Source organism: Aythya marila (assembly GCF_965140915.1).
Source record: "Aythya marila genome assembly, chromosome: 1".
NCBI lineage: Eukaryota > Metazoa > Chordata > Aves > Anseriformes > Anatidae > Aythya > Aythya marila.
Window position 1 is genome coordinate 136,149,554 of NC_139042.1, and position 59,340 is coordinate 136,208,893.

At 48.1% G+C, this 59,340-nt stretch overlaps 2 protein-coding genes across 2 annotated transcripts; one reads left to right on the forward strand and one right to left on the reverse strand.

Annotated features, from left to right (window-relative positions):
• Positions 1 to 4,746: 4,746 nt before the first annotated feature.
• LOC309873929 (polycystin family receptor for egg jelly-like) lies at positions 4,747 to 11,612 on the forward strand (the record flags this gene model as incomplete). Its single annotated transcript, XM_082751744.1, is given in 2 exon segments — positions 4,747 to 10,942; positions 10,945 to 11,612. Coding segments are annotated over 2 exon segments (6,864 nt in total).
• A 35,803-nt stretch (positions 11,613 to 47,415) lies between these two features.
• LOC309873938 (polycystin family receptor for egg jelly-like) lies at positions 47,416 to 54,282 on the reverse strand (the record flags this gene model as incomplete). The annotated part of the gene is made up of 1 exon (XM_082751754.1): positions 47,416 to 54,282. One exon carries the CDS (start codon positions 54,280 to 54,282, stop codon positions 47,416 to 47,418), a length of 6,867 nt encoding a protein of 2,288 aa, XP_082607880.1.
• Positions 54,283 to 59,340: the final 5,058 nt, after the last annotated feature.

The window sequence follows — 59,340 nt, forward strand, 5'->3', positions numbered from 1 at the left end:
GTCAGGGGCTTTCCTTCCCAATTTACTCACCTAACTAATGCCGTAGTTGTCAAAACTTTTAGGGAGCCTCGCAAAGACATCTTTTCCAACAGTGCTCAAAACTGCTTTCTTTTCTCTCACTGATTGGCTTAAAGACTCACATCCCAACACTTCTAGTACTCAAGTGTTCACTTTACAAGCCTGGGAGACGAGACCAGAATAGAACGTTACAAGTTTGCTTTACAACTCACACTACATTCAGAAACAGCATCAAGGAAAATGCCAAGAAGGCCTTAAAGTCAGGCCTGCCAGTTACAGACTACCTTGCAAGGACCCCCACAAATAGGCCACGGACCACTCTCCTCACCAGGCTTCAAAACCAATTTCTGCTTGAAGCAGTTCTCCAGGCCACCGCCGGTTTAGCACATCAGCCCCAGTCAGCCCAAGGAGAAAAGGTGATCCCATTTGGAGGAGTTCTGTTGATGCCAAGGCTCATAGGAATGAAAACATTTGGGCACGAACATCAGCTAGGGCTGAAAGAAGGCCAGCATTCATCCCTAAGGACACGGCTCCCAGCTCATCTGGTTCAGGTACGTGCAGTTTCCATCCAGCCTGGAAAGCCTCTGCCCTCACAAGGCTGCAGCATAGCTCACTCCTCACCAGAAGACTCTCACACTGACAACAGCAGGATAGCAGCAAGGCTGCACCGTTTCACCTCGGCTCCTGTTAGCTCACCAGGACAACAGACTGGACAAACCACCCACTACACAGCAGAATTTCATGGAACAGACCCTTCTGGAAGCAATATCAAGGCATGTGCAGGACGAGCAGATGATCCAAGACAGCCAGCACAGCGTCACCAAGGGCAAATTGTGCCTGACAGGTCTGGTGGCCTTCTGGTGGTGATGGAGTGATTGCAGCAGTTGACAAGGGAAAACACACCCACGTCATCTACCTGGACTTCCCTGAGGCCTTTCACACAGGCCCACATGACATCCTGGTCTCTGTGTTGCAGAGAGATGGATGTAAAGGGTGGACCATTTAGTGGGTAAGGAATTGGCTTGAAGGCTGCACCCAGAGAGTGGTGGAAAATGGCTCTAAGTCAAGGCAGAGGCTGGTGATGAGTGGTGTCCCTCAAGGGTCTGTCTTGGGACTGGTACTGTTGAATATCTTTATCAATGACATTGACAGTGGGATTGAGTCACCTCAGCAAGTTTGCAGATGACACCAAGCTGAGGGGTGAAGTCAATACAAGAGAAGGAAGGGATGCCATCCAAAGGGACCTGGACAAGCCTGAGAAATGGCCCACATTAACCTAGTGTGGTTCAGCAAGGCCAAGTGCAAGGTGCTGCACCTGGGTCGGTACAATCCCAGACATGACAGACTGGGAGAAGAACTCACTGAGAGCAGCCCTGTGGAGAAGGACTTGGAGGTTCTGGTGGACCAAAAGCTCATCATGAGCCAGCAGTATGTGCTTGCAAAGCCCAGAAGGCCAACTGCATCCTGGGCTGCAGCAGCAGAAGGGTGGCCAGCAGCAGGTCAAGGGAGGGGATTGTCCCCTTCTGCTCTGCCTTGTGAGGCCCCACTTGGAGTGCCACAGCCGGCTCTGGGGCCCCCAGCACCATAAGGATGTGGGGCTGTTGGAGCGGGTCCAGAGGAGGGCCACAAGGATGCACAGAGGGCTGGAGCACCTCTCCTGTGAAGAAAGGCTGAGAGAGCTGAGGATGGTCAGCCTAAAAAGAAAAGGCTCCAGGGAGATTTCCTTATGGCTTTTCAGTACTTTAAAGGGGGCTTGTAAAAAGATGGAGAGCAATTTTTTACTTGGGCAGATAATAACAGGACAAGGGGGAATAGTTTTAAACTAAAAGAAGGGAGAGTTAGATGTTAGGAGGGAATTCTTCACTCAGAGGGTGCTGAGGCACAGACAACAGGTTGCCCAGAGGGGTTGTGGATGCCCCATCCTGGAAGGTGTTCAAGACCAAGACTGGATGAGGCTGGGCAACCTCAGCTACTGGGTGGCATTCCTGCTCATGGCAGGGGGTTGGAACCACATGATCTTTAAGGTCCATTCTAAGCCAAGCCGTTCTTTAATTCTATGATTAACAGATGAGCACACCTAAAAAAATAGAAAAAACTTGCCCAAACCTCATCCGTTGTTGCCAATGAAGAACCTAAGAGCCAATGGGTGCACATGAGAGCAGCACCCATTGTCCTCTGGGTCATAAACAAGTGATCCTGCCCAGACTGCTGGGGACACTCAGGTCTTGGGGCTTGTGTGTACTGGCATACGAATCTGTGACTGAAGGAAATCCAGGAGAGCTGAGTAGGTACAAGGCAGAAGAAGAGCTTGTAAAGCAGCCATCACCTTCCCTTTTCACACACGCTGGCTCTGCTGCTTCTTGCACTCATTTCCCCTCATTCTTCTCCCTAAACCCAGAACAGACTGCCCGCTGCCAGGCTTCCTGGAGGAGAGTGCCATTGCCTCCACTCCTTTTCCTGCTTTGCCTTTTCTCTTTTGGGCCAGACCAAAGCCTTGCCCTTGCTGCTGCTTTCCTGCTGACTCTTCCCTTCTAGCAGTGTCCCTGCTGCCATGACACCCCCTGCAGCTCCTCGCACTAGGACCCACTTGCTGCTGCGGGACTGGGCCCAGGCACGGTGGCCACAGCATGGTAGGGGCCAGGCAGGCCAGCTCTGAGAGCAGAGCTGCAGGGCTGAGGGCCAAGGGGAGTCAGGAAAGCCCAAGACTCACCCCCGTCATCTGGAGACTCCATGCTGACAGCATGGCTGCTCACCTTGCCCCTTGCTGCTCCCAGCCTGGCCTTCTTTCTGCGCTGTCTGTTCTGCAACAGCAATGAGCAGTCCGCTCCAAAGGCTTTGTGTGGGGCTCAGGCTGGGCAGACATGCCTGCAGGTGCACTGTGAGAAGTCATGCTCAAACATATTAGGGGATATTCTGGGTGGTGGGGAAGGACAGACAGAGTGAGAGTGAAGAAAAACCATCTGGCTGCTGAGGAGGACATGGGAACTCCAGCTCACGGGGAATGGCAGCCACGTCTGCTGGCGGGCAGCTGTCCTGCCTGCCCCAGCACACCAGGGCCAAGGCAGCCCAGGACTGGGCAGCTGCCGCCCAAGGGACAATGATGGCACCTGCACCAGGCCCCCACACCAGGCCCCCTTGCCAGCTGTGCCGGGGAGGAGGGGGTTAGGTCCTGGTCTCCATGGAGCACATTCTGATCTCCAAGGGCACCCACTAACAGTTGGGACTCCTCAGCTGGCTCCCACTTGCAGGTAGCACTGTAATGCCAGAGCTCCCTCAGGACCTTCTGGTCATTGCTGACATGCCTCCGTGCCCTCTTCTCCTCCTTCCGCTGCTCGGCTTGTTCCACCAAGCCCTGCGAGCTTCCTCTCTCCACCTGCAGCCACCACCCCTGCTGCTCACCTTCCTGGACACTCTTGGAAATGTCTCCCAACAGCACAACACCCAGGGCTGCGTCACGTGCCGGGGGAGCAGCACCAGGGTGATGCACTACCACCTGGGTCCAGGAGCAAGACCAGAGGCTGAGAGGAAAGAGATGCAGCCACCAGCTGCACCACGCTGCACCTGGTACCTGAACTCGGCCTGGGTGAGGAGCACCTCTCGCTGGGTAGGGCAGGGCATGCTGCAGACAGGCCTCTCACCAACAAGTACTCCTCTGCCCCAGAGAACTAGTCTGGTGGCAAATATCGCCAGAGACATCTGCAGGCTTGGCTCTGCGAGAGACTGGCAAAGGGAACAGTGCATCTGCAAAATGACGGAGAGTTGTGGAAGCCCATCAGTCCATGTGGCCTCAAATAAATCCACATTCAACATCTGGTTCCTGGCAGCCAAAGTAATAGTTACCCCCAACATGGTGGACCTGGAGAAAATGCTCATAGCAGACATCCCTAAAAACCCTGTGACACTTTTAACGGTGCTCTTCATTCTTGCAGCCTACTTGCCATTGTCCCTCTGGGCCATGCAAAAAGACAGGGCTGACAGGGGAAGAGGAGGCTCAGGGGAGACCTCATTGCTGTCTACAGCTACCTGAAAGGAAGGTGTGGAGAGCTGGGGGTCAGCCTCTTCTCACAGATAACCAGTGATAGGACCAGAGGGAATGGCCTCAGGTTGTGCCAGGGAAGGTTCATATTGGAAACGAGGAGACATTTCTACTCAGAAAGAGCAGTCAGGCACTGGGACGGGTTGCCCAGGGAGGTGGTGGCGTCACTGTCCCTGGGGGTGTTCAAGGAAAGGCTGGACGTGGTGCTTGGGGACATGGTTTAGTGGGTGACAGTGGTGGTAGGGGGATGGTCGGACCAGAAAAACTTGGAGGTCTTTTCCAGCCCTACTGATTCTCCGATTCTACCTTCAAGAAGCTCATAAAGGAAGAGGGGCCGCGGCAGGGGCGGGCGGGGCCGCCGGCGGCGGGGCCGGGCCGGGGCCGCTCATCCCGCCGGCCGCGCTCGCTGCCGAGCCCCCGGGGCCGCCGCCGGGGCCCGCTGCTGCTGCTGCCGCCGGCCACGCGGGGCCCGGCCGCCCCGGGGCGCCTCGGCAGCCCGGCGGCTCCCTGGCCCTGCCCGGCCCTGCCCGGCCCTGCCCTGCCGCCGGGGCCGGGGGGCGGGGGCCGGGCTCCGCGGGGCGGGTTCCGAGCCGTGGCCGTTAGTCCCCGCCGGCGGTTGGGGCCCCCCGGCCGGCTGCCGCCCTGCCGTCCGCAGCGCCGGTGCTGCCCGGGGCCCTCGGGGCGCCGCCGCCATGCCCCTGCGCCCCGCGCTCCTCCTCCCGCTGCTCGGCTCGTTCCTCCGAGCCCTGCCGGCCCCTGCTCCCCGCCTGCAGCCGCCGCCGCTGCTGCTCAGCTGCCCGGGCCCCCACGGCCGCGTCTCCCGAGGGCACGACGCCCGGGGCTGCGTCGCGTGCCCGGAGACCGGCACCGTGACGCTGCGCTACCAGCCGGCCCCAGGAGCGGGGCCCGAGGCCGAGAAGGGAGGGACGCGGCCGCCAGCCCCGCCTCGCTGCCTCTGGTACCTCAACTCGGCCCGGGCGAGGAGCACCTCGGGCTGGGCAGGGCAGGTGACGCTGCACACAGGCCTCCCGCGGCCCGGGCACGCTCCTCTGCCCGCAGCCTCTGGCCTCATCACGGTGCAGTGCTCGTCCAGCCTGTGCGCGGCACCCAGGTGTCTGCACCGCAACATCAGCGTCGTGATGCTGCCCAGACGTGCTGTCCTCAACAGCACGGACATGTGCGGCGATCACGGAGGAGGTGCGCCACGGCTGGCTCGTCGTGCTGCGCCAGCCTTCCACCCCGAAGAAGAGGCAGGGCTTGTGGCAGAAGGGAGCGGCGCCCCGAGGGGGCTCGTGCCAGGTCTCCTGAGGCTCGCGGTCAGTAACAGCACCCCGGGAACAGTGGAAATGGCAGTGCTTCGGCAGGCAGCAGCCTGTAAGCTAAACTCGGTCGTAATTCAAAAGCCTCTTCACACGTCTGTCATCCATCAGAAAAGGGGCATGACTTTCTACCTGTATGCCAGAGTGCTGGTGGACTGCAGCCTCAGCTTGTCTATAAAGCCGGAGTGGATATTCTATGCTGTTCCGGACATGAAAACGAATCCGGACTGGGAGAAACCTTTAAACGTGTCCTTCCTGCACGGCGTGGACACGGTGCAGCTAACTGTCCCCGGCTGTACTCTGAATTACGGCATGTATCAGGTGTATTTTACTGCTCGAGTGGATGTTATTGGGGCTAAAAGACACTTCAGTCGCACGGACAGAGTTTTCCTTCAGATTGAGAGAAGTGATCTGGTGGCGAATATCGCCGGAGGCACGTACCGGACGGTGGGTTTCTCGGATCGCTGGACTCTTGATGGCTCCGCGTCCTACGACCCTGATTCGCAGGAGCCGCTTGAGGGAATCGCGTTTACTTGGTACTGCACTAAAAAGGTGTCGGACTATGAGACCATGCAAGTCAGTGCAGGACAGAAATGTCATCGCTCCCAGAGGGACTTGAAATGGCCAACACCTACGGGTTCTGTTCAGGCAGTGCCACCAGAATTCCTCCCAGGAAACGCTGCATACCACTTCCGTCTGGTCATCCAGAAGGACAGTAGAAAGAGCTATGCCAAGCAGACCGTAGACGTGAGGCCTGGCTCCCCTCCTCTTCTGGCCGTGGCGTGCCTGGAGAACTGTGGCGGCGCTGTCATTCCGACGGAGAGGTTTACGTTGTCGGGAAAATGCCTGAACTGTCCGACAAAGAGCCAGCCGGTCTACCTCTGGTCCCTTTGTTTGGAAAACTCTACCGAAATCCGCTTTGACTGGTCTTCCAGAACTTCAACGGGCAGGTCTGGTCCTTTCCTCTCTATACATGCTCTGACTTTTACAAATGCTGCGCATCAGTCATACACGCTGCTCTTAAAAGTGACCACTCGGGGCGGTGGGTCATCACTCTACAGATATGTGTTCAGAGTGAATTCTCCTCCCAGGGCCGGGACGTGCAGCATCAGCCCACACCGGGGTACAGCCTTTCAGACTAAATTTGTTGTCCAGTGCAATGGATTTTCTGACAGCAACTTACCTCTGACATACAAAGTAATAGTAGCTTCCGATGTATCCCAGACCGCCAAAATAAGCTCGGTGGAGGAAAACACTTTTGGCATCATTCTGTACGTTGGCTATCAGCCTAGAACTCCTCCGTCTTTCCTGCCAGTTGGCGTGCCCTCTCGGAAGTCTACTTTGACCCTGTATGTTCAGGTCAGTGATTCTCTCGGGGCATTTACCCAGGTGAGCTTATATATCCGAGTGGAGAACCCTGTGAAGAGTCGACCACTAGCTGTCGTCTTCCATGAAATGCTTGCCTCAGTGAGCGGTTTAAGCGCGCCCATGACAGCTTATCTGCAGACCGGAGACTATTTTAATGCTGGTTACTTGGCTTATCTTGCAGCCTCGGTCCTCAACTATATTAAAGCTGCACCAACAATCCAGATACCCAAGGCTCAGTTTCGGGAAAGCCTGATTAAAACAGCTGTAAATATTTCGGTAGAGAGCATGATGGAAATCAACCAAGTAGTTGCCTCCCTTTTTCAAGTCACAGAGGAACCAGAGGAAGTGAACATTCGTTCACAGGAGATTGCCATTACAAAACTGACCGAAGTAACGAGAGTGCTGAAAGTACAGAGGAATGAGAGCCACTGGTCTGAACAAATAGAAATTCAGACCAGCGGAATACTAAGGTGCTTGTCCAACATCATGAGGGCTGCTCTTCTGCCTCGCAGGAATGTCAATGTTGGTGGAGTCACGCAAGTCTTCTCCATCGTGGAAAACTTAACAGAGATAGTTTTCCAGGGCAAAGTCCCCGGAGAGACAGACACTGTCATGGAAACAAAAAACTGGAACATCACTTTGAAGAAGGATGAAAACTGGAATGTCACCAATGCGTTCTCAGCCACAGAAACCTGCAGGAATTGTTTCTATCCAACACTGCAGAAAGGACAGAATTCAAGTCTGCCCCGCAACGCTGTCATTTCCACTGCGGTTTTTGAGTTTGATGAGAATCCTTTCCCATGGCTAGGTTACACATCGGAAATCGCAACAACTGTCTTGGGCTTCAAGATGGCAGAGACCAAGGCTAACGGGGATCTGCAAGGGATCCTGCCTGAAGAAGCGGACATTCTTATCGCAAGGAAGGATACTGAATCAGCAACTTTTCGATTAGCAGTGGGACCCGATAGAACAGAAACCTACACTACTGGAGGATTTAGTCTTGAAGTGAACAGAAATACCAAGATCATCTACATCCAGATCCTGACGAAATTAAAAGTGACCTTCCAGGTGGTAGTGTTTACGGGCACAAACGTCACTCAGGCTTTTCCCATAGCCTCTTTTGATGCTTTTCCTGATATGCCGACAGTTGCAAGCAAAACCAAGACGGCTAATGCGGACTGTAACATCAAGGCTCCTTACGTTATCTGTCTCCCAGAGTCACTGCTGAAAGCCGCAGCTCAAGGAAGTGGTGCCGACAGTCAGAACATCTCCATTGTCTTGCTGACGCCCTACCTTACAAGGTATCCAACCACGGGGCTGGTGAGCATCAACATTTTCAGTGACCAGTGCTTGTTTCTGGGTGGAGTTCGAAGTCACTGGAGGGAAGACCTGTGCAGGCTTGGCCCCTTGACTGACTGGCAGAGGGTACACTGCATCTGCAAGATGAAGCAGAGTCAAAGAAGCCTGTCAGTCCGTGTGGCCTCAAATACATCCACATTTGACATCAGGTTCTTGGCAGCCAAAGTAATAGTTACCCCCAACACGGTGGACCTGGAGAAAACGCTCATAGCAGACATCCCTAAAAACCCTGTGACACTTTTAACGGTGCTCTTCATTTTTGCAGTCTACTTGCTCTTGTCCCTCTGGGCCATACAAAAAGACAGGGCTGACAGGGCCAGCAAAGACAAGATTATAGTTCTGCCTGACAACGACCCCTTGGACAAAGAGAGCTTTTTGGTCACCTTGTACACAGGCAGTCGCTGGGGAGCTGGAACCAAAGCTGACGTTTTTCTCCAGCTCATTGGTCAGAACGGCACAAGCGATGTCCACTGCTTACGGCACCCCCAGGTTCCTTCTTTCCGTCAAGGAAGCACTGACTGCTTTCTCTTGACAACTAGGGAGGACTTAGGAGACATCTGCGCCTTCAGGGTCTGGCACAATAACAGGGGCCCATCTCCTGGATGGTTCTTAAGCAGAGCCAAAGTTGAAAACACGTCCACTCGGAAGACCTGGCTATTTATGTGCAGGAAGTGGCTTTCTCTCGACAAGGGAGATGGCTTACTGGAAAGGACATTCTTTGTCACAAACCCCAAAGATCCCCTACCCAGAAAGGACTACTTTTTGATCCATCTCTCCAATGGTCTGACAGAGGGCCATCTGTGGCTCTCGATTTTTGCTCGCTTTCCCACTGGCACTTTCACCAGGCTCCAAAGGTTATCTTCATGTTTAACGATCTTATTATTAAACCTGCTCGTTAACATTATGTTCTTTAATGCTGACAAGGAAGAGCAATCTCCAATACACTTGAGGTACTTGAGATCAATAATAATAGGGATTGAATGTGCTTTGGTTACGATACCTGTGGAGATGCTTATCATTGCCTTATTTAAGTATTCCCAGAAGGACCCAACCGGCAGTCCACCCCTCCTTTCTGGAAAGCTTAAGAACGGGAAGGAACCTTTGCAAAAACGGTACCTCTCAGAAACTTCATCACAATCCGGGAATAATAATCCCCTGGAGAACTTTCCTGGCTCCAGCAATGCACAGGGCCCACTGCCTCACCGAAGGATGAGCAATCGAGGAGCTCCCCAGAACTGGAGCCACTCCCCCATTTCTGAAAGAGATGCCGATGCAACTGGAGCTGAGGAGCAGACTGCCAAAAAGAATTCCCCTCCAAAGGCTCAGGTCTTGCAGAGAGGGCTACCACCCAATTCCAGTTTCAATAAAAACTCTGCAGAAGAAGGTGGCAACTTTCTGAAAGAAAGCAAGCCGCTAAGTGTCACCTCCAGGCCTTTTCGCAAGACGCCACAGGTGGTTTTTTGTTGGTGGTGCGTCTATCTCTCGTGGGCATTGGTTATAGCTGTAACTGGTGTATCATCATTTTTCATTGTACTGTATGGTTTGTCTTACGGCTACCAGACTTCCATGGAGTGGCTTTTAGCATCGGCAGCCTCCTTTATTCAGAATGTGTTTTTCCTTTCTGTCCTAAAAATCGTTTGTTACTCAGCTTTGAATACAGTTCGTCCTAAATACTGTGCAAACATTCCGTGGTTAACTCAGGAAAATTATTCTGAGATAAAGCTGGACAAGGAAACACTGAGTGAAGATGAGATGAGGGAGAAGCACTTGAAACTTGCCCAAATCAGAGGCACCAAGCAGTATAAGCCTTTAGAAGCTGATGAAATTGCAAAGATGCTGAAAAGGGCAAAAATTAAAGCCAAGGCTTTTGTTTTCATACGAGATTTCATTAGCCACCTTGTTTTTTTAGCTCTGGTATTACATTTTGCCTATTCCAGTGAGAACAACAACATTTTTCACAACAACCAATTTATTCAGAACCAGTTCTCTCCCAGACTCTCCCCTGTGGACAAGATAGAAGATATTTACATGTGGATGAATGATGTCTTCTTGCCCTTGATCCACAACAACATTCAGCCTTCCTTCCTTCCTGAGAGCTGGTCCAAAATCATTGGTTTGCCTAGGATGAGGCAAATACGGGCTAAACAGACTGAGAAAAAATGTTTCCAACCTCATAGCTTTGTAAATAAACTTGTGATCAGTGAAAGCCACTGTCTTCACAAATACGGCAGGGACACTGAAGAGAAAGGTGACTACGCTGGCAGTTGGTCAAAGATTTCCAACCAGTCTGTTTCCAAGGATGCCAGCAGTTGGCTTGGGTTTACTTACCAGCCAAACAAAACTCCGTGGAGTTATTACTCATCTGGCAATTTGCACACATACGGATCCGGAGGTTACACCTTTTACTTTTTCCCCAAAGAAGGAAGACGTAATTCCACAGCAAGGCTGGATTTGCTGCAAAAGAGCCGTTGGATCGATGAAAATACATGGGCTCTGATCATTGAATTAACTACATTTAACTCCGATGTGCAGCTTTTCTGCAGTATCTCAATCATATTTGAACTTTCTCAACTGGGGACCATAAAGCCAAGTTTGTCAATACACTCTTTTGCACTCCCTATTTTTCATCAGCAAACAAAAGGTCAACAATTACTCTTTGTTGTTTTTGTTGCCTTTCTGTTCATTTACATCACAGATGGCCTTTACATCATTGTGCAAAGGAAAAAATATATTAAAAGCCCTTCCAACTTAATTAATTTTGGCTTAGTATCAACATTCTTCCTTTTTGTTCTTTTAAGGGTCCTAAAGTTTAAGATGGGAGCTGATATAGTGAAGTTCTACTTACTTACCCAAATGATTTCATTCCTTTTCATGCAGTTTCTCATGTAGATCAGATTTTAAGGAATACTACGGGCTTCTTGGCATTTCTTGTAGTTTTGAGAACTCTAAAATATTCTCAATTCTTTTATGATGTGCGTCTGGCACAGCGATTAATCATGGCAGCTCTTCCCGGAATATTTTCTATGGCTTTTGTGGTGATGGTGTACTTCTTTGTATTTATGGCTTTCGGCTACCTTGTGTTTGGCCAGCATGATGACAATTACAATAGCATCATTCACTCAGCTCAGTCTGTGTTCTCTTACTGTGTTTTAGCTTTCAGAGATACTGACTTTCATTCCAACAGGTTCCTGGGTGGTCTCTTCCTAGCCTCTTTCATGTTTGTGATGATCTGTCTTTTGATCAATCTCTTCCAAGCTGTTATTATGTCTGCCTACAGAGATTTGAGACAATCCATGTATGAAGAACCATCTGATGAAGCCCAAGCATTTGATTTTTTATTACAAAGGCTTAGAAAGATACTGTGTTACCTGATCTGTAGAACAGCCAAAACAGGTGAACCCAATCTTTCTCACAGCATGCTCTATGGCCAACCTCAGAAGAGACGTCAGCAGCATTTAGGCCTCAAGAACAGAAAAATAAATGAAAAAAAAATGGTTTATCTTGTCATATGAACAATGCAAGATTTCATATTCCAGGTCAACTGTACTCTGTAATACTTATGTTTAATGTAATATTTAGGTTTCCATTAAATGTTCATAAATATTTTGTTTTATTTTTAAGAATATTTTAACATTCAACCCCTTGCTACTGATTGTGCTTAGAGTTTCTCAACTGAAAGAAATTGTGCTGAGACTATTTTGCATTGGTGTCATTGCTATTTTGCTGCCATAACGCAATGGGTCAACCGCATTTGGATGGTGAGCCCCCAGCCAGCCACTTGCTCGCTCCCTATCCATCACGATGGGGAGAGAATTGGAAGGGCAAAGCAAGGAAATAGATAAATAAATAAGTGGGTTGCAATAAAGACAGTCTAATATGTGAAGGAAAGCAACAACAGAAATAGATACCCAGAAGTGAAGGACAGAAACTGTTGGAGAGTGTCCAGAGGAGGGCTACAAAGATGGTGAAGGGCCTAGCAGGGAAGATGTATGAGGAGAGGCTGAGGTTACTTGGCCTGTTCAGCCTGGAAAAGAGGAGGCTGAGGGGAGACCTCATCGCAGTCTACAGCTTCCTCACAAGGGAAGTGGAGGGGCAGGCGCCAATCTGTTCTCTTCAGTGACCAGTGATAGGACCCATGGGAATGGTGTCAAGCTGTGACAGGGGAGGTTTAGACTGGATATCAGGAAGAGGTTCTTCACCGAGAGGGTTGTCGTGCGCTGGCACAAGCTCCCCAGTGAAGCAGTCATGGCACCAAGCCTGGTGGAGTTTAAGAAGCATTTGGACTGTGCACTTAGTCACATGGTCTGAATTTTTGGGTAGACCTGTGTGGTGCCAGGAGTTGGACTCCATGATCCTTATGGGTCCCTTCCAACTTGATATATTCTATGATTCAGTGATTCTAAGTCATACAAAAGCAGTCACTTGCCACCAGCAGACCAATTCCCAGCAAGTCTCTGCAGAGGGCTTGCTTTTGAAAAGTGCCATTCTGCTTTTCCCGCTAAGCATCGCCTCATCTGGCACAGCATTATTAACCCCATACGAGCCAGACCCTGCACACATAGGAACCGCTCTTTATTTATCTAGATGATGAATAAAGAATTAGATCAGTAGTCTGAGCGGGACTCTTGCCTCTGGCTGAGCACATGATAATGTAAGAGCCAAAATGGCCAGAGACCTGAAAAAAATCTTTACTGCTCAAAGCATAAATAATAAAAAAGTCAGGGTCATTTAGCATGGTATCTCCTGACAACTAAAAATAGTTCACAACACTGCATTTATATTTGCAGGAGATGGCTTTGTTAACACCTAACTTCTGGGCATTAGCAATAGACTGCAGAATACTATTTTATAGAGCCTCAGATTTATTTTTTTTTCTCCATAGAATTCTGTATTTTAAAACTCTATTTAAAACTCTATCCCCTTACTAGTCAGTATATTATAATCTGTAGGTGAAGACTAACCAAGGTACTGAAGAGTAACCAAGATAAACTGCTACAGGCAAGACAGAGAACTTGCTTTGCTCTCATCAAGAACAAAACTCACAAGGAAGGAATGGAAAACTAACAGTCAGGCACTCTTTATATCCACTCTTTATATCCACAGAAGTAACTTTACAAAATGCAACCGCAATGACACACTTCACCCTCTGCTGGTGATACAGGTGATCCCTGGGGGACCACCTCTAACAAAGATTCCCTTTCTCCTTATTTTAAGTGCTATTATCCAAACGTAGGCCTGTATTTTGTTAGAAAAAGTGGCAAACATGACAGAACTACCTACTCATGCAGCTTCCTCAGTACTGCCCTTTGGGTTTTTACAAACTATTGGTACACTATCAAACTGAGAAAACACAAGTAATTTTAAAAATGGATCTTGCCATATGCAGGCAGGAAAAAAAAAAAAAAAAAAAAGAACCTTGATGGTACACTCAGAAAAAGAATCTTATTCATAAGAAGTGGGAATTTTCCATGCAGCTACTGATTAAGGAGGTATTGGGGAGGCACTGGGGAGGCAAGGACAATCCCCAGACATGGACTGTATATCTCGAAACAAGACACTGAAACTCATGATAAGGAAGCGGCAGGCGGACAGAGAAACAAACGTAAGGACTATAAATCTCGAAACTGGACATTGGAATTCATTATAAAGATACAACAAACGGAAGAATTGGCAACAACCAGCTCTCGCAATTAAGAAACCTGCCAATTCAGCAGATTCCTGACCAAAGGTGAAAAGTACACTGTGAGGAAGACTCGGGGTCTTCCTCCCAAAGACCCCTGCCCACGTCCCAAAGACCCCTGCCCACAATTCTTGGAAGGCTCTACGCAGGCGCAAGGTGCCAAAAGGCTAATTAGCATGAGAAGCGAGGGAAGGCGGGGATAGGTAATGCATATGTATAGGTGCTTGTAGAATATTGATAGATTGATTGTATAAATTCAAGACTGCTTTCCGCTTTAGGTATGCACGATAGGTGGAGAGATCCCCCGTGCATCCAGCGCTGCAATAAAGAATATACCACTTAAAGGAATTTCGACTTCGATCTTTGAATCAATCTGGCACCCCAGATGGGACGACCTCTCTGCCGGACCGCAGGACCCGCTGGGGACAGGACTCCCTAGGGTACCCCCGGGATTTCCCGGAGGGACTCCTCGACTCACCGGATCACTGCGGAGGCAGACAAGGACCCCATCATTGTAAGTGAGTATATTCTTTATTCTGGTTTGGTTTTCTGGTAGACCGGTCATCTGGGACTGTCCAGTAAGTCGGAAGGTGACTTCTGCAGGACAGTATTTGGTATATACTTTGTGGTTAGTACCACAAGTATATCTGGGGACCTTGGGGTCCATCTGTATCTGGAACTGTCTGTAAGTCAGAAGGTGATCTTCTGCGAGGCAGTGTTTGGTATATACTTTGTGGTAAGCACCAAAAGTATATTTGGGGACCTTAAGGAAAGAGCTCGCTTTAAGGTCCATCTGGAATTGTGTTGTCTATTTCGGTTTTCTGACTCATGGAGTATGGTATTTAACTTTGGTTATTGTTACTGCGATTTTGGCTATTTTCCTGGTGGTAATAGTAGGTTCATGGCATTGTTGTAAGAAAGATATTGTTACGGTGTTACACAGTTCGGTTTTCTGACTTATCGCATGTGGAATTTGACTCTGACTATTGTTATTGTGATTTTGGCAATATTGCTGGTAATAGTAGTTTTGTGACATCTCTACTGAAAGATATTGCGTGCCCGTATTTTTGTGAGTGATACATTTTGTGATACGCTTTTGTAAGTAACATGTGTATTCTGAAAGTGTAAACTGGAAAATGGGGGGGCAAACAAGCAGTGAAATTTTAAAGAAAAGTGTGTTAGGATGTGTTTTAAGTCACTGGAAGGATATTGAAGGATCTGCCGGTGGAAGTGTGAACAGGAAAACATTGATAAAATATCGTAATCAGTGGTGGCCGCTTTATAATCTGGAATGTGGAGAAAAGTGGCCCCTAAATGGAACTTTAAACTATAATATTTTGCTACAGTTAATGTTGTTTTTTGAGAAGCAGAACAGGATGAAATGTTGTATACTGATGTTTCAGCATCTTGGTGGGAAAAGGTACGGAATTAAGTTGGCCCCGGACTGAGCCTTTGATGATGGCATTAGAGAAGTACAGGCTGGAGAAAGATAAAGGAAGTGTTAAAAGGGTTGTTGAAAGTGTTAAAGGTGTTTGAAGTTGAATGAGCAGGGAAAGAGGATGTAGGAATGTTAATAGATCTCTGCCCGAGGCAGAGATCTTAAAATCCCGGGTGTTAGCCCTTTAGGGCAAAGGGACCACAATGGGTCTGAGAGAGTTGTCACAGAAACAGAAAAGCAGTTAACTCTTAAAACAACCTGAGTTCATGTGCGAGCTCAGATTGCCGATGGGACCGCTCAGGGAACTGTGGACAATTGCATTCCCCTGACCGACCCCCACTAAGACCCGAATCATCCTGAAAATTATGAACGGTTAAGTAAATACTAAAACCTGGATGAATTGGGAATTGAGAATATGCTTCCAACAAGGTCTAAAAGAAACCCCTATGGAATTTTTGGACCAACTCTGAAATGTAATGAAAATAAATAAATAAATAAATAAATAAATAAATAAAACAAAATGGTTTGGACCTGGCTTCGGAGGACAAATTGACTAGCCTTTTCCTAGGGTAATCGACCCCTGATTTCAACAGGAATAATGGGGACTTGGGGAATCTACCCTAGCAGATCCTCCACTGGTTATAATGAAGCTAGGGGAGGAATGGAAGTGAAATTTCTTATTGATATGGGGCAACATATTCAGTTCTAAATCAAGCATTAATGCCTTCACAGAATTATTATGTTAGGGTAAAAGATGTGTCGTGGTTTAACCCGGCCGGCAGCTAAACACCACACAGCCGTTTGCTCACCCTCCCCCTCCCTCTCTGGGACGGGGGAGAGAAATGGAAAGTGAAGTCCGTGAGTTGAGATAAAGACAGTTTAATAAGACAAAATAATAATAATAATAATAATAATACAATGATGATAATAGTACCACTACTAATAATGTGTACAAACAAGTGATGCACAATGCAATTGCTCACCACCCGCTGACCGATGCCCAGCCTAACCCTGAGCAGTCCGGCCCCCTCCCCCTGGCTAGCCACCCCTATGTATTGTTTAGCCTGACATCAGATGGTATTAGCCTGACATCAGATGGTATGGAATACCCCTTTGGCTAGTTTGGGTCACCTGTCCTGGGTCTGTCCCCTCCCAGCTCTTACTGCACCCCCAGCCTGCCTGTTGGCAGGACAGAGCAAGAAGCTGAGATGTCCTTGGCTTGGTATAAGCACTGCTCTGCAACAATTAAAACATCAGGGTGTTATCAGCACTCTTCTCATCCTAAGCCAAAACATAGCATTCTACCAGCTACTAGGAAGAAAATTAACTCTGTTCTAACTGAAACCCGGACAAGGTGTAACCGAAAAGGCTTATTTTTGTGAACCTTTGAAGTACAAGTTAGGGAAACAATGGGGCATACACAGATTTTTATATATGCCTAACTCCTCATGGGCACTCTTAGGTAGAGATTTATTAGAGCAAGTAGGAGCAGAAATTGTCTTTGAAAAAGGGAAAATAGAATTAAGAATAGGAGAAGAACAACTAACAAATGTGTTAAGCTTGGCACTAATACAAACTGACCCTAAAAGTGAAATACCTTTAGAGATCACAGATCAAGTATGTCCAGGAGTTTGGGCTACTGAAACCCCTGAAAGAGGTAAAAATGTGACCTTAATAATTATTAAATTAAAGCCAGGAGAGAAACCCATTAAGGTTAAGTAATATCCTTTGAGGATAGAAGATAGGAAAGGAATTAAAGAGATAATTAATAAATTTTTACAGTATAGATTATTGATTGAATGCGAATCAGAATACAATGCACCCATATTGCCAATTAAAAAGGCAGATGAAAAAGCTATAGGCTAGTTCAGGATTTGAGGGCCATAAATAAAATCACTGAGGAAATATATCCAGTAGTGGCAAACCCTTATACTTTGCTGACTAAATTAAAGAATAGTCAAGTCTGGTTTACCGTACTGGATTTAAAAGACGCCTTCTTCTGCCTAGGCTTAGCCACAGAAAGCCAAAACCTATTCGCCTTTGAATGGGAAAATCCCGATTCAGGCAGAAAGATGCAGTTTACGTAGACATTACTACCTCAAGGATTCAAGAATAGCCCCACTATTTTTGGAAACCAATTAGCAAGGAAACTCGAAACATGGATGCCTCCGGACACTGAAGGTGCTTTGTTACAATATGTACATGATCTCTTAATAGCTACTGAGACTAAAGGGAGTTGTATTCAACGGACTATAAGTCGTCTTAATTTTCTGGGTTTAAATGGATATCAAGTCTCTTGACAGAAAGTCCAGCTGGCTCAACAAAGTGTGACCTATCTGGGATTTGAAATTTCGGAAGGACAACGAGAACTAGGAACTGAACATAAGGAAGTCATTTGCCAGACTCCAGAACCTCAAATGGTAAAGGAGCTACAAACCTTTTTAGGAATGACAGGTTGGTGTCGCCTTTGGATTTATAATTATGGACTATTGGTAAAGCCTCTATGTGAATTGATAAAGATTAACCAGTCAAAGTTAGTCTGGACTGGAGAAGCACAAAAAGTCTTTAAACAACTTAAACAAGAATTGATGATTTTGAAATATCAAGCAATATTGGTAGAACAGGACAACGTGGAAATTGTGATAACTAATATTGTGAATCTAGCCTCTTTTCTTAGTGATGCTCCGGCACAACCTGTGATTCACGATTGTTTAGAAACTATAGAGACTGTGTATTCCAGCCGACCAGACCTTAAGGAGGAGCCCATGGAAGATGCGGAAGAAACTTGGTTCACGGATGGGAGCAGTTTTGTTATGCAAAGACAACGTAAAGCTGGATATGCTATAACAACTACTCAGCAGGTAATCGAGTCTAAGCCTTTACCCCCTGGAACATCAGCTCAAAAGGCAGAGATAGTTGCTCTCACGAGAGCATTGGAACTGGCAGCGGGAAAAAGGGTAAATATTTGGACAGATTCTAAATATACATTCGGCGTGGTACATGCTCATGGAGCAATTTGGAAAGAACATGGATTGCTGACCACTCAGTGAAAACACAAAGTATGCTGAAGAAATTTTAAAATTGTTAGAGGCTGTAAAACAACCAGAAAAGGTAGCTATCATGCATTGTCAGGGACACCAAAAGGGGAACACCGATTTTGAAATTGGAAATCGATTGGCAGAGGCTAAGCAGGCAGCTGAAATAACTGAGGTGAAGGCATTGTCTTTGATACCAGACGGTAAAATCCAAACTATATCCAAATTATACAAAAGAAGACTTAAAATTAATTGAAGATTTGAAAGGTAAAATGAAACCAGATGGATGAGTATATTTAAAAGATAAACACATAGTAATACCCTCTAGTTTGACATGGCCCATAGTTCTTACAGAACACAATAAAACGCATTGGGGAGCTGGCACACTGCATAAGAGCCTGAGTCAGACATTAGTGGGATGATATGATAAAACAAGTAACTCAACAATGTAGCATTTGCTTACACAATAACCCCAATACCAAGAATAGAATAAAATTTGGAATAATCGGTAAAGGAAATTATTCGGGGCAACAGTGGCAAATTGATTTTTCAGAACTCCCTAGAAAAGGGGGGTATCATTATTTACTGGTTCTGACTGACACGTTTTCAGATGCTTTGGATTCTAGTAGCAATGTGTTCTGATAGAGTTTTCACATTTTGTGCACAAGTGGTAGAACAGATAAGTAAGATTCTAAAGATAGATTGGCAACTGCATACTCCTTATAGACCACAGGCAAGTGGACAGGTAGAAAAATGAACCATTTAATTGAACAATAAATAGCTAAAATTGGATAAGAAGCTAATTTGTCATGGACTCAATCCCTCCCTTTAGCATTACTTGGAATTAGAGTTAAACCTAGAATAAAAGGGAATTTGAGTCCCTTCAAAATCTTATATGGAAGGCCATAGCAATTTCTATTTAGTGGAGAGGACCTAATGCAGTTAGGATCAGAATATTTATATGCTTATATAACTGAACTTCAGAAACAATTAAATAAAGTACATACATTTGTTTTAGGGACCAGGGCTAGAGGGTTGGATCAACCAATCCACCCCTTTAAGCTCGGGAATTATATATATATATAAAGACTTTTTCAGGACAACCCCTACAGGAAAAATGGAAGGAAAGTGGATGGGACCATACCAAGTATTACTGACAACACACACCGCCATTAAGATTAAGAAGCAAGCAGCTTGGATCCACAATTCAAGGGTGAAGAAGGTCCCGGCGAGGATATAGACCACCACTCCAATTGGACCAACAAAATTACGGTTTTCCAGATCCTAATGATTGCAGGGGTGCGGTTCTCGGATTCGGGGTGGGCAACTTGGGATGAGAACTTACACCTGACCTTAATACAAACAATTTCTCAAGTAACTAATAAGACGAACTGTTGGGTATGCACCCATCTGCCACAGCATGGGAATAAGGGTGTATCGTTAATCGGGATTCCGTTGCCTGCAAACTTATCTTGGACTAATTTGTGGGAAAACACATCTTGGGGTCGAAAATATGAAGAAGTTTTGGAACTAGAAGTTAGTAGCTTCGTGCCGTTGGAATCTTACTGTGTATGTGTACAAAGGTGTAACCCGCCTAAGGGTATGGGAAAACAGGATTGTATAAATACAGGTACTACTTATGTGGGGAATCAGACATCTTGTAATCGAAAAATTGATATTAGTACAACTAGCAGTTGGGCAAATTCAACCAGCTGGCCAGTACCAGAAGGAAAAGGGTGGTATTGGCTATGCAATGATACAGCCTGTAAGGTCTTGCCCGAGAATTGGAAGGGAACTTGCACTCTTGGAGCGGTAGTCCCCAATATGACAGTACACGATGTAGTGCCTCGAGCCTACTTGAGAAATCATATGCGGAGAATCAGACGAAAAATTAACAATCCATTGATAGAGAGACACACCGCTTTTCATAGTTTTGTTTGATGGTTTATCCCATGGTTAGGAGTGAGTGAATTGGAAAAGGCAATAGTTAATATTTCTGCAATTATAGAGAAGTTAGAAAACAAAACTCTGGATGCTATAAAGGCTCAACAAGAAGAGATATCTAGTTTATCACAGGTAGTATTACGAAATCGGATGGCCCTAGACTTGTTACTGGCCGCTCAAGGGGGAGTCTGTACAGTAATAAACACAAGTTGTTGTGTGTATGTAGATCAGAGTGGAAGGATCTCTCCCGACCTGGAAGAAATATGGAAGCAGACAAGGGTCCTACATGAGATCAGTAAAGATGATCTTTCGTGGAGTTTTAGTGAAATATGGAATAAGTTAACCTCCTGGTTGCCCAATTTTCAATGGTTGAAACAAGTGTTCATTGCTCTAATCGCATTAGTAGTGTTAGGAATATTTGTGTGCATGTTGTTTAGATGCCTGCTTTGTTGTGTTACTGTAAATAATGAAAGTATCTGATGCAAAAGAATTTGCATGGGAAAAGAAAAGGGGGGATTGATTAAGGAGGTATTGGGGAGGCATTGGGGAGGCAAGGACAATCCCCAGACATGGACTGTATATCTCGAAACAAGACACTGAAACTCATGATAAGGAAGCGGCAGGCGGACAGAGAAACAAACGTAAGGACTATAAATCTCGAAACTAGACATTGGAATTCATTATAAAGATACAACAAACGGAAGAATTGGCAACAACCAGCTCTCGCAATTAAGAAACATGCCAATTCAGCAGATTCCTGACCAAAGGTGAAAAGTACACTGTGAGGAAGACTCGGGGTCTTCCTCCCAAAGACCCCTGCCCACGTCCCAAAGACCCCTGCCCACAATTCTTGGAAGGCTCTACGCAGGCGCAAGGTGCCAAAAGGCTAATTAGCATGAGAAGCGAGGGAAGGCGGGGATAGGTAATGCATATGTATAGGTGCTTGTAGAATATTGATAGATTGATTGTATAAATTCAAGACTGCTTTCCGCTTTAGGTATGCACGATAGGTGGAGAGATCCCCCGTGCGTCCAGCGCTGCAATAAAGAATATACCACTTAAAGGAATTTCGACTTCGATCTTTGAATCACTACACAGCTTACTTTGAATACAGAAGGATCACAGCATAGATAGCCAGGCTTGTTCTATGGCCAGTGAAGCACCACCTTGACTTCTTCACGGAGGCATGTGACCACATGAGAGAAATCACAAGATCTGTGAACGCACCTTCATGATTGTGGACAGCAGCCAGACTTGTCAGCATCACTGACAAGCACCAGCCTTAGGCAAAGGGGAGTTTTGCAGCTTGTTCTTGTCTATCTCTTTCACAAACTTGCTGGATGGAGGTCCACAAGTTTGGTAGGAGAGGCAGCTGAAGGAGGGAGCCTTGTGTTGGCAGGACAGCCCTGTTTTGGTGGCAGAACAGAGTCTTGAGGTCCACTGGGCCAGAGTGAAACCTTTTGCTTCTTTATGTGTAAAATTAATATTAAAGTTAATACCCATGAGTAGGATAATGAGCTTTATGAAGTACATGCAAAACAGATATGACTCTCACACTCAACTCTTCACCCAAATCATAGTAAACATACCCCCAGGGAAGGAACAAATAAGGTTAGGATATAAAAGAGTGATAGGAGTTAGTGTAAAAAAAAAAATAGTGTTAGGAAAAAAATAGTGTGAGGAAATCAGTAGGGCTAGGCAGGGGAGAAAGAAGAAATTGGAAACCTGGAAGAGGCTATGCTTCTTCTCCTCTGCCTAGACAGGGACGCCGCCTTGGCAAGCTCTGTGCTTTCACCCATTGATGAGGAATACCCAGAAGAGCATTTTGCTAGCACTGGTATCATATCTTAGTGCTGTTGCAGTAAGTGTATTTACCAATGGCAACTCCACATTTGGTATGTCTGTTACCTTATTACATACATTCAGTTTGGTGAATCTGTCTCAGTGAAAGCCCTTAGCAGGGCTCTGAAACAGGCAAATGTCAGACTCTGATCAGACTCTGATGTGTCCCCCCTTTAACACAACAGTAAAATTGGTGTAGTCAGCAGGATTGCCATGGATAAACAGATGCAAAACTATAAGCGTGCACCATCCAAAGCAGGAATAGAATGGGCCCCAAGATCTTGGAAAGCCAAGGGGAAAGTAATAGGGTGGATAGAACAATGTAGGAGTGAGCAAAAATTTTGGAAACATAAATGCAAATGAATTGCCTTTGCACTACTGGGCGTTTGCTTGTCTTGCGCAAAAAAAGGAAATAAGTAACCCCCCCCACACACTGAAAGAACTACAGGGGTAGAATATGCTGCATTAAAATCAGAAAACAGAGTGCTAAAAGCATCACAGACCTTCAAAAAGAAAAGTCAAGAGAAATTAGGAAAAGAAATTGGAGAATTTAAAATGCTATTGGCCTCAGCTGAAAGGTAAGAAAAACAACTACAGGAAAAATTACATCTCTTACTAAATCAGATGCCATCCTCCGTCTCTGCTAAACAAATCCACAAATTAATACACAATACAAATCCTAAGACATGGGATGGAGACATCTGGTATAGTAATGATAATTATGAACTGGTGGGAGATTTGGATTATGATCTTACCCCAGAGCCTGCACCTTACAACCATTGATTAACACTAAACTTGAAAATAATGGAGATGACGATGTTTGTACTCCAGTACAAACCATCCCATGCTCTCTGGTTGAATTAGCAATGCTGAAAAGTATTCTAGGTGCCTGGAGGAATCTGAGACAGAATATGTGTGGTGAGCCTCCCTCGAAAGGAAGTGGATCTTTTCGCATTTGTGCAAAAAGCAGCCTGCATACAAGTGATGTACAAGAGGGTTGTGATAAGGGAGTACTCTCTGCTAGCAGCTGCACATTCAGGCATTCACGGGGTGCTATCAGCCTTGGAAAAAAGAGAGCTGTTATCATTCACACACATTCCCCTTACAATTCTCCTGTTTGGCCAATAGGAAAGCCAAATGGACAGCGGGTCTTGCAATTGATTATAGCTGATCAAATGCCAATACCACACCTTTAGCTGCCACTGTGCCAAATACTGCAGACTCGATTACCCAGATTCAGGGAGCATCACACCCATGGATGGCAGTTCTAGATGTTAAAGATATGGTTTAGAAAAAAAAAAATAATCTTTTTCCTTAGAAAGGGGAAATCATGGGACCGGACTAAACAGCACAAGGATGGATTGGAATTATTAATAAAAGAACTGAGATTGCTTCAACATCTAGCTCCTTGACATCTGACCAGATTTGTTCTTGTTCCTTGAAAATGGCATGTGCAGATACTTGAACTTGGCCTACAATACTTGCTGTATCCATATATTTAATGTAAAACAAGATCTTAATGAACAGGAGGACAGCATGAGTCATGTCACAAAAGAGAATAGAGACCTTATGGGTTGCTAAAGAAGGGAGTCTTCTGTTGGCTAGACAACCTCTTTTTGGTGGCTTGAAGGCCATCGTGTCTGAGATAAACCCTTTACTTCTTTATAGGTAAAATAGACATGTATACATACCTACATAGATGCATATACAAAATGCATCTATGATGAAGCACTTCACGCACTGGACAGTGACGCACGTGATCCTTCAGGGTACATTCTACTCCTACTACCCCAAAAATGTCAGGCTTCTCTTTTAATTGAAAAAGTGAGGGGCTTACTATAAAATAACACTAACACCCCTACATACTCGTGCAACTGTATTGGGTTTACATGGCAAGGGCTTGGGAGCACAGGTGGGTAGAGGAGTGGCCTCCATGAGCAAAGCCCAGCTGCTGCCCCATGTCAGATCAGAGCCAGTTGCACACAGCTCCAAAGGGACCCACCCCTGGCCAGAGCTGATCCAGTGAGGGATGTTGGTTGTGCATCTGTGGGAGCAGATTTATTAAAGGGAAACAACTGCTGCAAAACAGCAGCTGGGAGAGAGGAGTGAGAATCAGCCCTGCAGACCCCAAGGTCAGTGCAGCAGGAGGGCAGGAGGTGCTCCAGGCAGGCAGCAGCAGTTCCCCTGCGGCCTGTGGAGAGGCCCCTGATGGAGCAGGCTGTCCCCCTGCAGCCCATGGGTCCCACATGGAGCAGATCTCCACGCTGCAGCCCGTGGAGGAGCCCCCGGTTTATGTTGCCTGGAGGAGGCTGCAGCCCATGGAGACCTTCTCAGTCTCCAAGATTCAGAAACAATTCTTTCCTCATCTGCAATACAGCCAAAACCAGTCACCATGTACTGTATAGACAGCCTGAGAGGAGATGTCATCAATGTTTAGGCCACAAGACCAGAAAAATCAATACTTTTAGGTTAATAGAATAGTGAAATTTAAAATGTTTTTTCCCTAACGGTTATCATGTTCCTTCTGACAAGTGAAGCCAATCCAAGCTCAGATACATGTTTTCTTGCAAAAACTCTGGGTTCTTTTAAGTTCTATTAACACACGTGATGCTTGCGCATACATTCTACTCCTACTAAAAACTCAGGCTTCTAGTTTTTTAGAAAAAGGGAGAGGCTTGCTGTAAAATAACACTGGCATCACTACCTACTTGTGGAACATTCCCAAGATGACTCTTCCCATACCTTAAACAAACTAGAACAGTATCTCTTTCTATTCCAGGATTGGAATACAAAAAAGACAGGGATCTCCTGGAAAGAGTCCAGCGGAGGGCCACAAAGATGATACAGGAGATACAAAGATGATACAAAAATGCCTAGAGCATCTCCTGTTGAGGGATTTTTGAAACAGCAAGGAGGCAGGAGGCCATCACTTGCTGCAGCTGAGCAAACCAAGCTACCAGGATGACTATGAGGAGTTGCCATAATGATGTTCCCTTATCGTCCAGTTGAGGAATTAAAAGTATTTTTGTCAGCAGCTGGCTTCAAGGACAAGATCTACGTGACTGCTAATCACAAAGGGGTTGTTTTCTTGCAGGTGGGGTTGTTTTCTTGCAGTTGTTTCGTCTGAGTGCTTTCAACCAATAATCTTGTGTGAGACATCTGCCCCTACTAAATTTGCTATAAAAGTCAGGCTATTTGGGAAATAAAAAGAGAGCATGATCTGACCATATATGTTTATGTCATGTCTTCGGCCGTTCTTCCTGCAACAAATGGTGCCCGAACAGGGACCCGGGACATCAGTGATCGAACCAGACCTCAAAACTTCTACGGAAGAGCGGAGGAGTTGGTGAAGATGGGGGACGAGCAGAGCTGTGAGCTCAGAAGAATGGTGGGAGGTAGGAGATGGAGATTGCTTATGAGATAAAGCCATCTCAAATGGAAAGCTGGATAAAGAAGTAAGTGGGATGTGGTGGACAGCAATTGATGCGCTGTGCGGTATGAAAGCCAAGCAGCAGGAGGTGATGGCAGTTGCACAAGCTCTCACAGTCCTGCCTTGTGGGATTATTCTGGGTTGTGCCTGCGTGCACGAAAGGAGGGGTCTGGGGTGCCTGCGAGCACAGTGGGAGGGGTCCTGGGTTCCTGGGTGGGATGTTTTGACACTATATAACATAATGTCACGCAGTAATAAATTGGCTTATGGCACAGAACGCTGGTCGTTGTGTCCGTTTGTCCCGGGGTTTCGGTCGGGTTATCCTACATATGGTGACCCCGATGTGATACGAACCCTGACGTGCAACCGGTTGGCGTGAGTTAGGCGCAGCGCGAGTTAGGCGCGGTGCATACGTGCTAAGTACGTGGGTGGCCATGGGGCCTGGAGTCGATGAGGTGGTGAGTACTTTAAAATCCTTGGCCAAGGAAGTAGGAATAACTTTACGAAAGAAAGACATTCGGTCCCTCTTGTTTTGGGCGACACGCCGGAATCTGGCGGGGTCTCCTGTCCATTGCCTGAGACAGGCTACTTTAGAAGCAGTGGGACGGGATTTATGTGACAGCACTTGCATTGGGAACAAAGAGGCGCAGACTTTATTACCGACCTATGGGTCGGTGGGAGCGGTTTTGGAAAAGGTAGCCAACGAGGCATGCCTGTGGGCTACTGTGCACCGCATGCTTTTGTCCGATGGGGACAGTGAGAATAAGCAGGCTCCTATGGAGCTGCCGATAAAAAACAATCTAAAGGAAGGGTCGGGGCAGGAGAAGGAGGAGGCTTGATCGGGGGATGAAAATAATGTGGAGCAGGAGAAAGAAGAGGGTGGGAAACCTTTTGTGGCCCCCCTGCGAGTTCGGTTGGATCGTGAAAGAATAGCAACACCTAGTGCTCCTCCGGCGGAAGGGAGCACAGTACATACTTCATCGTGCGGGTCCTTTTGGGGGGTAAATAAGAAGGGCTCCCTTATTCTGTTCCCTGCCGGGGGTCCTGAAGGGGCAGGGGTGGCATCTGGGCAGGCGCCGGCATTTTCAGGCTCCCTCTGGCCGCCGCTGTATGCAGCCCCCCCCCTGTGTTTGACCCTGGAGGGCGGGATGGGGGAGAAGCGCGGGTGGAGCTTTTTTCGGAGAAGCCCCTACCATCGTCTGTGCGTCGCGTTCCTGTTCCGTCGGGTGCTGCGTCCCGCGAGAGAGAACGAGTAGATAGTGAGAGTTCAACAGATGAGGAGTCTCGGGATCCTAGGCAGGCTACCCTGCGGCAGCCGATGCACATCCACAAGGAAGTGCAAAAGGCAAGAGAAAAATGGACTATTAGCACGCGAGAATGTCTTCTCTCGGGTTGTGAAATAACGCCAAGTCCTGTGCGGATAGGGTGCTATCCTTTTTTTGCGGGGTCTCAAGGACATCAGTGGCAGCCGGTGGATTATAAAATGCTGCTACAGTTAAAAAAGGCTGTACAGGAGGGGGGATTCTCTAGCCCACAGACACAGGTTTTGTTGGATGCGGTGGCCTTGCAAGGGCCCCTGATGTTTGACTGGCGGCAGGTTGCGCGAGCCTGCCTGACGGCAGCGCAGGTACTCATGTTTGAGTCTTTGCTAGAAGAGGAAGGTGAAGCGTTAATGGCACGTGCATGGGTGAATCCCCAGGATCCTTTACATGGTATGACTGGGGAAGCGTTGTTGGGATGGGGGAGGTGGAATACTCCACAGGAACAGCTGTTGCTGCCGCAGCCCGTGCTGATTGCCGCTGCTGATTTGGGCTGTAGAGCATTAGAGTGGATGAATGCTGTAGTCAGCCCGACTCCCAGTTATCTCCATATTCGGCAAAAACCTGAGGAACACTTTGGGCGCTTTGCAGATAGAGTGCAGACAGCTGTGGCGAGCAGTAATTTACCACCGGAAGCGCAAGATGTTGTTTTGAGAGAATGCTTAAGAACGGGAGCTCTACCTGAATTCAAGGCCGCTCTTGCAGCGCTTCCAGCTTCTGCAAGTGCGGGCGAGCTGATTGCTCGCGTATGTGCGTTTGGCAAGGCTCAGGAGATGCAACCTCTTGCTGCTGCTCTCAGTGAGCAGATGGTTGTGGTCACATCTGCCCTCCAGGCGTTTGCTCTCCAGATTCATCCTGGAGGTTGTTTTCGTTGCGGACAGCGTGGTCACGTAGCTCGTGATTGTTCCAAGAAAAGGGAATCTGTGATCGAAAACAGCCGTGTCCGTTGTTGCGTGTGTGAACGATCTGGCCACCGCGCTCGCGAGTGTTCACAACGAAAAGGGGAGGTAAAAGAGGAAAAGAGGGGGGGGCTGTCGGGAAACGCCAGCACCGGGACGAAAAGGGACCCACCATCTCGGCCGCAAGCGTGGGTCCCAACCCCCATCGAGCAGGGGTGGACAAGTCCGCCATCCAGTCTCGGGCCGGAAAACGATTGGTAAATACAGAAGCTTGGCTTGCAGGTGCACGGGCAGTGGAGCAAGGAGTGGAGATTCCTGTGCAGCTGCAGACTGCCACAGCTGAGCCCACTGTGTTCCCTCTGGTAACCGAAAGTGATGATGGACTCTCTAGCATGAATTATCCCCTGATACAAGTTAGCTTTGACATGGGTTCTCGGCCAACTTTGCCTGCCTGAGTAGCTATTCAAGGTGTGAAGGATCCATTTCCACCGGTAGCCACTATAACCTTTTTAGTGGACTCCGGTGCAGATGTCACCTCCATTTCCGCCGCACACTGGCCTCAACAGTGGCCACTAGATCCGCTGCCCCGAGCGGTCAGTGGGGTGGGTGGTTTGGTGGAAGGTCATCGCAGCTGTCATCCAGTATTGATTCGCTGGGATGACGCTGGTGTCCGGCGGGAGGTGGGGCCTCTCAGACCCTACGTTCTAGCCACTCCGATATCTCTGTTAGGTCGTGATGCATTAGTGTTAGCAGGAGTATGCTGTGGGCTACCGGAGTGCTCCGCTGTTTCCAACGCCATACGCTTACAACCTACGGTCTGCTGAGCCAGTACTCAACAGGACACTTCGTGGGCTGTTCCGCCTGTTGCTTGCCGGGGAAGAAAGCTGACTACCATCTGTATCAATGCCACCATGCAGGCAGGTAACAATCTGACACATGAAACACACTTGTCATCGGACAGCACCACACATGTGATGGAGGACGGAAAAGAAACCGTTCTGCCGGTGGCGCAATTGTGCGGCTCCATTGACATTTGGGACAATGGGAAAATAGCGGATGTGACCGTTCTGCTGTGGACAGTTAAGACCACGGTGCGCAATCAGTCGGTGGCCTGGTTGTGGGTGCAGCCACCGGGCCAAGCTCCTGCACTGGTGGACTTTTTCCCTGGGGATGTTTGGACTGTAAATAGCCATGCGACGGCCCCTTACCAATCGGTCCGCGTTGCACATGTTTCGAACTCTGCTCATTGGCGTTTACCTAACCCCTATTGGTTGCTCTGTTCTCAGGAACATGCTTGGAAGGTGATTCCAGCTAACACGACACTTGATTTGTGCTCTATGGGTCTGCTATTGTGGCCGCATTGCACTGCTCGCAGCCCTCGAGCAACGCGAGGAGTCTGCAAAATTCCAGTGTTGTTAAAAATGAGAGATAAAAGGTCAGTTCAGTACACACAGCAAGCAAGGAGCAATCAAGAGGAAAATTTAATGATAGGGTTAATTAAAGATTTTGCAAAAATGCAGAATGTGAGTCAAGTGACCGCTTGTTTACCTATACCTAAATCCGCAGGTGATCCTATACCCTGGGGTATAATCACATCACTGATACCCCAGATTGAGAAAAACAAAACAATCCAATGTGAATCGGAGACAGTCATAGAGACAGGAAGGCTGGAAGGGTTTTATAGAGAGTGTCAGATTCGCCTTTATTCTGGGTGTCAAAAGGAAAGAAATTACATATTTACGGACCTAGACAATGAGGATGGACGACTAGGAATGTGTGAGTATGATGCATCACGCACACGACAAAAGAAAAAGGTTATATGGAAGTGTAAAGAAGGTAACGAGATAGGAGGATTAGAGGGTTGGGAGTCAGCATGGGCATTAAATATACTGCAGAAATACCAATATGGGGGGAATACTCCTTGGTGTTTGCAGTGGGTAGGAAGGACGAATAATGACCAGAGTTAACTATATGAGACGGCTCAGAGGGAACCTAGTAGTCGGGAGAGGGTAAAGGCAGTCCCGTGGTGGAATTGTACACAAATATTCAATTGTGACACTGCTTTAGAAACAATATCTCTGCTCCCGGTAAAGATAGCCTTAGCCACCGGATGTGCATGCAGAGGTCAAGTTAACATGAGTATAACCAATCAGAATATAGCCAGCCAGACTGGTAGGGAAAAGACCTTAGTGAATTGTAAATCTTCAACTACACGAAGCATGGGACATTTTGTGTGGGCCGCCAGTGATGGAACTTGGACGAATCACTTAAGTTTGGATGGCCCAGTAAAAGAAATAACTTTAGGATTGCCCACCCTTTGCCCACTTTAGAAAAAATCTCCTCTCATAGAGAGAAGGACAAAAAGAAAAGTAAGTGAAGAAGACGATGAGTGGCAGGAACCGTCCACTGGGATAAAGATAGGATGGGTGGTAGAATCGTTGTTTGCCCCGATAGCCTCCTACCACAACAGGGAGCTGATACACAATTTGATGGGGCAAGTACATAGACTGGCCAACATAACCAAAAGGGGGTTTAAGGAATTAAATACACAGTTACAAGCCACAACAAGAATGACCCTGCAGAATAGATTGGCCCTGGATATGCTTCTGTTAAAGGAACACGGCGTCTGTGGATACCTTAAAGATAAGGTTGACCATTGTTGTATACACATTCCGAATGTAACTGCCGATGTAGAACGTGACATATCCCAAATAGCCCAGGTAGAAGACAAAATAAAAGAAGAGCAGCGTAACGCAGAACAGAATTGGCTGGGGGCAACTCTCGAGGGGTTAGGCTTTCAGCTAGAAGGATGGCTTAAATCGCTCTTACAAACAATATTGCTACTGGTAATAATATTCATTGTGATAGGGCTAGTATATGCATGTATTAAAGCAAAAATAGATAGAAGCAGTATAATGAATCGCAGCATGCTGACCATTCTCACCAAAAATCATGAAGGGCTCCCATTGCCACCGCTTGCTCCTGGGACGGATACTCGTCCCTAAGTAATTATGATTAAATCACGCTTAGTGTAACGGGTTAAATGGGGTACATTACTGCATAAAGAGGGGGGAGGTGTGGGATTATTCTGGGTTGTGCCTGTGTGCACGAAAGGAGGGGTCTGGGGTGCCTGCGAGCACAGTGGGAGGTGTCCTGGGTTCCTGGGTGGGACGTTTTGACACTATGTAAGATAATGTCACGCAGTAATAAATTGGCTTACGGCACAGAATGCTGGTCGTTGTGTCCGTTTGTCCCGGGGCTTTTGGTCGGGTTATCCTACACTGCCTGGGACTGATAGATCGCCTGCTGCAAAGTGCTGCCAGCCCTGCCGCCAGCTGCTGCATTTCTCCAGTTTGAGCGCCCGCACAGACACATTGGGCTGCATCATGTTCCACCTGCTGCTGCACCCGGGCCTGCCGCACCCTGGGCCCCTGCAAGCCGCCGCTACCCCCCACCCTCGGGTCGGTCCCCCCTCAGCCCACCAGCCCTGCTGCTGGCGCTGTGGGCCGCCTCCGGCAGCTCGGCCAAGGATGTGGGTGGATCTTCTGAAAAGGCAGCCACAGATCTCAGCAGTGAAAACAAGAAACTCAATAAATCCCAGCAGCTGAACAAAGTTTTCAAAGACTGTGGTGCTGTAAGGGTTTCATTCCACGTTGGAATTTCATTAGTATTTCTAGGAATCTTCTACCTGACTGTAGCAAGTGGTGTGGGAATGACTGTAGTGTATTGCTGTTAGGACAATCAAGTGCAACTTTGACCGGATTGTTTGTTTTGCCATGGATAATTGATGCCAATTATAATGGAAAAAAAAAAAAAAAAAAAAAAAAGAAAAAAAAAAAAAAGAGAAAAGAAAAGAAAAGAAAAGAAAAGAAAAGAAAAGAAAAGAAAAGAAAAGAAAAGAAAAGAAAAGAAAAACTTCAGTTTGATTTTTGTTGATAGAAGCCAAAGATTATGCTTAAAATTTACTTGGATATTGTTTGAGGCAGGCCTGTAAGACTTCACTGAAACTTCTCTACTGTTGTTACTCTGCCTGCATATTAGAGACTGAATTTCATTTCTACTTCTTTTGATGTTGTATCAGTTCTGAATAATCCTTGTACAATCCGGGCAGGTCTCCTGTGGCATTACTGTTTATTTCAACAAGTGGCATGCATTTTACTTTTTTTTCCTGGGCTCAAACTATATTAATATGTAAGAAGAAAAAAAAAAAAAAAAAGAGAGGGATGCAGAGAGACACAGAACAGAGAGGCAGGACGCAGAGAGATGCAGAGCAGAGATGCAGTAAGATACGGGACGCGCTGAGATGTGGAGAGATGCGGTGAGAAGCGGAACAGAGACACACAGAGATGCAGGACGCGGAGAGACACGGGACGCGGAGAGACGTGGAACAGAGACGCGGTGCGACGCGGAGAAACGCGGAGAGACGTGGGACGCGGTGAGACATGGACAGACACGGTGAGACACTGGATGCAGTGAGACTCAGAACAGAGACGTGGAGAGATGCGGAGAGACACAGAGAGATGCGGGATGCGGAGAGACATGGAACAGAGATGCAGAGAGATGCAGGACGTGGAGAGATGCGGAACAGAGACATGGGACGCGGAGAGATGCGGGACACAATATTGTATCAGGCTTGCAGTATGCTGAGCAGGACCAGTTTGGGTGCCAAGACGAATTGTGGAGGCTGCCCAAGATGTCTCAAGGGACAGGGAAGTTGCTGATGGTGATTCTAATGCTGGCAGCAGGGATTGCGCTTCTGGCCAAGACTGAACCATGACAAAATCTGTGGGTAACACGGGTGTGAGGAATTTGAGGGAATGTGCTGTATGAACCTCTCTGATCACAGTGAGTCAATTGCTGATCACCACTTGCTGACGCGATCGGCCCCAGGGCAGACGCGTTCTGCAGCGGAGCAGGGGATCGGGACAAGCAGGGCTTTTTTTCCAACATTGAGGCCACTCCAGAGAGCCGCCAGGGCCCGGCAGCCCTCTCGAGGGAGGCTGACGTGTATAGGTGGAGCCGGCAGCGCCCCCTCCCGGCAAGAGGTGCTCCTCACCCAGGCTGAATTCAGGTACCAGAGGCAGTGTGGTGGGGTTGGTGGCTGCATCTTTCTTCTCTGGCTGGTAGCGCAGCGTCACAGTGCTGCTCCCCAGGAATGAGACGCAGTCGTGGGTGTTGCACTTTTGACTGATGTGTCCTGCTCATTGCTGTTGCAGAACAGACAGCGCAGAAAGAAGGCCAGGCTGGGAGCAGCAAGGGGCAAGGTGAGCAGCCATGCTGTCAGCGTGGAGTCTCCAGATGACGGGGGTGAGTCTTGGGCTTTCCTGACTCCCCTTGGCCCTCAGCCCTGCAGCTCTGCTCTCAGAGCTGGCCTGCCTGGCCCCTACCATGCTGTGGCCACCGTGCCTGGGCCCAGTCCCGCAGCAGCAAGTGGGTCCTAGTGCGAGGAGCTGCAGGGGGTGTCATGGCAGCAGGGACACTGCTAGAAGGGAAGAGTCAGCAGGAAAGCAGCAGCAAGGGCAAGGCTTTGGTCTGGCCCAAAAGAGAAAAGGCAAAGCAGGAAAAGAAGTGGAGGCAATGGCACTCTCCTCCAGGAAGCCTGGCAGCGGGCAGTCTGTTCTGGGTTTAGGGAGAAGAATGAAGGGAAATGAGCGCAAGGAGCAGCAGAGCCAACATGTGTGAAAAGGGAAGGTGATGGCTGCTTTACAAGCTCTTCGTCTGCCTTGTACCTTCTCGGCTCTCCTGGGCTTCCTTCAGTCACAGATTCATATGCCAGTGCACACAAGCACCAAGACCTGGATGTCTGTGGTGGTTTTACCACGCTAGGCAGCTGAACACCACAACCACGCTCACACTCCCCCTCCTTAGATGAGGAGGGGAAGAAGTAAAGGAAAGAACAACTCACGAGTTGAGGTAAGGATAATTTAATTTAAGGAAAAAATAGTAATAATTATTAAGGAAAGATTATTATGAATCAAACAATTTAACTAAAGGGAAAAAAAGGAAAGGGGAAAGGGAGGGGGAAAGGAAAAATAAAACAAATAAAGGCTATGTGGAAGTGCAGAGGAAAGAAATTACTCTCTACTTCCCACAAATGAGCAATGCTTGACCACGTCCTTGAAGCAGGGCCTCAACGCATGTAGCCGGTGTTTGGGAGGACAGATGTTTTCGCAATGAGAACCCAGCCCTCCCCTCTTCTTCCTGTTTCCACCTTTTATTGCTGAGTGTGACACCACATGGTATGGAATATCCCTTTGGTTGGTTTAGGTCAGCTGCCCTGGTGATGTTTCTTTCTCGCTTTTTTGCCCACCCCCTAGGAGGGTTAGAGAGAGTCTTGATGCTGTGCCAGCACTGCTCAGCAGCAGACACAACACTTGTGTGATAACACTTCTATTTTAGCTACAAGTGCAGAGCATACACAGCACTGTATGGGCTGCTGCAGGGAAAGTTAACATCCCAGCCAGAGCCAGTACAACCTCCACCCCTTATTCCATAACATTTGTGTCACTCTCAGGTCCCCCATACTTTAGCATATAGGTATTCTCACCATCATTGTTCCTTGTTCTTTAACAGATTGATAGGTAGGTATATCTTTTCATTCTATAGGTCTTTCTCGGAAAATGTTCATAAGAACTGTTGACGATTTAGTCTTCATCTGCCAAAGTTTGTTGCACTTGTCCAGTTCCTTGCAAAGTTGACCTGTTGTTGATCCTGCAGCATCTTCCTACAACATATAACTTAGATTATAGATTAGTTTTCTCTCAAGGTTAAATCTCTTCAAGGCACGCACTTGATATCCCCATTCTTTTGCAATACCCACCAGGTATACCCCAGTCCTTGGGCGAAGACAATCCCATGAGTGGGTTTGCCTTTTCCCGAGGCAGGAGCAACCCACACCACCTTCCCCATCCACTTTCCTACATGCACTGCGGGGACTTTAGCTCCTTTCACCATGTGTAGGAGTTTTGTTTCAGCAGGACCAGCATGGCTGTCAGACCCACTGTTGTTAACTAGCCAAGTGGCTTCTGGTAGATTTATGTCCCATTGTTTCCATGTCCCAGCACCCAGTGCTCGCAGCATAGTCTTTAACAGTCCATTGTACCTCTCAGCCTTCCCAGAGGCTTGTGGGTGATAAGGGATGTGATACACTCACTCAATACCATGCCTCTTGGCCCAGGAGGTGACAAGATTGTTTTGGAAATGACTCCCATTGCCAGACTCAATTCTCTCTGGTGTACCAAGACACCACAGCACTTGCCTTTCTAGGCCCGAGATAGTGCTTCAGGCTGTGGCATGGTTTACAGGGTATGTTTCCAGCCACCCAGTAGTTGCTTCTACCATGGTGAGTATGTACCGTTTGCCTTGGCAGGTTTGTGGGAGTGGTCCAATACAGTCAATTTGCCAGGCCTCACCATATTGAAACCCTAGCCACCTTCCCCCGTTCCAGGGAGATTTTACCTTCATGGCTCTCTTGATTGCAGCACAGGTCTCACACTAATGGGTAACCTGTGTAATGGCCTCAATGGTCAGGTCCACCCCTTGATCACGAGCCCATCTGTATGTGGCATTCCTCCCCAGATATCCTGATGTTTCATGGGCCCATCGAGCTACAAACAGCTCACCCTTACGTCCTCAGTCCAGGTCCACCTGAGACACTTCAATTTTTGAAGCTCGATCTACTTCTTCGTTGTTCTGATGTTCTTCAGTAGTGCGACTCTTGGGCATGTGGGCATCTACACGACGTACTTTCACATCCAGGTTTTCTACCCAGGCAGCAATATCTTGCCAAAGGGTAGCAGCCCAGATAGGTTTACCTCTGTGCTGCCAGTTGGTCTGTTTCCATTGCTGCAGACACCCCCAGAGTACATTTGCCACCATCCATGAGTCAGTGTAGTGGGGATTTTCCCTTTGAACATCCAATGTAACACAGGTAGCCGTGGTGCCAAGAAGAACTCTGCTTCTGTACCCACAACTTCTGAAGCAGCTCAAACACCCTCATATGCTGTTAGAATCTCTTTTTCAGTTGGGGTGTACTTGATAGCCCCTGCTCCAGATACCCAGAGGTTGATCCCGAGTTTCTTCTGAGGTTTTCTGCCAGAGTCTCCAGGTGAGGCCATGCTCCCCAGCTGCAGTATAAAATATTTTTGCACAGCTGGTCCGGTACAGACAGGCCCAAGGGCTACTGCATGAGTGATTTCTTGTTTGATTTGTTCAAAGGCCTGTTGTTGCTCAGGGCTCCACTTGAAATAGTTTCTCTTTCGAGTCACTCGATATAGAGGACTCACAAGCTGACTATAGCCTGGCACATGCATTCTCCAGAATCCCACAAGGCCTAGGAAAGCTTGCATTTCTTTTTTGCTAGTTGGCAGAGACGTAGCCGATATTTTGTTGATCACATCCATCGGAATATGGCAATGTCCATCCTGCCATTTTATCCCCAAGAACTGGATTTCTTGTGCAGGTTCCTTGACCTTACTCTGTTTAATGGCAAAACCAGCTTTCAGAAGGATTTGGACTATTTCCTTTCCTTTCTCAAAAACTTCCTCTGCTGTGTCACCCCACACAATAATGTCATCAATGTACTGCAGGTGTTCAGGAGCTTCCCCTTGTTCCAGTGCAGACTGAATCAGTCCTTGGCAAATGGTAGGGCTGTGTTTCCACCCCTGGGGCAGCCGATTCCAGGTGTATTGGATGCCCCTCCAAGTGAAAGCAAACTGTGGCCTGCACTCCGCTGCTAGAGGGATGGAGAAAAATGCATTAGTGATATCAATTGTGGCGTACCACTTGGCTGTCTTCAATTCCAGTTTGTACTGGAGTTCCAGCATGTCTGGCACTGCAGCATTCAGTGGTGGCGTGTCTTCATTCAGGCCACGATAGTCCACCGTTAGCCTCCACTCGCCATTAGACTTTCGCACTGGCCATATGGGACTATTAAACGGTGAGCGAGTCTTGCTGATTGCTCCTTGACTCTCCAGCTGGTGAACTAACTCATGGATGGGAATCAGAGAGTCTTGGTTGGTGCGATATTGCCGTCAGTGCACCATTGTGGTAGTGATTGGTGCTTGCTGTTCTCCAACCTTCAGCAATCCTACAACAAAAGGGTCTTCTGAAAGGGTAGGCAGGGTAGACAGCTGCCTAATCTTCTCTGTGCTCAAAGCAGCTATGCCAAAAGCCCACCAGTACCCTTTTGAATCCTTGAAGTACCCTCTCTTGAGGTAGTCTATGCCAAGGATGTATGGAGCCTCTGGGCCAGTCACAATGGGATGCTTTTGCCACTCATTCCCAGTTAGACTCACTTCAGCTTCTAATACAGTTAGTTGTTGGGATCCCCCTGTCCCTCCAGAGATACAGATGAGTTCTGTCCCTTGGTAGCCTGATGGCATTGTGAGGAATGTTTTAACAATTCGTGTCCATAAAGAACAATTCTGTTTGAATCCTGTCTGCCTCTGGGCCCTGCACTGGCAATTTAATTCTTGAACCACAGATGCAGTGTGTCCCAGTCTCCCCCTCATTCTAGTCAATTTATGAAGTCTTCAGAAAGTACTCCTTAAATTTATGAACCTGTTTGCTTTTGTTATTCCAGACTTCTATTTCTAACAGTTACAGCCTTTTTTTTCCTGTCTTCTTCGAGATTAACTTAACACTGCTATAGATGTGTCTGTGAATGGCTGGGGAAGAATGTTTTAATTACTCGTGAAGCGTCAAATAAGAAAGCTGTTTGTGTTTGATGTCTGGGAGTTTCAGAACAACTGATAACAACTAGTGACTGTTATGGGATACTACGCGGATCTTTGGTATCTGGTTAGGGGGGCTGAGAGATTAAGAGGAAGGAAAAAGAAGCTGAAGGACGGCTGGGAGACAAGACCTGCAGAGAATGTTCTATAAACTTGGCATGGTGCCAAGTAAGTACAAAGGGAGAGAGGAAGACTATGAGCCTTCAGCATGAAAGACCCCTAGAGACCCCCAGAAGAGACCCCCAGAGGAGACTGCGCATGCTCCAGTAGGAGGGACTGGACCCCAGAAGCTAATTATAATAATCTATTTTTTTAGAAGTAGTAATGAATATGTATTAGTCTAGGAGCATAAAAATCAGCTGCTTGATGTAACTGGTGTGTGTCCTGGTGGAGCGGAGACTCCCGGTGCACCCAGTGCTGTTTGCTTACCTCTATTCCTTTATATTCTTTCAATAAATCCTATTTTTTTATTTAATCCTAATTTGAATCCTGAGCCATTTATAACAGCATTAAGGTACATTATGCACCAGTGTTCACTAGAGCTTTGTATTCTTGTGGTTCCAATGTGCCAGGCCATCAGATCCACACAGTCCAATAAATCCAGTTATCCCTCTCCTCTACCTGGCCAGAGGCAGGGCCCCTCTAGTCCTGGTTGGAGTGTCTGCCACTTAATTCTTGCAAATGAGAAACAGAGGTCCCTTCCTCAGGATCAAGAATAACAGCAGCTTTTCTACTGCCTCTGAGGAAGTGCCCAACAGAAACTGGAGCAGCATTTTTCTTAGGAGCCCCTCTTCTTGCTGCTGTATTTCCTTTCAGTTCATGTACCTGAGCAGCTACGGTTGAATTAGGTACACCATCCCATTTCCTCATATCTTCCCCGTGGTCACGCAGATAAAACCACAAGGTGCCACGTGGTGTGCGTCTTGGGTACTCTCTCTCTTGAGCAGGAAAATACTGATTCTTGGTGGCTGAAGCTGCTATTCTAGCTACAAGTGCAGAGCACAGCACTGTATGGGCTGCTGCAGGGAAAGTTAGCATCCCATCCAGAGCCTGTACAGTGTCCCCAGCAGTCTGGGCAGGATCACTTGTTTATGACCCAGGGGACAATGGGTGCTCTCACGTGTCCCCAGTGGGCTCTTAGGTTCTTCATTGGCAGCAACGGACGAGGTTTGGGCAAGTCTTTTCTATCTTTTAGATGTGCTCATCTGTTAATCATAGAATTAAAGAACGGCTTGGCTTGGAATGGACCTTAAAGATCATGTGGTTCCAACCCCCTGCCATGAGCAGGAATGCCACCCAGTAGCTGAGGTTGCCCAGCCTCATCCAGTCTTGGTCTTGAACACCTTCCAGGATGGGGCATCCACAACCCCTCTGGGCAACCTGTTGTCTGTGCCTCAGCACCCTCTGAGTGAAGAATTCCCTCCTAACATCTAACTCTCCCTTCTTTTAGTTTAAAACTATTCCCCCTTGTCCTGTTATTATCTGCCCAAGTAAAAAATTGCTCTCCATCTTTTTACAAGCCCCCTTTAAAGTACTGAAAAGCCATAAGGAAATCTCCCTGGAGCCTCTTCTTTTTAGGCTGACCATCCGCAGCTCTCTCAGCCTTTCTTCATAGGAGAGGTGCTCCAGCCCTCTGTGCATCCTTGTGGCCCTCCTCTGAACCCGCTCTAAGAAGTCTACATGCTTCTGGTGCTGGGTGACCAGAACATTTTTTGTATAGTAGGAGTAAAATGTATCGGCAAGTATCGTGTGTGTCACTATCCAACGAGTGAAGTGCTTCATTGTAGATGCATTTTATAAAGAAAATGGATTGTGTGGACAGAAAGAGAAGCGTACCAATATTTTCCCAATAAAACATTATTTATTTGACCTAGGATTGGTTTCACTTACTGAAAGGAACATGTTAACCAGAAGGGAAATAACATTTTAAAATTCCTTATTCTATCAAAATAGAAGTATTTTTCTACTGTTGAGACGGTTCTTCACTAACAGAAGTTTCTATAGGCAGGTAGGATAGTAGCTTGGATGCCGCTGCTGTACTTGAGAAGCTAGCAGCTTTTACTGGCCACAGAATTATTTACAAAGCTGTGAGGATGGAAAGATATTTTCTCTGTGCCTTCAAGCTGTTCTTGCCAACTCGTCCTAGACAAACCAGTGATTTTGGTGCAGCTCTTGGTAAGAAAGGCTGGCTTAATGGCTTTGTGGATGAAAGGCAAGAAGATGAGATTTGCCCACGGGTGAGGATGTTTTAGCTTGTCCAGAGGGGAAAGTCTGGGAGCGAACTGGTTTAGAATACGTGGGTTGTAGTGAAAACTGTTGGTGTTCTCAATGGAACAGGCAAAGATTAATAGCAGAGCTAAAAAGACAAGGTGGCTGATGAAATTTCTTTTGAAAATAAAAGCCCTGACTTTCATTTTTGCCCTTCCCAGCATCTTTGCAATTTCACCAGCTTCTCAAGGCTTACGCTCTTTGTGCTCCCTGATTTTGGCAAGTTTAAAGTGCTTCTGCCTCATCTCATCTTCATTCAGCATTTCCTCACCTAGCTTAATCTCATAAAAATACCAGCTTAATCTCGGAATACTTTTCCTGAGTTAACCATGGAATGTTTGCACAATATTTTGGGAGAATAGCTGTCATAGCTAAGACAAAAAGGATTTTTAGGATTGGGAAGAAGAACTCTCTCAGAGTAAAGGAGGATGCCGATTCAAACAGCCACTCAACTCAAGTCTGGTAGCCATAAGACAAACTGTATAGGACAATGAAAAATGATGATACCCCAATTACGGCTAGAACTAATGCCCACGAGAGGTAGACGTACCACCAACTAAGATCTATGTGCAGTCTCTTGTGAAAGAGCCTGGAGGTGAGACCTACTGGCTTGCTTGTAGGGCATCTTGCAGATGCAGTGTACCCTCTGCCAGTCAGTCAAGGGGCCAAGCCTGCACAGGTCTTCCTTCCACTGACTTCGAACTCCACCCAGAAACAAGCACTGATCACTGATGTTGATGCTCACCAACCCCGTGGTTGGATACCTTGTAAGGTAGGGCATCAGCAAGGCAATTGAGATGTTCTGACTGTTGGCACTACTTCCTTGAGCTGCGGCTTTCAGCAGTGACTCTGGGAGACAGATAATGTAAGAAGCCTTGATGCCACAGTCTCACAGTAGTCCAGGATAGTCCAGTTAGTCCAGGATATGCCTTTGGTGATATTTCTCTGTAGATCAGTTCTCCAGGGAAGAGGAGCACTTGGTGTTGGGGGCCTGTCTGCAGCATGGCCTGCCCTACCCAGCAAGAGGTTCTCCTCACCCAGGCTGAGTTCAGGTACCAGAGGCTGCGTGGTGTGGTTGGTTTCTGCATCTCTTTCTTCTCTGGTTGGTAGTGCAGCATCACAGTGCTGCTCCCCAGGCATGAGACACAGTCGTGGGTGTTGCGCCATTCACAGATGTGTCTGTGAGAGCCCAGGCAGGTGAGAAGTAAGGGTGATGGCTGCAGGTGGGGAGAGGAGGCTCACAGGGCTTGGCGGAACAAGCCGAGCAGCGGAAGAAGCAGAAAAGTGCACAGAGGCATGTCAATAATGACCTGAGGGTCACGAGGGAGCTCTGGCATTGAAGTGCTGCCTGCAAGTGGGAACCAGCGAAGAAGTCCCAGCTGTTAGTGGGTGCCCTTGGAGAACAGAACATGCTCCATGGAGACCAGGACCTGTCCCTCTCTCCCTGTGTCCTGGTTTCAGTTAGGACAGAGTTAATTTTCTCCGTAGTAGCTGGTAGGGTGCTTAGGATGTTTTGGCTTAGGATGAGAAAATTAATGGCTTAGGATGAGAAAATTTCGTGCGTCCTTAGCATAGACAGTCTCAGAAGAGGATATTTCAAGGACCCAAAAGGATTCCAGTGGGCTTTTGGCATAGCTGTCTTAGAGACAGAGGACATTAAACAATTGTCTACCTTGCCCAGTCTCTCAGAGGACCCTTCTGTTGTGGGGCTGCTGAGGGTCAAAGAACAGCAGGTGCCAATCGCTATCACAACTGTGCACCGATGGCAATATCACACCAACAAAGACTCCCCGATTCCCATCCATAAGCTACTTCGTCAGCTGGAGAGCCAAGGAGTGATCAGCAAGACTCATTCACCTTTCAATAGTCCCATATGGCCAGTGCGAAAGTCTAATGGTGAGTGGAGACTAACGGTGGACTATCGTGGCCTGAACGAAGTCACGCCACCACTGAGTGCTGCAGCGCCAGACATGCTGGAACTCCAGTACAAACTGGAATTGAAGGCAACCAAGTGTTATGCCACAATTGATATCGCTAATGCATTTTTCTCCATCCCTCTAGCAGCGGAGTGCAGGCCACAGTTTGCTTTCACTTGGAGGGGCATCCAATACACCTGGAATCGGCTGCCCCAGGGGTGGAAACACAGCCCTACCATTTGCCAAGGACTGATTCAGTCTGCACTGGAACAAGGGGAAGCTCCTGAACACCTGCAGTACATTGATGACATTATTGTGTGGGGTGACACAGCAGAGGAAGTTTTTGAGAAAGGAAAGGAAGTAGTCCAAATCCTTCTGAAAGCTGGTTTTGCCATTAAACAAAATAATGTCAAGGACCTGCACGAGAGATCCAGTTTTTAGGAATAAAATGGCAAGATGGATGCCATCAAATCCCAATGGATGTGATCAGCAAAGTAACAGCTATGTCTTCACCAAATAGCAAAAAAAACCCACAAACTTTCCTAGGTGTTGTGGGGTTTTGGAGAATGCACATCCCAAATTACAGTCTGATTGTAAACCCGCTCTACCAAGTAACCCATAAGAAGAATGATTTTGAATGGGGCCCTGAGCAATGACAAGCCTTTGAACAAATTACGTAGGAAATAGTTCATACAGTAGCCGTTGGACCAGTCCGAACAGGACCAGTTGTAAAGAATGTGCTCTACACCACAGCAGGGGAGAACGGCCCCACCTGGAGCCTCTGGCAGATAGAGCCTGGGGAAACTCGAGGTTGACCCCTGGGGTTTTGGAATCGGGGATACAGAGGATCTGAGGCCTGCTACACTCCAACCAAAAAGGAGATATTGGCAGCATATGAAGGAGTTCAATCTGCTTCGGAAGTGGTCGGTACTGGAGCGCAGCTCCTCCTGGCACCCTGACTGCTGGTACTAGGCTGAATGTTCAAAGGAAGGGTCCCCTCTACACATCATGCAACTGATGCTACATGGAGCAAGTGGGTTGCACTGATTACTCAGCAGGCTCGAATAGGAAACCCCAGTCGCCCAGGAATCTTGGAAGTGATTATGGACTGGCCAGAAGGCAAATACTTTGGGATATCATGAGAGGAGGAGGTGGTCCATGCTGAAGAAGCCCCACTGTACAACAAGCTACCAGAAAATGAGAAGAAATATGCCCTGTTCACTGATGAGTCCTGTCGTATTGTGGGAAAGCATCGGAGATGGAAGGCTGCTGTATGGAGTCCTACACGACGAGTTGCAGAAGCTGCTGAGGGAGAAGGTGAATTGAGTCAGTTTGCAGAAGTAAAGGCCATTCAGCTGGCTTTAGATATTGCTGAACGAGTAAAGTGGCCAGTTCTCTATCTCTACACTGATTCATGGATGGTAGCAAATGCCCTGTGGGAGTGGTTACAGCAATGGAAGCAAAAAAACTGGCAGTGCAGGGGCAAACCCATCTGGGCTGCTGCATTGTGGCAAGATATTGCTGCCCAGATAGAGAACCTGGCTGTAAAGGTACGCCACGTAGATGCTTATGTGCCCAAGACTCAGACTGCCGAAGAATATAACATCAGAACAACCAGCAGGTGGATCAGGCTGCTAAGATTGAAGTGGCTCAGGTGGACCTGGACTGGCAACATAAACGTGGAGTATTTATAGCCCAATGGGCCCATGACACCTTGGGCCATCAAGGTAGAGATGCAACATACAGGTGGGCTCGTGCTTGAGGGGTGGACCTGACCATGGACACTATAGCACAGGTTATTCATGATTGTGAAACGTGTGCTGCAATCAAGCAAGCCAAACGGTCAAAGCCTCTTTGGTATGGAGGACGATGGCTGAAATATAAATATGGAGAGGCCTGGCAGATTGATTACATCACACTCCCTCAGCCCCGCAATGGCAAGCGCTATGTACTTACAATGGTGGAAGCAACCACCGGATGGCTGGAAACATATCCTGTGCCTCATGCCACCGCCCGGAACACTATCCTGGGCCTTGAAAAGCAAGTCCTATCGCGACATGGCAGCCCAGAAAGAATAGAGTCAGACAATGGGACTCATTTCCGAAACAACCTTATAGACACTTGGGCCAAAGAGCATGGTATGGAGTGGGTGTATCACATCTCCTATCATGCACCAGCCTCTGGGAAAGTTGAGCAATACAATGGACTGTTAAAGACTACACTGAAAGCAATGGGTGCTGGAACGTTCAAACATTGGGATACACATTTGGCAAAGGCCACCTGGTCAGTCAATGCTAGGGGATCTGCCAACCAAGCTGGACCTGCCCAATTACATACTGTAGAAGGGGATAAAGTTCCTGTAGTGCACATAAGAAACATGCTGGGTAAGACAGTCTGGGATACTCCTGCCTCAGGAAAAGGCAAACCCATTCGTGGAATTGCTTTTGCTCAGGGACATGGATGCACTTGGCAGGTAATGCAAAAAACAGAGAGGTCCAGTGTATTCCTCAAGAGGATTTAATACTGGGTGAGAATAGCCCATGAGTTGAATTGTATCATGTTAATTATTATATAATACCGTACGTCATATCTACCATGATTACTATATACCCTAGATGAAAATGATGATTAATTAGAATGTATGGGAAAGAGTGTAACCTTAGCATGACATAAATGGTATGGAATAAGGGGTGGATATAGGTCCTGGTTTCAGTTAGGACAGAGTTAATTTTCTCCCTAGTAGCTGGTAGGGTGCTATGTTTCGGATTAGGATGAGAAGAGTGTAGATAACACCCTGATGTTTTAATGGTTGCAGAGCAGTGTTTACACCAAGCCAAGGACGTTTCAGCTTCTCACTCTGTCCTGCCAACGAGCAGGCTGGGGGTGCAGCAGGAGGGGACAGACCCACGACAGCTGACCCAAACCAGCCAAAGGGGTATTCCATACCATCTGGCGTCATGCTAAACAATATATACATATATATATCTAATATATATCTAAGGGTGGCTAGCCGGGGGGAGGAGGGCCGGACTGCTCGGGGTTAGGCTGGGCGTCGGCCAGTGGGTGGTGAGCAATTGCATTGTGCATCACTTGTTTGTACACATTATTAGTAGTAGTACTATTATCATTATTGCTATTATTATTATTGTTATTATTATTTTCCTGTCTTAATAAACTGTCTCTATCTCAACTCACAGGCTTCACTTTCCCGTTTCTCTCCCCCATCCCAGAGAGAGAGGGGGGAGGGTGAGTGAATGGCTGTGTGGTGTTTAGCTGCCAGCCAGGTTAAACCACAACACCCTGGCACAGCTGGCAAGGGGGCCCAGTGCAGGTGCCATCCGTGTCCCTTGGGCAGCAGCTGCCCAGTCCTGGCCTGCCTTGACCCTGGTGTTCTGGGGCAGGCAGGAAAGCTGCCCGCCAGCAGACGTGGCCGCCATTCCCTGGGAGATGGAGTTCCCATCTCCTCCTCAGCAGCCAGATGTTTTTTTTTTTTTTTCATTCTCACTCTATCTGTCCTTTTCCCCCACTACGAATATCCCCTAATATTTTTGAGCATGACTTCTTAAATTGCATGTGCAGATGTCTGCCCAGCCTGAACCCCACACCAACTCCTTGGCGCTGATTGCTCATTGCTGTTGCTGAACAGACAGAACAGAAAGAAGGCCAGGCTGGGAGCAACAAGAGGCAAGGTGAGCAGCCATACTGTCGATGCGGTGTCCCCAGATGCCAGGGTTCGACCCCTTGGCTTTGCTGACTCCCCTTGGTCCTCAGCTCTGCAGCCGTGCTCACAGCTCAGTGATTGAGTGAAGATTTGAGTGCTAGAGCCATATACATGTATGTTTAGCATGAACACCAGTAAGCTCATTATCCTCTTAAGTGGTATTAACTTTAAAGTCTGTTTTACATATAAAGAAGCAAAAGGTTTATCTCAGACACCGTGGCCCTCAAGATTCTGTTCTGCCACCAAAAAGGGGTTGTCTAGCCAACAGAAGACTCCCTTCTTTTCAACCCATAAGGTCTCTATTCTCTTTTGCGACACGACTCACGCTGTCCTCCTTTTCATTAAGGTCTGGTTTTACATGAAATACATGGATATGACTGTTCTGCCACCACAGAATCACAGAATTTCTGGGTTGGAAGAGACCTCAAGATCGAGTCCAACCTCTGACCTAACACTAACAAGTCCTCCACTAAACCATATCACTAAGCTCTACATCTAAACATCTTCTAAAGACCTCCAGGGATGGTGACTCCACCACTTCCCTGGGCAGCCCATTCCAATGCCTAACAACCCTTTCGGTAAAGAAGTTCTTCCTAGTATCCAACCTAAACCTCCCCTGGTGCAACTTTATCCCGTTCCCCCTCGTCCTGTCACAAGGCACGTGGGAGAATAGACCAGCCCCCACCTTGCTACAGCCTCCTTTAAGGTACCTCTAGAGAGCAATAAGGTCACCCCTGAGCCTCCTCTTCTCCAGGCAGAACAATTCCAGCTCCCTCAGCCGCTCCTCGTAAGACTTGTTCTCCAAAACAGGGCCATCCTGCCAACACAAGGCTCCCTCCTTCAGCAGCCTCTCCTACCAAGCTTGCGGACCTCCATCCAGCAAGTTTGTGAAAGAGATAAACAAGAACAAGCTGCAAAACTCCCCTTTGCCTAAGGCTGGTGCTTGTCAGTGATGCTGACAAGTCTGGCTGCTCTCCCCAATCAGGAAGGTGCGTTCACAGACTTTGTGATTTCTCTCACACTGTCAGCTGCCTCCTTGAAGAAGTCAAGGTGGTGCATCGCTGGCCATAGAACAGGCCTGGCTATCTATGCTGTGATCCTTCTCTATTCAAAGTAAACTGTGTGGAAAATTCCCACCTCTTATGAATAAGATTTTTTTTCTAGGTGTACCAGCAAGGTTCTTTTTTTTTTTTTTTTTTTTTTCCTGCCTGCATATGGCAAGATCCATTTTCAAAATAATTCTTTTTTGTTATTGTTGTGATGTTTTGTTTTGTTTTCTCAGTTAAATAATGTACCAATAGTTTGTAAAAACCCAAAGGGTAGTACTGAGGAAGCTGCACAAGTAGGTAGTTTTGTCAGTGCTTTTGATGATAAGCCCACTTTTTCTAACAAAATGCAGGCCTACATTTAGATAACAGCATTAATAAATAAATAATAATATATAGTAAGGAGGAAGTGAGTCATTGTTAGAGGTGGTCCCACAAGGATCACCTGTATCACCAGCAGAGGGTGAAGTGTGTCATTGTGGTTGTGTTTTGTAAAGTATACTTCTGTGGATATAAAGAGCATCTGACCGGTAATTTTCCATTCCTTTCTTGTGTGCTTTGTTTTTCATGAGAGCAGAGCAAGTTCTCAGTCTTGCCTGTAACAGATTACCTTGGTTAGTCTTCACCTACAGATTGTAATATACCGACTGGTATGGGGATAGAGTTTTAAAGTACAAAATTCTACTAAAATAAAAAAAAGTCTGAGGCTCTATAAAATGGTATTCTGCAGTCAAATGTTAATGACTAGAAGTTAGATGTTAACAAAGCCATCAGCCTGCAAATACAAATGCAGTGTTGTGAACTAATTTTAGTTGTCAGGTCATACCATACAATTTCTCTCAGCTGAGAAACTCTAAGCACAATCAGTAGCAATGGGTTGAATGTTAAAATATACAAAATAATAATAATAATAAATTATTATGAAAACAATATTTTATTATCAAAATAAAAGTATTTATGAACATTTATTGGAAATTTAAGTATTACAGGAAAGGTAAGTATTACAGAGTACAGTTGACCTGGAATATGAAATCTTGCATTGTTCATATGACAAGATAAACCATTTTTTTTCCATTTATTTTTCTGTTCTTGAGGCCTAAATGCTGCTGACGTCTCTTCTGAGGCTGGCCATAGAGCATGCTGTGAAAAAGATTGGGTTCACCTGTTTTGGCTGTTCTACAGATCAGGTAACACAGTATCTTTCTAAGCCTTTGTAATAAAAAATCAACTGCTTGGGCTTCATCAGATGGTTCTTCATACACGGGTTGTTTCATATCTCTGTAGGCAGACATAATAACAGCTTGGAAGAGATTGATCAAAAGACAGATCATCACAAACATGAAAGAGGCTAGGAAGAGACCACCCAGGAACCTGTTGGAATGAAAGTCAGTGTCTCTGAAAGCTAAAACACTGTAAGAGAATATAGTCTGAGCTGAGCGAATCATGCTATTGTAATTCTCTTCATGCTGGCCAAACGCAAGGTAGCCGAAAGCCATAAATACAAAGAAGTACACCACCACCACAAGAGCCATAGAAAATATTCCGGGAAGAGCTGCCATGATTGATCGCTGTGCCAGACGCACATCATAAAAGAATTGAGAATATTTTAGAGTTCTCAAAACTACAAGAAATGCCAAGAAGCCCGTAGTAATCCTTAAAATCTGATCTACATGAGAAACTGCATGAAAAGGAATGAAATCATTTGGGTGAAGTAAGTAGAACTTCACTATATCAGCTCCCATCTTGAACTTTAGGACCTTTAAAGGAACAAAAAGGAAAAATGCTGATTTTAAGCCAAATTTAATTAAGTTGGAAGGGCTGTTTGTATATTTTTTCCTTTGCACAATGATGTAAAGGCCATCTGCGATGTAAATGAACAGAAAGGCAACAAAAACAACAAAGAGTAATTGTTGACCTTTTGTTTGCTGATGAAAAATAGGGAGTGCAAAAGAGTGTATTGACAAACTTGGCTTTATGGTCCCCAGTTGAGAAAGTTCAAATATGATTGAGATACTGCAGAAAAGCTGCACATCGGAGTTAAATGTAGTTAATTCAATGATCAGAGCCCATGTATTTTCATCGATCCAACGGCTCTTTTGCAGCAAATCCAGCCTTGCTGTGGAATTACGTCTTCCTTCTTTGGGGAAAAAGTAAAAGGTGTAACCTCCGGATCCGTATGTGTGCAAATTGCCAGATGAGTAATAACTCCACGGAGTTTTGTTTGGCTGGTAAGTAAACCCAAGCCAACTGCTGGCATCCTTGGAAACAGACTGGTTGGAAATCTTTGACCAACTGCCAGCGTAGTCACCTTTCTCTTCAGTGTCCCTGCCGTATTTGTGAAGACAGTGGCTTTCACTGATCACAAGTTTATTTACAAAGCTATGAGGTTGGAAACATTTTTTCTCAGTCTGTTTAGCCCGTATTTGCCTCATCCTAGGCAAACCAATGATTTTGGACCAGCTCTCAGGAAGGAAGGAAGGCTGAATGTTGTTGTGGATCAAGGGCAAGAAGACATCATTCATCCACATGTAAATATCTTCTATCTTGTCCACAGGGGAGAGTCTGGGAGAGAACTGGTTCTGAATAAATTGGTTGTTGTGAAAAATGTTGTTGTTCTCACTGGAATAGGCAAAATGTAATACCAGAGCTAAAAAAACAAGGTGGCTAATGAAATCTCGTATGAAAACAAAAGCCTTGGCTTTAATTTTTGCCCTTTTCAGCATCTTTGCAATTTCATCAGCTTCTAAAGGCTTATACTGCTTGGTGCCTCTGATTTGGGCAAGTTTCAAGTGCTTCTCCCTCATCTCATCTTCACTCAGTGTTTCCTTGTCCAGCTTTATCTCAGAATAATTTTCCTGAGTTAACCACGGAATGTTTGCACAGTATTTAGGACGAACTGTATTCAAAGCTGAGTAACAAACGATTTTTAGGACAGAAAGGAAAAACACATTCTGAATAAAGGAGGCTGCCGATGCTAAAAGCCACTCCATGGAAGTCTGGTAGCCGTAAGACAAACCATACAGTACAATGAAAAATGATGATACACCAGTTACAGCTATAACCAATGCCCACGAGAGATAGACGCACCACCAACAAAAAACCACCTGTGGCGTCTTGCGAAAAGGCCTGGAGGTGACACTTAGCGGCTTGCTTTCTTTCAGAAAGTTGCCACCTTCTTCTGCAGAGTTTTTATTGAAACTGGAATTGGGTGGTAGCCCTCTCTGCAAGGCCTGAGCCTTTGGAGGGGAATTCTTTTTGGCAGTCTGCTCCTCAGCTCCAGTTGCATCGGCATCTCTTTCAGAAATGGGGGAGTGGCTCCAGTTCTGGGGAGCTCCTCGATTGCTCATCCTTCGGTGAGGCAGTGGGCCCTGTGCATTGCTGGAGCCAGGAAAGTTCTCCAGGGGATTATTATTCCCGGATTGTGATGAAGTTTCTGAGAGGTACCGTTTTTGCAAAGGTTCCTTCCCGTTCTTAAGCCTTCCAGAAAGGAGGGGTGGACTGCCGGTTGGGTCCTTCTGGGAATACTTAAATAAGGCAATGATAAGCATCTCCACAGGTATCGTAACCAAAGCACATTCAATCCCTATTATTATTGATCTCAAGTACCTCAAGTGTATTGGAGATTGCTCTTCCTTGTCAGCATTAAAGAACATAATGTTAACGAGCAGGTTTAATAATAAGATCGTTAAACATGAAGATAACCTTTGGAGCCTGGTGAAAGTGCCAGTGGGAAAGCGAGCAAAAATCGAGAGCCACAGATGGCCCTCTGTCAGACCATTGGAGAGATGGATCAAAAAGTAGTCCTTTCTGGGTAGGGGATCTTTGGGGTTTGTGACAAAGAATGTCCTTTCCAGTAAGCCATCTCCCTTGTCGAGAGAAAGCCACTTCCTGCACATAAATAGCCAGGTCTTCCGAGTGGACGTGTTTTCAACTTTGGCTCTGCTTAAGAACCATCCAGGAGATGGGCCCCTGTTATTGTGCCAGACCCTGAAGGCGCAGATGTCTCCTAAGTCCTCCCTAGTTGTCAAGAGAAAGCAGTCAGTGCTTCCTTGACGGAAAGAAGGAACCTGGGGGTGCCGTAAGCAGTGGACATCGCTTGTGCCGTTCTGACCAATGAGCTGGAGAAAAACGTCAGCTTTGGTTCCAGCTCCCCAGCGACTGCCTGTGTACAAGGTGACCAAAAAGCTCTCTTTGTCCAAGGGGTCGTTGTCAGGCAGAACTATAATCTTGTCTTTGCTGGCCCTGTCAGCCCTGTCTTTTTGTATGGCCCAGAGGGACAAGAGCAAGTAGACTGCAAAAATGAAGAGCACCGTTAAAAGTGTCACAGGGTTTTTAGGGATGTCTGCTATGAGCGTTTTCTCCAGGTCCACCGTGTTGGGGGTAACTATTACTTTGGCTGCCAAGAACCTGATGTCAAATGTGGATGTATTTGAGGCCACACGGACTGACAGGCTTCTTTGACTCTGCTTCATCTTGCAGATGCAGTGTACCCTCTGCCAGTCAGTCAAGGGGCCAAGCCTGCACAGGTCTTCCCTCCAGTGACTTCGAACTCCACCCAGAAACAAGCACTGGTCACTGAAAATGTTGATGCTCACCAGCCCCGTGGTTGGATACCTTGTAAGGTAGGGCGTCAGCAAGACAATGGAGATGTTCTGACTGTCGGCACCACTTCCTTGAGCTGCGGCTTTCAGCAGTGACTCTGGGAGACAGATAACGTAAGGAGCCTTGATGTTACAGTCCGCATTAGCCGTCTTGGTTTTGCTTGCAACTGTCGGCATATCAGGAAAAGCATCAAAAGAGGCTATGGGAAAAGCCTGAGTGACGTTTGTGCCCGTAAACACTACCACCTGGAAGGTCACTTTTAATTTCGTCAGGATCTGGATGTAGATGATCTTGGTATTTCTGTTCACTTCAAGACTAAATCCTCCAGTAGTGTAGGTTTCTGTTCTATCGGGTCCCACTGCTAATCGAAAAGTTGCTGATTCAGTATCCTTCCTTGCGATAAGAATGTCCGCTTCTTCAGGCAGGATCCCTTGCAGATCCCCGTTAGCCTTGGTCTCTGCCATCTTGAAGCCCAAGACAGTTGTTGCGATTTCCGATGTGTAACCTAGCCATGGGAAAGGATTCTCATCAAACTCAAAAACCGCAGTGGAAATGACAGCGTTGCGGGGCAGACTTGAATTCTGTCCTTTCTGCAGTGTTGGATAGAAACAATTCCTGCAGGTTTCTGTGGCTGAGAACGCATTGGTGACATTCCAGTTTTCATCCTTCTTCAAAGTGATGTTCCAGTTTTTTGTTTCCATGACAGTGTCTGTCTCTCCGGGGACTTTGCCCTGGAAAACTATCTCTGTTAAGTTTTCCACGATGGAGAAGACTTGCGTGACTCCACCAACATTGACATTCCTGCGAGGCAGAAGAGCAGCCCTCATGATGTTGGACAAGCACCTTAGTATTCCGCTGGTCTGAATTTCTATTTGTTCAGACCAGTGGCTCTCATTCCTCTGTACTTTCAGCACTCTCGTTACTTCGGTCAGTTTTGTAATGGCAATCTCCTGTGAACGAATGTTCACTTCCTCTGGTTCCTCTGTGACTTGAAAAAGGGAGGCAACTACTTGGTTGATTTCCATCATGCTCTCTACCGAAATATTTACAGCTGTTTTAATCAGGCTTTCCCGAAACTGAGCCTTGGGTATCTGGATTGTTGGTGCAGCTTTAATATAGTTGAGGACCGAGGCTGCAAGATAAGCCAAGTAACCAGCATTAAAATAGTCTCCGGTCTGCAGATAAGCTGTCATGGGCGCGCTTAAACCGCTCACTGAGGCAAGCATTTCATGGAAGACGACAGCTAGTGGTCGACTCTTCACAGGGTTCTCCACTCGGATATATAAGCTCACCTGGGTAAATGCCCCGAGAGAATCACTGACCTGAACATACAGGGTCAAAGTAGACTTCCGAGAGGGCACGCCAACTGGCAGGAAAGACGGAGGAGTTCTAGGCTGATAGCCAACGTACAGAATGATGCCAAAAGTGTTTTCCTCCACCGAGCTTATTTTGGCGGTCTGGGATACATCGGAAGCTACTATTACTTTGTATGTCAGAGGTAAGTTGCTGTCAGAAAATCCATTGCACTGGACAACAAATTTAGTCTGAAAGGCTGTACCCCGGTGTGGGCTGATGCTGCACGTCCCGGCCCTGGGAGGAGAATTCACTCTGAACACATATCTGTAGAGTGATGACCCACCGCCCCGAGTGGTCACTTTTAAGAGCAGCGTGTATGACTGATGCGCAGCATTTGTAAAAGTCAGAGCATGTATAGAGAGGAAAGGACCAGACCTGCCCGTTGAAGTTCTGGAAGACCAGTCAAAGCGGATTTCGGTAGAGTTTTCCAAACAAAGGGACCAGAGGTAGACCGGCTGGCTCTTTGTCGGACAGTTCAGGCATTTTCCCGACAACGTAAACCTCTCCGTCGGAATGACAGCGCCGCCACAGTTCTCCAGGCACGCCACGGCCAGAAGAGGAGGGGAGCCAGGCCTCACGTCTACGGTCTGCTTGGCATAGCTCTTTCTACTGTCCTTCTGGATGACCAGACGGAAGTGGTATGCAGCGTTTCCTGGGAGGAATTCTGGTGGCACTGCCTGAACAGAACCCGTAGGTGTTGGCCATTTCAAGTCCCTCTGGGAGCGATGACATTTCTGTCCTGCACTGACTTGCATGGTCTCATAGTCCGACACCTTTTTAGTGCAGTACCAAGTAAACGCGATTCCCTCAAGCGGCTCCTGCGAATCAGGGTCGTAGGACGCGGAGCCATCAAGAGTCCAGCGATCCGAGAAACCCACCGTCCGGTACGTGCCTCCGGCGATATTCGCCACCAGATCACTTCTCTCAATCTGAAGGAAAACTCTGTCCGTGCGACTGAAGTGTCTTTTAGCCCCAATAACATCCACTCGAGCAGTAAAATACACCTGATACATGCCGTAATTCAGAGTACAGCCGGGGACAGTTAGCTGCACCGTGTCCACGCCGTGCAGGAAGGACACGTTTAAAGGTTTCTCCCAGTCCGGATTCGTTTTCATGTCCGGAACAGCATAGAATATCCACTCCGGCTTTATAGACAAGCTGAGGCTGCAGTCCACCAGCACTCTGGCATACAGGTAGAAAGTCATGCCCCTTTTCTGATGGATGACAGACGTGTGAAGAGGCTTTTGAATTACGACCGAGTTTAGCTTACAGGCTGCTGCCTGCCGAAGCACTGCCATTTCCACTGTTCCCGGGGTGCTGTTACTGACCGCGAGCCTCAGGAGACCTGGCACGAGCCCCCTCGGGGCGCCGCTCCCTTCTGCCACAAGCCCTGCCTCTTCTTCGGGGTGGAAGGCTGGCGCAGCACGACGAGCCAGCCGTGGCGCACCTCCTCCGTGATCGCCGCACATGTCCGTGCTGTTGAGGACAGCACGTCTGGGCAGCATCACGACGCTGATGTTGCGGTGCAGACACCTGGGTGCCGCGCACAGGCTGGACGAGCACTGCACCGTGATGAGGCCAGAGGCTGCGGGCAGAGGAGCGTGCCCGGGCCGCGGGAGGCCTGTGTGCAGCGTCACCTGCCCTGCCCAGCCCGAGGTGCTCCTCGCCCGGGCCGAGTTGAGGTACCAGAGGCAGCGAGGCGGGGCTGGCGGCCGCGTCCCTCCCTTCTCGGCCTCGGGCCCCGCTCCTGGGGCCGGCTGGTAGCGCAGCGTCACGGTGCCGGTCTCCGGGCACGCGACGCAGCCCCGGGCGTCGTGCCCTCGGGAGACGCGGCCGTGGGGGCCCGGGCAGCTGAGCAGCAGCGGCGGCGGCTGCAGGCGGGGAGCAGGGGCCGGCAGGGCTCGGAGGAACGAGCCGAGCAGCGGGAGGAGGAGCGCGGGGCGCAGGGGCATGGCGGCGGCGCCCCGAGGGCCCCGGGCAGCACCGGCGCTGCGGACGGCAGGGCGGCAGCCGGCCGGGGGGCCCCAACCGCCGGCGGGGACTAACGGCCACGGCTCGGAACCCGCCCCGCGGAGCCCGGCCCCCGCCCCCCGGCCCCGGCGGCAGGGCAGGGCCGGGCAGGGCCGGGCAGGGCCAGGGAGCCGCCGGGCTGCCGAGGCGCCCCGGGGCGGCCGGGCCCCGCGTGGCCGGCGGCAGCAGCAGCAGCGGGCCCCGGCGGCGGCCCCGGGGGCTCGGCAGCGAGCGCGGCCGGCGGGATGAGCGGCCCCGGCCCGGCCCCGCCGCCGGCGGCCCCGCCCGCCCCTGCCGCGGCCCCTCTTCCTTTATGAGCTTCTTGAAGGTAGAATCGGAGAATCAGTAGGGCTGGAAAAGACCTCCAAGTTTTTCTGGTCCGACCATCCCCCTACCACCACTGTCACCCACTAAACCATGTCCCCAAGCACCACGTCCAGCCTTTCCTTGAACACCCCCAGGGACAGTGACGCCACCACCTCCCTGGGCAACCCGTCCCAGTGCCTGACTGCTCTTTCTGAGTAGAAATGTCTCCTCGTTTCCAATATGAACCTTCCCTGGCACAACCTGAGGCCATTCCCTCTGGTCCTATCACTGGTTATCTGTGAGAAGAGGCTGACCCCCAGCTCTCCACACCTTCCTTTCAGGTAGCTGTAGACAGCAATGAGGTCTCCCCTGAGCCTCCTCTTCCCCTGTCAGCCCTGTCTTTTTGCATGGCCCAGAGGGACAATGGCAAGTAGGCTGCAAGAATGAAGAGCACCGTTAAAAGTGTCACAGGGTTTTTAGGGATGTCTGCTATGAGCATTTTCTCCAGGTCCACCATGTTGGGGGTAACTATTACTTTGGCTGCCAGGAACCAGATGTTGAATGTGGATTTATTTGAGGCCACATGGACTGATGGGCTTCCACAACTCTCCGTCATTTTGCAGATGCACTGTTCCCTTTGCCAGTCTCTCGCAGAGCCAAGCCTGCAGATGTCTCTGGCGATATTTGCCACCAGACTAGTTCTCTGGGGCAGAGGAGTACTTGTTGGTGAGAGGCCTGTCTGCAGCATGCCCTGCCCTACCCAGCGAGAGGTGCTCCTCACCCAGGCCGAGTTCAGGTACCAGGTGCAGCGTGGTGCAGCTGGTGGCTGCATCTCTTTCCTCTCAGCCTCTGGTCTTGCTCCTGGACCCAGGTGGTAGTGCATCACCCTGGTGCTGCTCCCCCGGCACGTGACGCAGCCCTGGGTGTTGTGCTGTTGGGAGACATTTCCAAGAGTGTCCAGGAAGGTGAGCAGCAGGGGTGGTGGCTGCAGGTGGAGAGAGGAAGCTCGCAGGGCTTGGTGGAACAAGCCGAGCAGCGGAAGGAGGAGAAGAGGGCACGGAGGCATGTCAGCAATGACCAGAAGGTCCTGAGGGAGCTCTGGCATTACAGTGCTACCTGCAAGTGGGAGCCAGCTGAGGAGTCCCAACTGTTAGTGGGTGCCCTTGGAGATCAGAATGTGCTCCATGGAGACCAGGACCTAACCCCCTCCTCCCCGGCACAGCTGGCAAGGGGGCCTGGTGTGGGGGCCTGGTGCAGGTGCCATCATTGTCCCTTGGGCGGCAGCTGCCCAGTCCTGGGCTGCCTTGGCCCTGGTGTGCTGGGGCAGGCAGGACAGCTGCCCGCCAGCAGACGTGGCTGCCATTCCCCGTGAGCTGGAGTTCCCATCTCCTCCTCAGCAGCCAGATGGTTTTTCTTCACTCTCACTCTGTCTGTCCTTCCCCACCACCCAGAATATCCCCTAATATGTTTGAGCATGACTTCTCACAGTGCACCTGCAGGCATGTCTGCCCAGCCTGAGCCCCACACAAAGCCTTTGGAGCGGACTGCTCATTGCTGTTGCAGAACAGACAGCGCAGAAAGAAGGCCAGGCTGGGAGCAGCAAGGGGCAAGGTGAGCAGCCATGCTGTCAGCATGGAGTCTCCAGATGACGGGGGTGAGTCTTGGGCTTTCCTGACTCCCCTTGGCCCTCAGCCCTGCAGCTCTGCTCTCAGAGCTGGCCTGCCTGGCCCCTACCATGCTGTGGCCACCGTGCCTGGGCCCAGTCCCGCAGCAGCAAGTGGGTCCTAGTGCGAGGAGCTGCAGGGGGTGTCATGGCAGCAGGGACACTGCTAGAAGGGAAGAGTCAGCAGGAAAGCAGCAGCAAGAGCTACACTATTTCTGATACAAGACAGGATAGTCCTGGGGAACACCACTTGTGATGTGTCACCAGCTGCATTTTACTCCATTCACCACTCTGTGGCCAGCCAGTTTTAACCCAGCAAAGAGTGAGTGTACCTGTCCAAGCCGTGGGCTGACAGCTTCTCCAGGAAAATAGGAGAATACTACGGGAGACTGTGTCAAAGGCCTTGCTGAAGTCTAGGGAGACTACGTCAACAGCCTTTCCCTCATCCACCAGGTGAATCGCCCTGTCGTAGAAGGAGATGAGGTTGCTCAGGCAGGACTTGCCTTTCATGAACCCATGCTGACTGGGCCTGATCCCCTGGTTGTCCCACATCTGCGGCCTGATTGCATTCAAGATGGCCTCTTCCATTACCTTTCCTGGCACCGAGGTTAGGCTGACAGGCTTGTAGTTCCCTGGGTCCTCCTTATGACACTTCTTACAAATGGGTGTCACGTTAGCAAGTCTCCAGTCATCCAGGACCTCTCCAGATGACCCTTACCGTTGACAGATGATGGAAAGCGGTCCAGCAATCCCATCCAACAACTCCCTCAGCATTCTGGGGTGGATCCCATCTGGCCCTATGGACTTGTGAAGTCTGGGTGGAGCAGCAGGTCTCTAATTGTTTTCCCCTGAACTGGGGGGGGGGGGCTTCTTCTGCTTATCGTCCCAGACTTCCAGGTCAGGAGACTGAGTACCCCGAGGATAAGCTAGTAAAGACAGGCGTAAAGAAGGCATTAAGAACCTCAGCCTTTTCCTTATCCTCAGCAGTCATGTTCCCCCCTGCGTCCACTAAAGGGTGGACATTCCCCTTGGCCCTCCTCTTGCTGTTAATATATTTATTAAAACATTGTTATTCTTAACCGCAGTGGCCAGCTTGAGCTCATGCTGGGCTTTAGCCATCCTGATTTTTTTCCCTGCATATGCTGGCAACTTCCTTTTACTCTTCTCAAGTTGCCTGTCCCTTCTTCCACCGGACATAAACTCTTTTTCTCCTAGACACCAGGCAAGAGATCCCTGTTCAGCCACAACAATCTTCTTCCCCGACGGCTCATCTTACAGCACACGGGGACAACCTGCTCCTGCGCCTTTAAAATTCCATTCTTGAGGAGTGTTCAGACTTCCTGAACCCCTCTACCCTTCAGGACTGACTTCCAAGGGACCTTCCCTACCAGTGCCTTGAACAAATCAAAGTCTGCCCTCCTGAAGTCCAAGGTAGCAGTACTACTAACGCCTCTCTTGACTTCACCAAGACTAGAGAGCTCTACCGTTTCATGGTCACTCTGCCCAAGACAGCTCCAGACCACAACATCTCCCACCAGTCCTTCCCTGTTTGTGGACATTAGGTCTAGTGGGGAATCCCCTCAGGAAGGCTCACTAACCACCTGTGTCAGGAAGCTGTCTGATGCCCAATGTCACTGGGGATTCCCTGGCACTGTCTCTCTCTTTTGCAGTGTGCAACCTGGGTCAGTGATGAGGGTCTCAGAGACACTGAAGCAGCAGATCCAAATTTTAGTAAGTATAACCTTTAATGGCGAGCATGGAAAGTGATGGATAATTCCTTGCCTCTTTGTGATCACCATGGTTCATTTAGGCAAGTGGGAAGCAGTGGGTTGCAGAACTCTGTAAAGATTCTTTATAGTCAAGAGCAGGCTGGGATGACGTGTTTGGTGTTGACTGTCCATGACGAAACGCCTAGAAAATTCAGGCTTATGAGCCGTTCTTGCACCTGTGGCTCCAAATCAGTCCCGCTTCAAAGCAAACAAAACAAAAACTCTCTTCATGCTTCTGTAGATATGAATTACCTGCAGAACTGCATGGGTCAAGTTGTAATGCTCTGGTTTCTCTAGCAATGGGACAGGTCATCGCAAATGGTTTGGAGTTGATTGGTACTGGAAGTTCAGTGCGGCTCAACAAAGAGCTGGACAGTGCAATGAGAACAATGATGACACTGTCAAAATCCCAGCCTCTCAGTGAGCGGGAGAAGCTTCACGTATCAGCGCTGGACATGTTTGCCCACGGGTAAGTGTCTAGCCCTATGGGGAAGGGGGCAGGAGCTGGTCTTGTCATTCAGAATCTCCTTGCTGTTGCTGTGTACCACCTTAGCACGTCCCACTTGCTCTTCTGTTGTCGCTTTCCACCCATGTAAAGGACTGGGAAGAGTTTTACCTACCACAGGTAGAGGCGATGCTTGGGAGTGGTGTTGCCTAGCTGTCTAGCTAGACAACTAGTGAAGGATCAATGTGCAGTGTTGGTGGCTGTGCTGCAATTTATCTACCCAGGCTCTATCACCATGACTGTGTAACCATGAGCAATGTAAGAAGGGGATATAAATTCATATTCCAATCCTGGAATATAAAGGGATAGTGTTCCAATAGTTCATATACAGTATGGAAAGAGTAATCTTGAGAATGTTCCACAAGTAGGTAGTAATTTCAGTGTTATTTTAAAGTAAGCCCCTCAGGTTTTCAATCTAAATAGAAGCCTGAAATACGTTTGTGTTATAAGTTGCCCCCTTAATTAATTTTCAGAGAGCATTGCATTAATAATAGAAAGGAATTTACTGAGTAAGCAACAGCAAGCAAAACAGCGCTGGGTGGCCGGGGAGTCTCAGCTCCGCCAACGGTGCGCACCTCACCCCCGCCAGGGTCCCTTTTTATATCTTGGTAATTCCGGGATTACGCAGAACATCCTGGTATATTCTGCGACTGCGCACACTGTTGCTAGGGGGTTGTCTCTGTCCCTCTGGTGGTCGTGAAGATGAAGGCCGTAGTCTTCCTCAGCATTGTGGTTCAACTTCTTTTTTTTATTTGGT